The sequence below is a fragment of the Dipodomys ordii genome, unplaced genomic scaffold (genome assembly GCF_000151885.1).
Source record: "Dipodomys ordii isolate 6190 unplaced genomic scaffold, Dord_2.0 Scaffold14, whole genome shotgun sequence".
Lineage (NCBI taxonomy): Eukaryota > Metazoa > Chordata > Mammalia > Rodentia > Heteromyidae > Dipodomys > Dipodomys ordii.
The window spans coordinates 541,217-608,495 of NW_012267230.1; the positions used below are offsets into that span (position 1 = coordinate 541,217).

The window sequence follows — 67,279 nt, forward strand, 5'->3', positions numbered from 1 at the left end:
CCCATGACATTATGGGAAGAAGAAGCATTGAGCAGGAGCCCAAAGTCCTATGGGAACAGGAAATGCCAAGCTAGGATACATATTACCAGCCATGTGTTACATCTGCCACTTTTTATTCCTATCTACCTAACTGTTCCTCTTTCTCTCTCTCATGATCAAGAACTGAGACAGCATGGAATACCAGCCTGCACTCTCTGTGGCTTCTCCCCTGTGCTTCCCTTTCCACCAATGTGTTAACATGGGACAACTTTACTGTCTCTTATAAATGGAGTGTCTGAACTGGGCAGTTCTAACTTAGAGGTGATTCTTGATATGGTCTTCTCTAGCTAAAGAGGCTGAATAGTTTCCTTCTGTGGCTTTTGTCAGAATAGGGTAGTGGAGGCAGCCTGGTCAGTGGACGTTATGCCAAGTTGTGGCCTGCCAGAAAGTGAAGTCTGTTATGCCACGAGAGATTTCACCTTAAAATGCAATGCTAAAGCCCCATGGTGGGCCGCTGTGGCTTCCTGGAATGCCTTTTTAATTTAAGCAGGGTGAGCTCTGTGCTTTGCTCACTATTGACTTTAAAACTTCATATTTCCAACTTGCACCCAAAGTTCTACCATTAGAAAACTTGGGTGTATTACCTGTTTCCAAGCAGTACTTGTGTTTTGGGGGGAGTGGCACTTATGATCACTGTGTTTGTTTGAATTATTATCTTCATTTCAGCCACTGGTGGTGCAAAGCTCTAAACAATGAGATACATACAAGACAAGTTTTGATGGAGGAAGGTTTGGGAATGGGGAGACCTCTCTAGGGAATAGGATCTAGAAAACCAGTACTGAGGAGAGAGAGAGCCTGGGCCCTCAGAAGGAGAGGAGGCACCCCATTCTTGTGGAACTCTGTAGTAACGCAAGCTTCTTCCATGAAGTCAGACTTCCAAATCCCTTTGCCTAAAAAAGCAAGATAACTTATTTATTAAAAACAGTATATGCTTCTTGTTCTCATGAGACTATGACCAATAAGGAATTCATCCATAAAGCATTTTTATCTGATGAGGTGGTGACCATTGCATGATTTGACATTTAGAATCAAAGGTAGTAGCTTTTAACCCTTAGGTGTTGCCACTTGGAAACAGGGCAACTCCAATATTGAGTTCCTGGCATCTCAGACTTAAATGTATGTACAAATCATGTTGGAATCTTGGTTCAAAAGTAGAGTCATAAGGCCAGGCACTGGTGGCTCATACCTGTAATGTTAGCTACTCAGGAAGCTGAGATCTAAGGATCACTGTTTGAAGCCAGCCTAGGCAAGAATGTCCATGAGATTCTTATCTCCAATTAACTACTAAAAAGCTGAAAGTAGAGCTGTGGCTCAAGTGGTAGAGCACTAGCTTTGAGTAAAAAAGCTTGAGGACAGTGTACAATCTTGGAGTTCAAGACCCAGGACCAAAAGAAAAAAATTAAAAAGGAGTCAGGGCTGGGAATGTGGCTTAGTGGTAGAGTGCTTGCCTTGCATGCGTGAGGCCCTGGGCTCAGTTCCTCAGTACCACATAAACAGAAAAAGCCAGAAGTGGTAGAGTGCTAGCCTTGAGGCAAAAGAGCTCAGGAACAGTGGCCAGGCCCTGAGTTCAAGTCCCAAGCAAAAAGATAGATGAGAGAGAGAGAGAAAAAGAGACAGAGAGACTGAGCACTCCATCTATGTACTAATGAATCTTCTACCCCTTCCCCCCACCCCCAGTTCTTCCCCATAGTGCTATTTCTGTGCCCTTTACTTGATCTCCTCCTTCCTTATTTGATTACTACTTCAGTGGAATTTATTCTACTTTATTTTTCTATTGCTTCTTCTTTTTAGGGTCATAGGCATACATGCATATAGTTTTGGGTCCCTTTTTGGTTCTTGTGCTACAGGTAGCACACTATAAACACTATTTTGAACTAGTTATCTTTGAGATATGGGTCTTTCTTTCCTTTTTATTGAAGTATAGTCTTTCACCTTGTGAGTATACCATCATTTGTTCAAGTAGTCGTCCCACCATGATAACATCTGAGTTGCTCTTAGTCTTTTGCCACTAAAATTATGATGTAATAAATAGTCATGGATATAGGGGCTTCCCTGTTTTTGACAGTTTGTCAGAGTATTACAAGTAATATTTGTAGACAACTAACTCCATTTTATAAATTAAGATAACCTGAGAAGTTTTCTGTTCTTTATAACCAAGGAAGTCATGATTGTGAGGACTCCTTTCTATGTAGCAGGTAAACTTCTATTCTAGAGAGAAGAATTTACATCTATCCCTCTAATATCTTTCATACTTCCCCCAAAAAGCTTGCAATTTTTCTTCTTTATATAATTTCCATGGCAGTTTCACATTGCTTTGTTTATAGCTAGTCACCTGCTTATGTCTCATCTCCTGACAATAAATTGCTGCTGACGCAAAAAAAAAAGAGACAGAGAGAGACAGAGAGAGTGTGTATGTCAGATTCGGCAGGTGTGGTGTGAAGCCTGAGATTTTCCATTTCTAATAAGCTCCTAAATAATGCTTAATAGCCAGGATTTTAACTCATGTTCCTTGGTGACCTTACCTGTGGGAACTTCAGCTATAAAGGAGGAGGTACACTGTGTACCTTCCATCATTACACAGGTAAACTGAAACTTTCTTTTTTTTTTTTTGGTCAATTGTGGGGCTTGAACTCTGGGCTTGGGTACTGTCCCTGGGCTCTTCAGCTTAAGGCAAGCGCTCTACCGCTTGAGCCACAGTGCCACTTCTGGTTTCCTAGTGGTTTATTGGAGATAAGAGTCTCACGGACTTTCCTGCCTGGTCTGGCTTTGAACCTCGATCATCAGATCTCAGCCTCCTAAGTAGCTAGGATTACAGGCGTGAGCCACCGGCACCCAGCTTGAAACTTTCTTATGAGAAGGGTATGTGTTAAGCAAGCAGTCCATGATTGAGCCTTTCTTCCTCAAAAGACCTGCCTGGCATTGGGTAGGAACATCATACTTGCTACTTGTGCTATTGTGCCTTATCTTACTGCCTGGGTGACTCATGTCTTGGGAGAAGCCTTGCAGTGACATCTTACATAAGAGCCTTCCAATTTGATGACCTCTGGTTGCCCTTCCTCCAGTTTGGGAAGATCCAATTAATCTGGAATCCCGATATGTCATTCAACTCTGGCACTTTGTCCTTTTGTCCACAGGTGGTTGCCTTTATGAAGTCCCCAGTGGGTCAGTACCTGGACAGACATCCTTTCCTGGCCCTCGCGGTGCTGGTGTTTGTCGCCATGTCAGCCATTCCGGTCGGGTTCTTCCTGCTCTTTGTGGTGCTTACTTCACTGCTTGCTCTCGTGGGAGTTGTATTACTGGAAGGTATATTGCTCAGTTATTGGAAAGTGAAGTTTGTTTACTCTGTCGAGCCTCAAACTCGACAGGTAAAGAAAATGGGCAGGGGCTGGGAAGGTGGCTCAGTGGTAGAGCACTTGCCTTGCATGCCTGAGGCCCTGGGTTCAATTCCTCAGCACCACATGAGCAAAAAGCAAAAAGCCGGAAGTGGCGCTGTGGCTCAAGTGGTAAAGCTCTAGCCTTGAGCTGAAGAGCTGAGGGACAGTGCCCAAGCCCAGAGTTCAGGCCCCACGACCGGACCCAAAAAAAAAAAAAAAAGAAAGAAAGAAAATGGGCAAAACAGGTGCCAGTAATCCTAGCTGTAATCCTAGCTACACAAGAGGCTGAGCTCTGAAGATCACAGTTTGAAGCCAGCCTGAGCAGGAAAAAAAAAAAGCCATAACTAGAGCTGTGGTTCTAGTAGTAGAGCAGCACTAGCCTTGAGGGAAAAAAACCTCAGGGATGGTGCCCAAGTCCTGAGTTCAAACCCCAGGGCACACACACACACAAGAAAAAGAAAAGAAAAGAAAAAAAGGAGGACGAGGGGGAGGGGGTGGGGAATTCAAATGTAATCCAGTTTGTGAAGAGTAGGGATTGGAGGCCAGCCAGTTGTCACCATGCCCTGAGGCCCACTTGGGCGGTAAGATTGCCTCCACTTTCCTTGATTCCAGAAATCTCCATTCTTATGGGGAAGTGCCTCACTTCCAAAATGTGAGTTAACTGTCATTATTTTACACATACTAGCCCAGGCTCTGCTTGAGAGGTAAACCCTTTTCCTAACCATGCTCTCCTTCTAGGACTGGTCATCTCTGTGGGGGGCCTCGCCCTGCTTTGTGTCCTCTGTGGCGTGGGCTTTGTGTCACTCACCCTGTCTGGAATGATCCTAGTGACCTACATGGTGGCCTCCAGCTTCATCAGCTACTGGTTTTCTCCCAGGTACACACATGTCAAGGGAACAATTTTATTGTGACCATTTGAGAGGCCAAAATTTCAGAGTCAGGTATTTTCTCATAGTTGCCAATACAGCACATCAGACATCAAATAGAAATTTACAGTGGAGTCTCAAACATAAACTGGCCTGGTAGCTTACTCCTGTAATCCTAACTACTCAGGAGGCTGAGATTTGAGGGTCACAGTTCCAAGCCAACCCAGGCTGGAAATTCCGTGAAACTCTTATCTCTAAGTAACCAGCAAAAAGCCAGAAGTGGAACTGTAGCTCAAGTGCTAAAATACCAGACTTGAGCAAAATGCTGAAGGGACAGTGCCCAGGCCCTGAGTTCAAGTCTCAACACACACACACACACACACACACACACACACACACACAGACTACCACCACCCATCACACATAGAACTCATCTCATTGTCAATCTACTATGGATTGCTTATCGGATATCCTTTCATTTACAAAGGCCAAATTAAGGTGTTTGGGGTCAGATAGAGATGGAGAAAAGCAGGCTGTAGAATGCCCATTCCTAGAGTGGCAGAGCAGTCAGGAAGCCGCCTTCCCCAGTCACACACTGATTGCATCTCATGTTTGACTGTAGGTTCTGTTCTTTCACTGTGGTTCCCTGGGCCTTGACTGAAGGAGCAGTGATCTGTTTAAAAGCTGGAAGGAAACCAACTTGGCTCTATTATTTTTGTTTGTCCCTTGTGTGGAAGCCCTGTTCTTCATGTAAGCTCTTGCTAGCTTGATGACAGTGGATAATACCTAGGGAGCACTTGCTCTGTCCCAGGGTCTCTTAAACAATTTCTGAGCCTCATCTTGTAAAATCTTCACAGCTCACACAGTCTGTAATAAAGAAAATGAATATAAGTACCCAAACAGAGCTAGGACTTAAATCCAGGTCACTTAACTCTAATAAAGTCCTCTTAAACAAGATGTGAAGTGACTGCAGAAGTGACGGCAGTAAGTATTTAGTGGGGGTTTTTTTTAGACTATGTTATTATTTTCCCAATAGATCTGCTCAGTTGCTATAGCATAAAAGCAACAGAAGCAAGTGAATGTATATATCTGTGTCCCAATAAAACTTTATTTACAAAAATGAACAGTTGGACCAGGCACTGGTAGCTCAAACCTGTAATCCTTAACTACTCAGGAGGCTGTGATTTAAGGATTGAATTTCAAAGCCACCCTAGGCAGAAAATTTGATGAGATTCTTTTTTTTTGGGGGGGGGGTCCAGTCGCAGGGCCTGAACTCTGGGCCTGGGCTCTGTCCCTCATCTCTTCAGCTCAAGGCTAGCACTCTACCACTTGAGCCACAGTGCCACTTCCGGCTTTTTTTCTTTTTGCTTATGTGGTGCTGGGGAATTGAACCCAGGGCCTCATGCATGCAAGGCAAGTGCTCTACCACTGAGCCACCTTCCCAGCCCATTGATGAGATTCTTATATCCAGTTAACTAGCACAAGGCCAGCAGCCTTGAGTGAAAAAGCTAAGCAAGAACAGGAGGACTGAGTTCAAGCCCCAGTACTGGTGCATGCATGCGCACGTACACAGAGAGAAAATTAAAAACCAGAGAGCTGTCTGGGTTTGGTCCCTGGGCCATAGTTACCAACCCTTTGAACTAGCCTTCAGTTTCTTATCACAATATTACTCTGTGGTTATTCATTTGTTGGAGTGGGTGTAAATTGAAGTTGCTCAGGGCTGGTTCTCACAGAATTACTTCACTGATACAATTGGAGTCACATCTAACATTTCCCAAGTCGCTTTGATTACTATCAGTCTTAAAGGAGATGAAAGGGGAAAGAGTGACTTACTTGGTTTATTGAGGGTGATGCTTTGAGCCCAGATCCCTCCCAGCCTAGGAACTCTGCTCAAATAAGATGAAGTTCTTTAAAATTATTCCATATTGCCAAGTGTTAGTGGTTCATGCCTGTAATTCTAGCTACTGAGGAGGCTGAGATCTAAGGATCTTGGTTCAAAGCCAGCCTGGGCAAGAAAGTCCCTGACACTCTCATCCCCAATTTACTTTCTAACACTTAAGTGGTAGAGTGCTAGCCTTGAGCAAAAAAAAGCTCAGAGATGGCATCCAGGCACTGAGTTCAAGCCTTAGGCCCAGCACCAAATTTTTAAAATATTTTTTATTGAGATTGTGATTATATAAATTTCACACATTTCATAGTATTGTGGGATAGTGATACTTAGTTAAAGTCACAAACACATTTTAATCTTGCACAGTTCCACAGAAGTAGCAAATGGCTATTTGTTAATGAAGCGCTTGAAAAAATATACCTAGAATTTGGACTTGATCTTCTCTTCCTAACCCAGGGAGTTGTTTGGACCATCGTTGTCACTTGGACCCAGATTCTCAAGCTTTTTGACCTTAGGACTCATTTTACCTCTATTGAAGAAACACATTGACCAGCAAATAATGTCATATCCTCAGCTATGACACTTTTCCATTTAAAAATAATTTTTATTGTTATTATAAAGTTGATGTACAGAGGGGTTGTAGTGACACAAGTCACGTAATGAGTACATTTCTTTTTTGGACAATGTCACCCCTTCTTTTACTCTCTTCCAGTTTTTCCCTCTTGTCCTCACCCACAAGTTAGATAGTTCATTTTCAACATAGTGTCTAGTACCACTCAGCATTTGTTCACCCTTTGTCCCTCCATTTCTGTGCCCCCCTTACCATCCCAATGACAGATAGATAGATTAAAATAAAGACAGATAAATATAAAAATAAAACAAACAGAAAGAAAACAAAAACACCAAGAAAGAAAAAAACCTCTTGCTTCCATTTCCTGGAGTTCATTTAGATAAATATTATTTTATATGATCAGATGTACATAAATAGTGTGCCTTTGTGTTCCTCTCCCAAGGGCATCCTCCATTGGTCTCACTGAGTGTGAATGCCTAGAGTCATATATAATTTATATGTCCCAGTGTATTTTAGATCTAGCTTCCACATATGAAAGAAAAAATATGCCATTTGTCTCTCTGAGCTTGACTTACCTCACTTAACATGGTTTGTTCTAGGTCCATCCATTTCCCTGCAAATGATATAATCTCATTCTTTCTAATGGCCATGTAAAATTTCATTGTGTATAGCTACCACATTCTTTTGAGTCACTCATCTATTGTAGGGCTGTTTCCATAGCTTAGCTATTGTGAATAGTGAAGTACTGAACATGGATGTGCAGGTGTCTTTACAGTATCCTGGCTTATGATGTTCTGGGTAGATGCCAAGGAGTAGTTTGGCTGCTGGGTCATAGGAAAGATCTATGTTTAATTTTTGAGGAACTTCCAGAATAGTGAGAGAAGCACAGGTCTACTCTAGCACAAGTACAGAGAGAGGAAATTGGGCCCCACTCCACAGTGTGGGAGCCCTGGGAGGGATGTTTCCATAGCTTGCCTAGTATGACTAATGTAGCAATGAAAATGGATGTTCAGGGTAAATGCCCAGGAGTGGTGTGGCTGGGTTATAAGAAAGATGTAGGTTTAGGGTTTTCTTTTGCTTTTTGAGGAACCTCCAGACTGCTGTCCAGAGTGGTTGTACTAGTTTTCATTCCCACCAACAGTTGCAATAGGGTTCTTTTTTCCCCATCCCCAACAACATTGGTTATTGTTCAAATTCATGATACTAGCTAATCTTTCTGGGATTAGATGGAATCTCAGAGTTGTTTGACTTGTATTTTCTTTAGGCCAGAGATGATGAGCATTTTCTTATGAGTTTCTTGGCCATTCTTCCCTTTTCTTCTGAGACATCTATCCTTAGATCCTTTGCCCATTTAGTGATTGGCTTATTAGCTTTGAGAGTCATTGATTTCTTGAGCTCCTTGTATATTTTGGATATTAGGCCTGTGTCGGATGTATTGCTGGTAAAGATCTTTTCCCAGTCCACTGGCTATCTTTCTAATTTATCATATGTCCTTTGCTGTGTGGAAACTTTTTTTTTTTTGCTTTTTTTTTTTTTTTTTTTTTGGTCGGTCGTGGGGCTTGAACTCTGGGCTTGGGCACTGTCCCTGCGCTCTTCAGCTCAAGGTGAGTACTCTACCACTTGAGCCACAGCGCCACTTCCCATGTGTGGAAACTTTTTACTGAGATGTAATCCCATTTGTCAAGTGTCCTATCTGCTATGCCCCTAGGACTCTTCAAAAAGTTCCTGCCTATGCCTGAGTTCTCGTGTTTAGCCTACTCCCTCTTGCAGTAATTTCAGAGTTTCGGGTCTGACATTGAGGCCTTTGATCCACTTTGAAATGATCTTAGTGCACGGTGACAAACTGGAATCTACTTTTAGTTTCTGCATATTGATGCCCAGTTTTTCCAACACCAGTTCTTGAAACGGCTATCTTTTTTTCCACTGAATATCTCTGTCTCCCCTATCAAATATTAGATGATTGAACGTATGTGGTTTTATTTATGGGTCTTTTAGTCTGTTCCATTGACCATTAGGTCTATTTTTTTTTGTTTGTGTAGCTCTGTAGTAGAGCTTGAGGTTTGGGATTATGATACCACCGCATTGCTTTTTTTTTTTTTTTTTTTGCCTCGAATTGCTTTGGCTATTCAAGGTCTTTTGTTTTTCCATATGAGTTTTTGGATTGTTTTCTCTATCTTGATAAAGAACTTCATTGGGATTTTGAGATGGATTGCATTGAATTTGTAGATAATTTTTGGTAGTATGGCCATTTTCACAATATTAATTCTACCTATCCATGAACATTGAAGGTCTTTTCATTTCCTAACACCATCTTTGATGGTTAAATTTTTATAGTTTTCACTATAAAGGTCTTTTGCTTCATTTGGTTAAGTTTTTCTCAGATTTTTTGGGGCTATTGTAAATGAAGCTGTTTTCCTGATTTCCCTCTCTGCTTATACATTGTTGTTTATACAGAAATGCTAGTGATTTTTGTAGGATAATTTTGTATCCTGCTATTTGATCAGCTGAGAATCTGGCAATGGAGTCTTTTGTGTCCTTTAGATACAAGATCATGTCATCTGCAAATAAAAATAGTTTGACTTCTTCTTTCCCTATGTGAATCTCTTTTATGTCTTTTTCTTGCTTTATTGCTCTGGCTAGAAATTCCAGAACCATATTGAAGAGGAGTGGAGAGAGTGGACATCCTTGCCTTGTTCCCGATTTTAGAGGAAATGGTTTTAGTTTTTCCCCGTTCAGTATGATGGTGGCTGTTGGTCTGTTATATATAGCCTTTATTATTTTGAGGTATGTTCCTTCTATTTCTAGCTTCTCCAGAGTTTGTTTTTAACATGAATGGTATTGGATTTTGTCAAAGGCTTTTTCCACATCTGTTGAGATGATATGTGGTTTTTGTCTTCAGCTCTGTTGATTGATGTATGTTAAACCAGCCTTATATCTCTGGGATTAAACCCACTTGATCATAATGTATGATTTTTTGGATTACTTGCTGAATTCTGTTGGCTAAGACACCCTTGCTATTGAGCTAACTCTTTTATCCTGTCACCAAACAGACCACTGACACAGCAAAACCCCAGTGTCATCTTTCAGCTGTCCACAGACCTCGAGGGCTTACACCAGGAATGACGAGTTGCTGGAACCAGAGATTGTTTCTCTTCATCTCAGGAAAATTGTCGGGTCACACTCACCGCCTTGGGGTTATGGCTAAGAGAAAGGAGCTGGGTAAAATGTGTTTCATGGGGCCTCTAGCTTCTTTACTTACTGTGTACAAAATTGTGCTATGGCCCAGATGGACTCTTGCCCATGACTCTCCAGTATACAATCTTGATGTTGGCAGGGTCTAAGCATTTTTTCTTCCCACGGCTTAATCTCAGGACCTGGCACCGTCCCCTTTCTTTTTTCTTTTCTTTTTTTTCCCGTGGGGATTGAACTCTGATTTTCTGACTGGTTTATTGGAGATAAGAATCTCACAGACTTTCCTGCCCAGGCTGGCTTTGAATCATGATCCTCAGATCTCAGCCTTCTGAGTAGCTAGGATTACAGGCATGAGCCACAAGCACTTGGCCCATCCCCTTTCTTTTTTGCTCAAGTCTGGTGCTTTACCACTTGAGCCACAACTCTACTTCCAGCTTTTTTCTGGTTAGTTGGAGATAAGAATCTCACAGACTTTCCTGCCAGGGTTGGCTTGTAACCATGATCTTCAGATCTTAGTCTCCTGAGTGGCTAGGATTATAGGTGTGAGCCACTGGTGTGAGCCCAGCAACAGTGGATTGTTTTCTGAGGGATTTTTCTTGTTGTTGTGTTTTAGAAGGAGAGAAGCTGTATTTTTATTCACTGAAAGAAGAAATGAGAGAAAAAATACAAAACAGAACCAGCTCTTCTGCCTTACTCTTTTGTTTTGTTTTTTAATCAAAAAGAGCAGCAACATTTGGGAACAATACCAACTCAAGATTGCAAGAGTCCTAAATCTGTGGCCCAGAGTCTTTTTTAAAAAGCTTTGTCATTATTTCCATTGTAACTGCTGATTACTATTAACTCTTACTTCTCTTTTACATATTTGTACTTGATACTTTCAGTTCTGGTTTAAAGAACTTGACTTGTGAAGTCATTTCTTTTTTTTACAAAAAAAATGCTATAAGACTACATACAAAGTCAAATAAAATATCTCCTGTGATTTATACTTCAGTGGCTTATTTGCTGTGGCATTTTATTAAATATTTGTTGGGTGGGATTTTTTTCTGTACTTTTTTGTTCAGGTACATCAGACTTGCTGTGTTAATTTTCCATTACTGTGACAAAATGCCTGAGTTAGTAAGCTTTATAAAGGACTTGTTAATTTAGGTCATAAGTTCAGATTCAGTCCATGGTCACTTGGTTCGTTTGGTTTAGGACAGTGGTCGTACATAATGGTAGAGACTGAGGTGCCAGGCTCTGGACACTCGTACCTGTAATCCGAGCTGTCCTGGAGGCTGAGGAGGATGGGTTCTAGGCCCAGGTTCTGGGCAAAATGTTTGCAAAACCTCATCTTAACCAATAGCTAAGTATAGTGACACATGCTTGTCATCCTAACTATGGCAAGCAACATAAATAGAGAGACCATAGATTGACACTCTACTGAATGACCAGGAAAAAACATGAAGAGACTGGAGGCATGGATCAAGAGATGGAGTGCTTGCCTAAGAAGTATGAAGGCCTGGGTTCAAAGCCCAGTACTATGAATTAAGAGAGAGAGGTGGGGAGCTGGGTGCTAATGTCTCCTTCGATGGTTCTTCCCCTAAGCATCTAACTTCCTTCTACTAAGTCCCACTCATTAAAGCTACCTCCTCCCAATAGTGCCATAAACTGGTAACTAAGGTTTAGAACATGGGTCTTTGAGGGCCCATGGAAACTTTAGCATCTGCCTATTTCCATCTCTGCTGGTTTTGCTGCAGATCATAGGTGATACACCTTTTTTACTTAATAGTGAAAGATCTCCAATTCCAAGTTGTTTTCTAAAAGAGGTTGTTGGCAGGGGAGAGGGGATTAATGAACTGAAAAGCCAAGGTAAAGACTTCAGGCACCGCTGGATTCAGGGGCTAGATGGTTTCAGCCCTGCTTTTATAACTGTTAGCTGCAGGAAGTACTGTCCCATGTGGAGTAAAAGTTAGTTCCCAGTACTAGGAAATGATTAGTACTGAGAACTACAGTGCGAGTAATACTACAGTAGTTCTACAGTACTACTACTACTACAGTGTAGAAGTACCAGCGTAGGGAGTACTAAGACTAGTACTGATGATTCAGTACTACAGAATGACTCCCCATGCATGGAAATTCTGGGTTTACCTCTAATTGGACAGATTTGAGTCATGTAAGTAACCCTGGACCAATCACAGGCAGGACAATAGGATATGTTAATAAGGCAGGGCTGGGACCTGTGTCCATTTGGAAGCCAGGAGAGGGGATAGAACTAGGGACTTCACATAAGATGGGGATGATGAGGTATAGAGACAGAAGGAGGCCCCCAAAGGAATAACAGAAGAAAAGAGTGTGCTGAGCAGAGAAAAGCATGCTGTTATTCACTGTGGTAGTACTGAAACCTATGTAGCCCATGACATTCAGTTGTACTTGACAAATGGTGGATTCGTCCCCTATTGGAGAACAAGAACTACGTAATCCTACCAGTGCTCTAGAGTGTGACTATGAGCAATAACTATTAAATGTCTCTTCTGGCAAGCGTCTGCTATTAACTGTTTATACTTAGTCATCTACCCAGCTGGGTTCTGAGGCTTCAATAATAATGCAAAGGTCCCTAGCTTCCCTCCCGAAGTTTACTGTCTAATGCAGAAATCACAAAACATGTATTATCTCACTTGTTCTGTCTGAATTCTTTATAAGACTGCAGTTGTAGTATTAGTAGGGCTGAGTTCTCACTGAAGATTTTTTGTTGTTGTAAGCATAGGTCCTGGAACTTGAACTAAGGACCTGGACAATGTCCTCAAGCTTTTGTGCTCAAAGCTAGTGCTCTATCATTTGAACCACAGCTCTATTTCTAGATATTTTTTCTCATGGTTAATTGAAGATCGGAGTCACAGGTTTCTCCTGCCTGGGCTGGCTTTGAAAGGCGATCCTCAGATCTCAGCCTCTTGAGTAGCTAAGATTACAGTCATGAGCCACCAGTGCCCAGCTCACTGGAAATTAGACTGGGGGAGGATTTACATGCAAGAACATGAGGTCAACCATTGGCATCACCCTGTTCCTTGCTGGTTCCTGGGCTGAGGTCCTCAATTCCTTGCCATGACTTCTCCAAAGTTGGTTCATAATGTGGCCAGTAGCACCATGGCAGCCATCAAGTGAGTGATCTCTGAGTATCTCTGGACATTATACAAATTTCTTTGGAAGGTGTAGCAAGTCACCTGCCTCCAAACTGGGGTAACTCTAGAGCTCAAAGAATGACTCAAATCTAGCTCAAATAAGCAAAAGTAAGTTTTTGGTTTTGTGTCAGTACTGAGGTTTAAACTCAGGGCCTCGAGCTCTTGTCTGGCTTTTCCACTCAAAGATGGAACTCTATCACTTGAACCACACCTCTACTTGTAGATTTTTGTTGGCTAATCAGAAATAAGAGTCTTGTGGACTTTCCTTGCCCAGGCTGGCTTTGGACTCTGACCCTCAAATCTCAGCCTCCTAAAAAGTTAGGATTACTGGCATGAACACCAGTGCCCAGCAGTAAAGGCAAGCTTTAATGGTTATTTACAGAGCAGGGACACCTACATGAGAACAGAATTTACCCACACTAGTCCTTAACTCCTGAAAAGCTGTCTCTAGATTCCTTGAAATCCCCAAAACTACCCATTCCCTTCCTATACACCAGGCTCTTTATTTGTTTATTTATTTTGGTGCCAGTCCTGGGGTTTGAACTCAGGGCCTGGGCACTGTCCTTGAGCTTTTCTGCTCAAGGCTCGTGCTCTCCTACTTTAGCCACTGCTCCATTTCTGGCTTTTTTTGGTGATTAATTGGAGATAAGTCTCACAGACTTTCCTAACTCCTCTGGCTTTGAGCCATGATCCTCAGATCTCAGCCTCCTGAGTAGCTAGGACTATAGGCGTGAGCCATTGCCAGCCAGCTCAGGCTCTTCTTTTTATATAATTCTAGGTGTATAGCAGAAATCTGAACTAGAGTTTACCCAAGACCAAAATTAGTAGAAGCAACTACGTACAGCTCAATACGTGAGAAAGGTATTTGCTTCTGTATGTTCAGTACTGGGGTTTGAATCCTGGGCCTCACTCTAGGCAGATACTCTAGCCCCTCTCCTTGCTCTTCTCATGCTGATCTTGGCAGACATCTAACTGGGAGTAGGAGGGTTTGCATGTAGAGCGATTAAATGGTAGGATGCTGCAAGATGGTGCTACTCTGGCTAGGAGTCAGAGGACTAGTCACAACTCTTTAGGTAACACAATCATGTATGTGCAATCACACATCCTGTCACATTTCCTTGGTCAGAAGGAAATCAGAGGAACCACACACCCACAGGAGAAGGAGAACATGCCAGGGCATGAAGACTACTATGAGCACCACAAGACCCAATTTAAGAGTCCAGCTGCTGCTAGATCATAAAATGCCAGACCGTGATAAATGCATAGAAGGAAAGTCAAAGGGATATATACCTGAGGGCCCACTATAGCTATAGTGGTTGGGAATTCCTCTCTGAATCAAAGTTGCTGCCATACCAAGCACTGGGGCGGGGTGAGGTTGTACCTGCTGGAGGGCACAGCAGCCCAAAGTCCCAGAGGATGTAAGAAAGAAGTGTTAGGATATTATGTGCAGGGGGAAGAGATGTCTGCGTCACACAGGCGCGTCCCTCCGCTGGTGGGAGGGGCACCAAAGGTCCAAAGGAAGATACTGAAGAGGATCTTTTCTTTCTTTTTTTCTTTTCTTCCTTCCTTGGCTTGAACTCAGGGCTGCCCCTTTCATTTGGCTTTTTTGTTCAAGGGTGGCCCTCTACTATTTGCGCCACAGTTCCACCTTGACTTTTTGCAGGTTAATTAGAGATAAGACTCTTTGGGGTTTTCTACCCAGGCTGATTTTGAAATGAAATCCTCAGATCTCAGCCAACTGAGTAGCTAGGATTACAGGCGTGAGTCACCAGAGTCCAGCTGGTAACAAATGAGCCTGTAAGCATGGGGGAGTGACCGATCAGACAAGCTTCCTATGCCCAAGGACGGGTGGCAAGAAGGTAACTTGGATTTGCAGAGTTCCAAAGCACAAAATGGCTATGGCCTCTAACTCCCACGAAGGTTTGCGTATTCAGGGACATTTGTTGGTAGACAATATGTAGATGGAGGAAAGGAGTACACAAGGCTAACACCTAGAAATTTTGATTATGATTTTAAATGTTTTGTTTAGCCAGAGGGCAGCCAGTGGTATGAGATTCTGAAAGGGGGGCGGGGATGGTGTGTTTTGCTCTCCTTAAGCCTTATTGCCACAGAGATGTATCAACAATTGGCTTACAGAGTAGGCTGGGCTGGAGTTTACCAGGCACCAATGGCTTATGCCTATTATCCTAGCTACTCAGGAGGCTGAGATCACAGGAGCATGATTTGATGCCAGCCTGGGCAGTAAAATCTGTGATATTCTTGTCTCCAATAAACTACCAAAAGAAAAAAATCCTGGACGTGATACCTCAAGTCATAGAAAAAAACAACAACTCAAGAACAGTGCCCAGGCCCTGAGTTCAAGTCCTAGGACCTACACAAATTATTTTTTTTAAGGAGAAAGAAAGAAAAGAAAAGATCTGGAGTGTTTCCAATACTGAGAGACTTGCATAATCTTTTTTTGTGGGATGGTCTCCAGCAAGGAGTCAAGAAATCATTTCAAAGGGTATTACTAATTACATAAACTCAATCACAGTCTTCCTCATTTGCTCATTTTTATTCATATCGAAGGCTCAGAGGTTAAATGGCCTGCCTAGTTCAGCCCATAAACCAAAGCTTTGCTATAAAGTTCATTCAGCCTTTCTTTGCACTACCTTGGATCAACACTTTTAAATAATGCACAAAGCCCTCGCACAAGCTTGTTGCAGAACAATAACAAAATAGATGGCTGCACAAATCATTTAAAACCAAGTGGAACAAGAATGTATCCAAGACTGATTATTAACCAAGCTGTGGAGGGTTGTTAAGAACTTAAGGCTAAGGTTAGTAAATAAATATTATTTATTCTTTTAGATATGCCTCAATGTGTGGCTCATTGGCAAGACAATTAGTGCCCAGAGCATAAAATTTATAACCTTATATAGTCCCAAAGTTAATTTACCACCATATATAGGACTTTTACTTATTGTTGCTCATTGGCCATATAGTGGGGGCTATCTTAAAGCCCTGCACCCATCAATCTGTGTCTTCATTTAATCCATATTACAAGGTAAAACTGGAGTTTTAGGCTCTAGGCCCAAGCTCTGGAGGAGTTTCTATATGTCAGGTCCAATGCTCACCCTTGTACACCGGATGGCGAAGGGCAGAGAAAGATTCATGACATGGCACGGGTAGACATAGAAAGAAGTGAAGTAATGCTTCAGGCCATCTTCATGGTACAGGCCTGAGCGATTGGCTTAAATAGACAAAGAATTCGTGTAGAAGAGAGAAGTAAGCACCAACAGTTAAATGGTCCTAGTCACTGGCAGTCTGGTTGGCCATTACCTTAGTTCCTGTTTTGAGAGGGGTTCTAAGAAAGTTGTGATCACTGTCCTCACTTGGCAGGAGCAGTCTAGTCAAAATAGACAAATCACATTCACCTAGCAATGGCCTCGGTCCTGAGGAACAATTCTGCTGTTCCTTTCCTGGAGGTGCTGGGAGGAGGGTACAGTTCCCTCCACTCCTCCTTAAAAATACTTCAGCATTAGTCCTCTCCATTCTTCTTAAACTCCAAGGTCACTTCAAGGTAATGGCTTAGAACAAGGACAAAGAGATAAAACAAAGGCAGAGATGCCAAACTGTTGTCTGCATTCAGCTAATTCATGGGACAAAAAAAAATCAGTGCTCTTTCACAAGAGCTGTTTTAAGTATCTGTTACAAACTCATGATTAAAGATGAAGTGAAAAGAAGAAGTGGGATTCAAGCATAGTTTGCCTATTTGAAAAAAAACAGTATTTTTTAATTTAAAATTGCTATTATAAAGGTGATTAAGTTACATAAGTCAGGTCAAGAGTGCATTTCTTTTAGGACAATGGCTCTCCTTCTCTTGTTACCTCCCAGCTTTTCCCTCCCATCCCACCCACAAATTGTAAGGTTCATTTTCCACATAGTGTTTCATGAGTCCCACTACTGCATTTGTTCACCCTTTGTCCCTCCATTTCTATGCCTCTCCTCACCCTCCCAAAGACATATAAATGAACAAATAGGACAAAAAGAAAAGAAAACAAACACAGCACCACACACACACACACACACACACACACACACACACACACACACACACACAACCTCCTGTTCCCATTTCCTGGAGTTCAGTTTAAGAAATATTATTTTGTATGATCAGACGCACCTAGACGTTGTACATTTGTGCTCCTCTCCTTACAGCACCTTCCTTTGGACTCACTATGTGTGAATGCCTAATGACATGTATAATTTGCAGTATGTTTTTGAACGTTAACTCCTCCTCCTGTCCTGAGGCCTGCTGGGATTTGGCCCTTGCTCCCTGGTGTAGATTGCAGGCAACAGGATCCGTGGCTCTGGAATAAAACCAAGGATGGCTGGTTGGTTTTTGTTTGTTTTTTTGAAGCATTTTTAAAAATTTATTTTATTTATGTGGTACCTAGGAATTGAACCCTGGGCTTCATGCATGCCAGACAAGCATTCTACACTAAGCCACATTTCCAGCCCATGGAATGGCTAGTTTTGTAGAGTGAAATGCAAATGGTTTGACTCCCTGTGGAGCTGTGCCCATTATATACTGTCTTAACCACTATCTTTGTGGCATCTAACACCTGCTACACACAGAACCTGAGTCCTTATGACTTTGTTTAGGTGCTAGAGTGTTGTTTTACCTTAAATGCTTGATAAGGTCATCAGAAGGCTATTGAGAATTGCCTTAAAGGTATAGGCATTAAGTAATGCTTTTCTGACTAAAACCCTACTTACTCAGAAATTAAGAATAAGAATTAAAAATTGGGATTGAATCCAATTAAAAAGAATTTGTACAGCAAACAATCTCCAGACTCAAAATAAAACCTACAGAATGGAAGAAAATCCTTGTCAGATAAGTTACCCATCAGATTTACCAGCAATATGTCAAAGACCTAAATCCATTATATACAGGGAACTCAAGAAACAAATTTCTCCCATATCTTTCAAACCAACGATTAAATGGTTAAGGGAGCTAAAAAGGGATTTCTCAGAAAAAGAGATAAAAATGGCAAAGAAACACACGAGGAAATGTTCATCATCCTGGCTGTAAAGGAAATTCAAATAAAACAACCCTGAGATACCACCTTACCCCAGCCAGAATGGCCTATCTCCTAAGTTCAGACAACCACAAATGCTGGTGGGGATGTAGAAAAAGAGGAACCCTACTGCACTGCTGGTGGGAATGTACACCAATACAACCACTCTGGAAGCAGTCTGGAGGTTCCTCAGAAAACTAAATATATAATATATATACCCTCCCTACAACCCAGCCATACCACTCCCAGGCATCTACCCTGACCAATAAGAACCAGGATACAAGGACACATGTACCTCCATGTTCATGGCTGCACTGTTCACAATAGCCAAGACATAAGAACAACCCAGATGCCCCATAACAGATGAATGGATTCCAAAAAATGTGGTACCGGGCTGGGAAAGTGGCTCAGTGGTAGAGCGCTTGCCTTGCATGCATGACGTCCTGGGTTTGATTCCTCAGCATCACATAAGCAAAAAGAAAAAGCCAGAAGTGGCGCTGTGGCTCAAGTGGTAGAGCGTTAGCCTTGAGCTGAAGAGCTGAGGGACAGCACCCAGGCCCAGAGCTCAGGCCCACGACCGGACCCCCCCCAAAAAATGTGGTACCTTTGTATAATTGAATATTATGCAGCATTAGAAAGGACAAAATAATGGCATTTGCAGGGAAATGGATGGAACTAGAACAAATCATGTTGAACAAAACAAGCCAAGATCAGAGAGACAAATGGCTCAGGATCTCCCTGATATGCAAATGTTAAAGTCAAAATTCAAGGAGATAAGACCAAGTAAACAGGACTGAAGAAACAAAGGAGCTCTTCTTAATTTGCTGCATCATTTTTTTAGATGACTCCATGTTCTTGACCTCACAGATGGTATATACATGTGCACATCTGAAGGAAGTTAGGAGGAGGGCACAGAATTAGAGGGAAATAGGGGGGGAAATACAACAGAGAGGCCCATCAGCTGCATTGACATTGATGAAAGTGAGCTAAACAACTCAAGGGCAGCGATGGGAGAGAGGGAATGAGAGAAGGAGGGAACAGTTTACACTAAGCAAAAGGAAAGAAATGCACATATCACCCGATTGGGGGGGGGGAGGAGTTGTAGTATCAAAGATTGTAGAGTACATAAGCTTTATAGACCATGAAAATGACAATGTGCCTTATGAAGGTTAAAATGCATTTGTGACTTCAGCTAAATATCACTATTCCACAATACTGTGAAAATTGTGAAATTTATGTAGTCTCAATAAAGAAAAAAGTTACCCATCAGATCCAGAATATATAAATGGGCAAGTAGAGTGATCAAACACGAAGAAATGTTTGACATCCTTTGCCATAAAGGAAATGTAAAGCAAAACATTGAGATTCTATTTCATCCCAGACAGAATGGCCATCATAAAGAAAACAAATAAGCTTCAAATCAATGTCTCCAGCTTGTAATCCTAGCTACTCAGGAAGCTGAAATCTGAGGATTGTGGTTCAAAGCCAGCTCAAAGAAAACATATAAGAGACCCTTACCTCCAATTAACCAGTAAGAAAGCTACAAGTAAAGGAGTAGCTCAAGTGATAGAATGTCAGCCTTAAGCAAAAAAACAAACAACAACAACAACAACAAAAACTGAAGGAGAGCATGAGATTAGGTCCAAAGTTCAAGCCCTAGAACTGACACAAAACAAAACAAATGGGCTGGGAAGGTAGCTCAGTGGTAGAGTGTTTGCCTTGCGTGCATGAGGCCCTGGGTTCCATTCCTCAGCACCACATAAGCAGAAAAGCCAGAAGTAGCGCTGTGGCTGAAGTTGTAGAGTGCCAGCTGAAGAGCTGAGGGACAGCATCCAGGCCCAGAGTTCAGACCCCACGACTGACAAAAACAACAACAACAACAAAAAACAAATAAGTGCTGACAATTATGCTGAAGTAAGAGAGAGAGACTCATATACTGTTAGTGAGGATGAAAACTTGTGCAACTACTATACAAATCACTATGGAAGATCCTTAAAAAATTAAACATACAACTACTATATGGGGCTTCTATTCTACTCCTAGGCATATATCTGAAGGAACATAAGTCAACATAGAATGGATTCCTGAACATCTATGTTTATAGCAGTACTATGCACAATAGCCAAGTTATGAAGTGTCCATCAACTAATGCATGGATTAAGAAAATGTGGTCTGTGTACACAATAGAATATTACTCAGACATAAAGAATGTAACCCTAGATCTGAGGAATCACTGTTTGAAACCAGCCCAGGCAGGAAAGTCTGTGAGACTTAAAACCAAAAGTGCCATAAGTGGAGCTATGGCTCAAGCGGTAGAACACTAGCCTTGAACAAAAACACCTCAGAGACAGCACACAGGCCCTGAGTTCAAGCCCCAGGACTGGAGCCAAAAATTAATTAATTAATTAATTATAAAGGTGGGGTGCTGGTGGTTCACACCTGAAATCCTAGTTACTCAGGAGGCTGAGATCTGAGGATTCCAGCTACAAGCCACTCTTATCTCCAAGTTTTGTTTTGTTTTGTTTTTTAAAAAGGGAAGTGAAGATGTGGCTGGAGTGGTAGAGCCTGAGCCTTCAGTGAAGAAGCCAGGCAAGAGCACAAGGCCTTGTGTTCCAGCCCCAGTACTGGAAAACATGCAAAACCTGAAAGGCACGGATGTAAAGCAAGTTCAGTTTGTGAGTGGAGACCAGTAAGGAGGAAGAGAAGCAAGGGGAGAGCGTGAGGGGGGGGGGGGGAATATGGTGGGAGTATGAAAATATAATGTTCCAGGAAAGGGAAAAAAAAAGATAAGAAGGAGTAAGAAAGTGGATACACTTGACTGGGAAACACTGTATGTAGTATATAAAAGCATCACAATGAGATCCCTTTGTATTACTACTACTTGATGCTGAGTAATGGAAGTTTCCTAAAGCCACTATTTCATGTGCGAGCCAGTAGAGGGCGCCCACACACCGGCCATCTGAATCTGGCTCTGCAGATAAGAGTCGCCAAGTACAGACTTGGGGGGTCTTATTTTTTTTTAATATTTTTTAATTGTAAAAATACTGTACAGAAGAGTTACAGTTACATGAGCAAGGTAATGAGTACATTTCCTATCAAGCATTGTTGTCGGGGGTCTTAAACTTGAATGCAGGTAGGAATGTACCTGTGAGTCTAAACACAGGTCTGGAGCAGGGCTTGAGTTTTTGCAATTGCCTCCAGCTTTGGGGTAAAGATTTCCACTAACTACACCTTGAATAGCAAGGTGGTAGATGTCTTCTTCAACGTGTCCTCTAGGTGGTAAAACTAAGACCAGAAGAGGGATTGCTAACTCACAGCCTCAACAAGTCTGTACTAGCTGGGCTGGAACCCTGGTCTCCTGGAGTCAGTGTTCACCTCATGACATCTTCCCTGTCTTTCTAAATTCAAGGAACAGGATTCCAAAGTATGGGTGAGAAGTAAGAGACCGGGCTGTCTGCTGTTAAACTGTTCCCCTCCTCTCCGCCCCCCCCCCCCAGCTGTACTGGGGCTTGAAATCAGGTCTCAAGTTCCTCTTTTCCACTCAAGGCTGGTGTTCTACCACTTGAGCTACAGCTCTATATCTGTAGATGTAGCTGTGGCTTTTTGGTGGTTAATAGAGAGATAAGAGTCTCACAGACTTTCTTCCCAGGCTGGCTTTGAATCTTGATCCTCATATCTCAGCCTCCTGAGTAGTTTAGGATTAGAGGCATGAGCCTCTAATGAGCACCTGGTATCAAAGTTCTTTTTTCACTTGGCCCTCAGCATCTGCAGGTTCTGCACCCACAAATTCAACCAATAGATAAGTGATATTTTGAAAAAGATAGAAAAGACTTGTAGTTGTGCTAAACATGTACAGACTGTATCATCATTACTCCCTAAATGATACAGCATAACAACTATGATATAACTCATGTGTGCAGTATAAAAAGCAAGTTAGAGTTATGGAAGGATGTATATAGGTTATTCATATGCTCTTTTATAAAAGGGATGTGAACATCTGGAAGTACTGAAATGGATCCCTCTATGGAAAACCAGGGACCATGGTACTATATTTTTTGGTCTACTACATTTTTTGGGAGGCAGAGATGGAAAGATAGAGGTTCAAAGCCAACTTGAGGAAAAAAAAAACGTGAGACTCTATCTAAAAAAGCAAATTGGATATAGGGCTGCATGCTTAGTATCCCAGCCATGGGGAAAGCATCAACAGAAGGATTGCAGTCTAGGCCAGTCTGGACATAAATGCCAAACCCTATCTAAAAAGCAAAAAAGGGGCTAGTGGTATGGCTCAAGTGGTAGAGTGCCTGCCTAGCATGTGTGTGAGGGCTAGAATTTAAACCTTAGTACAGAGAGAGACAGACAGACAGAGACAGAGACAGAGATTTCCTTTTATTTTTAATCCAAGGCTAATGTATAACTTGATATGTTTTGTTTTGTTTTGTTTTGTTTTGTCATGGGGCTTGAACTCTGGGCCTGGGCGCTGTCCCTCAGCTCTTCAGCTCAAGGCAAGTGCTCTACCACTTGAGCCATAGCCCCACTTCTGGTTTTCTGGTAGTTCTTTGGAGATAAGAGTCTCACAGACTTTCCTGCCCAGGCTGGCTTTGAACCATGATCCTCAGATCTCAGCCTTCTGAGTAGCTAGGATTACTGGCATAATAAGTTTTTATAAAGGAAAGTTATAGTCATCAGCTTTCTTGCAAAAACGAAAGTATCTGTATATCATCTTCATAATAAAAAATTCAAAATATTTTTAAAAGTTTTTTTTTCCATCTGAATCAGTTTAGATGCTTTTATTTCCAAGAAGAAAAATGGCTCCTTTAAAAGGTAAGAAACTTTAAGCCGGTCACTGACCATCAAATGCTTCCAAAGCTGATTTAGGCAACATAGGAAGTCAGCAATGCGCTAGGCTTTCTACGTGTATTCCGCCTCATCCTCACAGTCTCTAAGTTTTTATTCCCTGTTGCCACAAGATGGCTGCCCCAGCTCAAGGAACAATGTCCCATAATCACATTCAAAGATGGAAGGAAAAGGGAATAACTGTCAAAAGGATGTCAGTTGGGCACACCTGTAATCCTAGCTGCTCAAGAGTCTGAGATCTGAGGATCCCCACAGAAACATTCATGAGATTCTTTTTTTTTCTTTTGGTCAGTCATGGGGCTTGAACTCTGTGCCTGGGCGCTGTCCCTGTGCTCTTCAGCTCAAGGTAAGTGCTCTACCGCTTGAGCCACAGCACCACTTCTGGTTTTCTAGTGGTTTTATTGGCCTGCCTGGGCTGGCTTTGAACCGTGATCCTCAGATCTCAGCCTCCTGAGTAGCTAGGATTACAGGCGTGAGCCACCCACTGGCACCGACTTCATGAGATTCTTATCTCCATTTAACCACCAAAAAGCCAGACGTGATGCTGTGGCTCAAGTAGTAGAACTAACTAACCTTGAGCAAAAAGCTCAGGGCAAGTGCCCAGGCCAAGCTCAAGCCCTATGACACACACACACACACACACACACACACACACACACACACGCCCAGTGGGGAGGGGAGGGTGCTGTGTATAACTGTGTTGAAATAAGGAGGTAAAAGACAGAAGCCCCCTCCTAATTTCCCCTTAAATCTCATTGAGGGACTGGAGGCATGGCTCAGGTGGTGGAGCACCAGCCTGTGACTGGAAGCATCAAACCCTGAGTTCAAGGCCGGGCTCTGGGGAAAAAAAATAATCTCACTAAACTGGGCGCCAGTGGCTCAAGCCTGTCATCCTAGCTACTCAGGAGGCTGAGATCTGAGGATCAAGGTTCAAAGCCAGCCCAGGCAGGAAAGTCCATGAAACTCTTATCTCCAATAAACCACCAGAAAACCAGAAGTGGCACTGTAGCTTAAGTGGTAGAGTGCTCGCCTTGAGCTGAAGAGCGCAGGGACAGCGCCCAAGCCCAGCGTTCAAGCCCCACAACTGACCAAAAAAAAAAAAAATAATAATAATAATCTCACTAAGCAAAAGCCATATGCTCACCAAATCTCTAGCAAAGTGAGTGAGGCCTTTTTCCTGGTTATCTTCTGCCAATCAGAATATATCCCTTAAAGCGATGCTATGCTATCTCAGAAGAAAGACCAGATTCTCTTAGCGGAGAAGTGAGGAGGAAAGAAAAAAGGGAACGAAACAAAGGCAAGGGGGTCTGTTTAGATTAAGAGCTACACTTTGGGGCTGGAAGTATAGCTAGGTGGTAGAGGGCCTGCGGAGCAGGTGAGAAGCCCTGAGTTCAAACCTTAGCACTACTAAAAGGAAAGAAAGAAAGAAAGGCTGTATACTCTGCATCAGTATTCTTTCGTTTGGGTTTTGTTTATTGACGGATCTTCTGTTTGATCTCAGAGTCCAGAGTCAAGGTGACAGTGTGTTGGTCCCTGCTGGGGACCAAGAGAATCAATCCATTGATTCACTTTCTTTAGCTTGTGGTGCTCACTTCTGAAGTGCATCACCCTACCTCTGCCCTCATTGTCACCCTACCTCCTCCTCCCCAGAGTCAAAATTCCCTCTTAGTAACTGCACTGGTAACAAGCACTGGTGGCTTACTCATGTAATCCTAGCTACTCAGGAGGCTGAGACCTGAAGATCCTAGTTCGAAGCCAGCCTGGGCAGGAAAGTCTGTGAGATTCTTATCTCCAATTAGCCTTAAGTAGTAGAGTGCTAACCTTGAGCAAAAAAGCTAAGGGACAATGCCTAGATCCTGAGTTCAATCCCCTCCCCAGTACTGGTACACACACACACACACACACACAAACACACACACACACACACACACACACACAATTCCCTCTTATAATGACCATGTGGTTAAATTTATGCCACACCTAAATTACCTAAATAATTTGGCATGTAATGCCAGCACAAATGTCCAGGATTATCACAAGAATATCTTTGGGGATCATCATTATCCTCAACCCCACAGAGCCTAAACATGCTCAGATGCTCTTCTTACAGGCTAGATCATTAGGCAAGGTCTGGCCATATATACTACCTGATTAAAAAATCTTCAATCTACACTCATTGTTCCTTACATCATCTGTGAGGTTTTACTTAGAAGTCTCTAGAACAGTGCTCTTCTCACTTGGGTATTTAAATGCTTCAGTGCCGTCTAGTCAGCTTTGTATACCAATGCACTGATCACCTCAGTGAACTCTCATGGGCTGCTAGAGTGGACTGCGTTCCCATTTTACAGACATGGAAACAGGCACAGGTCACAGAGGTAGGAGGGTGGATCCTGAACCCAAATGGAACTCCTGTTCGGGAGTTCTCTGCATCCTGCTGAGCCATCTGAAGCAGTGGACCAGCATAGGGAAGGTGGCTATCTTCAACATACAAGTCCATTCTCAGCCCCCTCGCACCCTCCCCTGGAAGAACCATCTGAAGCTGAGTAGTGCGGCTCAAACTTGTAATCCCAGCTTCTTTGGAGCCTGAGATCCAGAGGACTGTAGTTCAAAGCCAGCCAGGGCATTAAAGGTCGCAATACCCCTCTTTTCCACTGATAGCTGAACACAGTGGTGTGCACCTAACATCCTAGCTACCTGGGAGGCTGAGAATGGAAGGCCTCTAGTTCTAGGCCAGACTGAACAGAAAAGTTAGGGAGGTTTTCTCTCAACACGGTGAAGCTAAGGGTGCAACACATTCTTAGCCCAAATACAACAGGAAACTGAAAATAGAACTGCAGTTTAGAGTCGCACTCAGTCAGGAAGCAAGACCCTGTCTCAAAAAATAATAATAATAAGCTAAACAAAACAGCACAAAAGAAGGATCCAGAGATGGCTGAGCATTAGAGCTCCTGCCTAGCAAGAGCAAAGCCCTGAGTCAAAGCCCAGCATCACACAAAAAGGAAGAACCACCTAAAGGGTATTAGAATCCCAAAGCCCTTTCATTCCACTCCTGACATGTGAGTTAACATCACCATCTATCTCCAGGCTCTGGTGGCTCATGCCTGTAATCCTAGCTACTCAGGAGGCTGAGATCTGAGGATTGAGGTTCCAAACCAGCCTGAGTAGGAAAGTCCATGAGACTTTTGTCTCTAACTAACAAAAAGATGGAAGTGAAGGTGTGGCTCAAGTGGTTGAGCACCAGCCTTGAGCCAAAAAAATACAGGGACATTGTCTAGACCCAGAGCTCAAGCCCCAGTACTGGCACACAAACCAAAAAAAGAAAACCAAAAATTACCACACATTGCTACCACATGATGGAGTTTGCAGCCTAATATGGATGAAGACGCAGTCTCCTGGGGCTCAGGTTCAACTCCACCCACATAGAGTTCTCTCTGATTAGGCTGCCTCCTCCAGAGACTGTAGGATGTGTACTTTGAAAAGTTGAGAATCCACTGTTCATTATACTTGTTCCAGGCTACCATGGCAACAAGTGTTCATCTCTGCAGTTACTCGAGGAAGCTTCAGTTTCCCTGCTCTCAACGTTTTGCTTTTCCATTGAGAAAAGCATATAATCACCAACCCACACTGCAGGTAGCCCTAGAGATAGGATAGCCTTGATCCCCACACAAATGGACCATCATGAACATGAGAAGTTCTTGCCGATAATAAAGGGATGAGCTACTGTAAGGGCCCAAGTTATCCATCAGAAGCATGTATACTTTAGACAATGTAAGGTTCCAGTTTGTGGGCTATGATTCTTTAGAGGGTTGTGTTGGTTTCCTATTTAGGCTGCAACCAATGAACACAAATTTAGTGGCACAAACCCCAGATTATTTTACAAGTCTGGATGTCAGAAATCCAACTTGGGTCTTCTGGTGAGTTGATGGGAAAACTGTTTTGTCTGTTCTGCATGTGTATACCAGTCCTAGGGCTTGAACTCAGGCCCTGCATGTTGTCCCTGAACTTCTTTTGCTCAGGGCTAGCACTCTACCATTTGGGACATGGCACCACTTCCGGCTTTTTTTCTGAGCAGTTTATTGGAGATAAGAATCTCTTGGCCTTTCCTGACAAGAATGGTTTTGAACCTCAAATCTCAGATCTCAGCCTCCTGAGTAGCTAGGATTATAGGTGTCAGCCACTGGTGCCCAGATTCTTTTCTGTTGTCTGTTCTTCTGTGAATAAATCTTATCCAAAAAGCCAACCCTCTTGTGTGTGTATGTGTGTGTGTCTGTGTGTCTGTGTGTCTGTGTTGGTGCTCGAATTCAGTGCCTAGACACTGTGCCTTAGTACAGTATTTTTGCTCAAAGCTTAAGCTCTACCACTTGAGCCACAGCTCTACTTCCAGCTTTTTGGCAGTTAGTTGGAGATGACAGTCTCATGGCCTTCCCTGTCTAGGCTGGCTTCCAACCATGATCCTTAGATCTCAGCCTCCTGAGTAGCTGCGATTACAGGTATGAGCCACTGATGTTCAGTGTCCCCAATTCATGAGGAGCCTTGTGATTGTGCCTGGATAATATCACCACCTCAAGACCCTCAGTCACATCCATGAAGTCCTATTGGTATGGAAAGATGATATTGATAAACTCTAAGGATTAAGATGTGCATGTGGGACATGGGGAGAGGGAAGGATTGTCCTTCAGCCTGCAGGAACAGGATGCTGTGTAAGTGGCCAATTTGTTTTTGTGGGGCTGGGAATTGAACCCGGGCTTCATGCAGGCCATGCCACCTACATCAAAACATGAAGGTTTCATTTCCGGTGCTAATGTGCAACAACATAGTAATGTGAGGTTGCACACTAAAAGTTGGAATTCAAGACCATTCCTTGCTTTATATCACTAGAAGAATGCCTTTGGAGCCTTATAAAGAATGGCTCTGAGAGAACTTAAGCTTTTAACCTCTATTACTCTAGAAATGCCAGACCCACAGGTGCTGGTGGCTCACACCTGTAATCCTAGTACTCAGGAGACTGAGATCTGAGGATCATGGTTCAAAGCCAACCTGGGCAGGAAAATCCACGGGCCTCATTACCAATTAGCCACCAGAAAACAAAGTGAAGCTGTGGCTCAAAGCGGTAGATCATTAGTCTTGGGGGAAAAAAAAAACTCAGGGATAGTGCCCAGGCCCTGAATTCAAGTCCCACAACTGACATAAAAAAAAAAAAAAACCAAACCTTCCTTCCACACAAGTGCAGTGGTTTCATGATACCAAAATTAAGTTTTACCCATATATAAATCTAACTAACAGAAGAGGAAACCAGGCACTGATGGCTCAGGGCTGTAATCCTAGCTGCCTAGGATGCTAAGAGCTGAGGGTTGCAGTTCGAAGTCAGCTCAGACAGAAAAGTCCATGAGACTCTTATCTCCAATTAACTAGTCAATATATAGAAGTAGTAGAAAGCCAAATAAGGGCAAGAGGTCCCAAGTTCAAGTCCCGGTACCAGGACACACACAAAGATAGAGTATTATGTCTTGACCATGAAATATTCCTCATTGGTTCATGTATTGAATGCTTGATGCCCAGTGTATGTGAGAAGATGGTGGAAACATTAGAAACATTAGAAAGTAGGACTTAATTGGAAGTCACTATGTGCACACCTTGGAAGGTGATATCTGGCCCCTAATTTTTTCCCATACTTTCTCATTTCCTGTTGCCAGAAGGTGAAGCATCTCCTCCATTAGACATCAGGACCTCCCACAAGAAGTTCTGCCCACACCCAAGAGACCAAGAAACCATGGAGGATTGATGGCTCTGAAACTTCTCCTTGACCTCAAGGTTGGATTTTGAAAACTCTAAGAGTCTGACTTTCAGAGTGGAGAGTTAAAAGTCTTAACACTAGATTTTTTTTAACTTACCCCCATCGATTAACATTTAAAATGTTTATGTCCAGCTACTTGAAGAAACCAGTTCAGAGCCCATTTTTTTCCTAGTTAAAGGATACAAGTGAATTTATTTCTATATTTGATGTTACGAAGACTATGTACTTATGTTACGCACATAGCCATACTAAGGATGTAACTGCAACCTAGGAGCAAATAGTCACCCTAAGGAGGTGGCCAAGATCAAACAAGGCTAGTAGGAAAATAGTGCTCCGGGTCCAATTGTAGTCTTCATACCAGGAAGGTTAGAATTTCACATAGGAAAATGAAACTTTATTCCCTTCCCTCTCCCGGAAGAGAATGGTAGTATTTAATTACATTGGAAATCTTAAGGGAAATGTGACTGAATCCTTTCTTTGAAATGTTCAGGGAAGTTATCTACCTCTTGAGACTCATCTGAGTTAAATACTTTTAAGTAAAACACTTTTAAGTAAAATACTAGATCTTTTTCTAAACTGCCTTAAAGAGAGAACTTGCTAATGTAGAAAGGATGCTATTGTCTAAGGATTGGAGTTCATTATCTCAATTCAAGGAAAAATTGAAGGAAAGGATATAAGATAGGGTAAGAAGTTGAGAATATCACACATACACACACACTGGAATTTTACCCCCTATGAATTTTTATCACAGTCGGAGATATTTAAAGAACATAATGGAAGAAGAAAGTCCTGACCTTCCCAGATTGGATGGTGTGATGTTTATGGACTCCTGACAGTAACTTCATTGGATCCCTGACTTCAGAGCACAGACAGGCTGGCTCTGATCCATGGGCTTCAGCCTCCTCCCTCTGCACCAGCCCTGATCCTCTTGTCTTTCCCTATGCTGCCTACACAGTTCTAAATCTCCATATGTTTTGGATAAATGTCCCCCAGAGTTATGTATTAAAGACCTGGTCCTTGGAGTGCTGCTATGGAAAGATCCTGTGGACCTTTAAGAAATGGGGCTTCCTAGACTGTTCTTTGGTCCTTGGGGCTGGTGGTCCTAATGGAAATGATGAGACCCCAGGGCCTGATCTGTTCCTTAGCTTCGGATGTGATCACCTGTCTGACATTCACTTCCGGGTCACACACCTCAGTCACTATAGATCCAATCCAGGAGGGCTAAACAGCGTTGGACCTAAGCCTCCATAACTGAGGGGAAAAAGAAGCAATTCCTACTTTGTAAGTAGCCTGTGTCAGATATTTTGTTCTAGTGACAAAGCTGATATGGCAGATGGCTTTCTGACCCCTGATCTTATTTTAGTGGAGATATTAGACTTGTTTTAGTGATAAAACAATATTAGACTTAAAGTGTACCCCCATAGTTGGGGTATAGCTAAAACTCACTCCATTGAATGAGTGGCAAAGGATTCAAGAATAGGACTGAGGGATCAGTAATGGCCAAATGACAACAACACAAGCTACAAGCTTTCCTATTCTCAAACACAGAGGCTGAAACTGCCCAGAAGATTCTGGATAAGCTTTCAGACACTCTAAAGAATGACTGCAACAATCTGTAGCACCACCTAATCTTTACAAGGCAAGAGAAAGTAGAAAGCGAAAGTTTACTTTAAGAACTCTATTTGCAAGTTCCATTAGTAAGTCCTCCTCATGGCTCTTTCACACTCAGATACAAGATAACACTTACAGTACCAGCCAAACCCACACAGGCAATCAGGCAGCCTCTATTTTAGAAGCAACATCTCCAGCAATCTTGTGAGTTCTGGAATCTTCAACATCTGCAAAGGAAACAGACAATTCAAGTCTTTATGGTTCTGTTGAAAGGACTCTGAAGACTACAGTCTTCTCCAGGGATGTGACATTAGGCCTGGGTGAATTACTTTGGAAAATTTGCAACAGCAAGTGGCCTTCAACTCTATAAACAACCTCAACACCACTGGCTCCTCACTGTTTTTACCTACCTTTCTACTTGGTTCCCCCCTCCCCTCCCACCCCTCTTCCCCGTTCAAGCCAGATGGGCTAACACCTCTCAAGGGCCTTGTCTTAGTTTACTCCAGCATCCTAATGCTAACACACCTATCGCCTGAGTGAGGTTGCTGGGATTTAAGGTAGTTTAATTCCACATTCTAAGCCCAGAGTGAAGGTTGTGTGGGGTGAGGTATGAGGTGATCATGGAAGGCTGACGTAATATAGACAAGTGTAGCAGAAAAGTTGCCCATGCTTTTTGACCAGTCCAAGGATTGCCTTTAATTGTTTGTATAGTAAGCAATAAAGATCCTCTTTAAGATCTAGCTATAAGCCAGGTGCTGGTAGCTCATAACTGTAATCTTAGCTACTCAAAAGGCTGAGATCTGAGGATCTTGGTTCAAAACCAGGCCAGGAAAATCCATAAGACTTTAATCTCCAATTAACCATCAGAAAGCCAGAAGTAGAGCTGTGGCTCAAGCCTTGAGCAAAGAAAGCTCAGGGATAGCACCCAGGTCCTAAGTTTAAGCCCCAAGACCAGCACCAGAAAAATTTTAAACAAATAAAATAATCAGCACCAAAAAATGCAATATTAACATCAAGCATGAAAGCAGAAGTAACCAAGATGTTGTAAATGAGATATGAATGAGGACTATGACTAAGGTAGAGCAATGTGACTTTATACAGTTCTTTTTTTTTTTTTTTTGTCAGTTGTGGGGCTTGAACTCTGGGCTTGGGCGCTGTCCCTGCACAATTGAGCTCCAGGCGAGTGCTCTAGCACTTGAGCCATAGTGCCACTTCTGGTTCTCCAGTGGTTTATTAGAGATAAGAGTCTCATGGAGTTTCTTGCCTGGGCTGGCTTTGAACCATGATCCTCAGATCTCAGCCTCCTGAGTAGCTAGGATTATAGGTGTGAGCCACCAGCACCAGGCTTCTATGCAGTTTTAAGTGAGGTGGGCTAAGCATATGTAAGGTGTGCTAAAACAAACAACCAAGTTGTAGAACAATAAATTCATATATGATCTCACTTAGGTCAGCTTTCTAGGAGGCTATAAAAGAGACTTGAAGAAAGGCATTGTTTATTCTTTTGTTTGGGTTTATAATGAACATGTATTACATATAAGCATTAAACTTCTGGCACAAAAAAAGCCTATTGTAGCCCAGGTTAAGAATTCTAGTTCAACAAGTACCCTGTGGTCTGTAGCCATACCTCGGAGTGAAGAGCCACCCAATAACAGGAGAATGGGTCCTGGGAGACTGACTGTTATTTTGTCCTCTTCAGTGGTTCCTGTGGCTGGAGACAGATGAGCAAGGTGGTGTTTGATGTCTAGAATAGTTTAATAATGGTGATGGAATCTTCAGAACAGATGGTCTATGGAATGTCTTGCTCCTTCATGTCTATAGATCTATTTGTGCAGGACTGGGTGGTATAGCCTTTGTAAAAGTGGGACACATTCTCCAAGAATCGAGTCCATAGAAGAGTCTGCCCCTCTCAGACTTAGGACTTTGGTACTAGATAAAGACTGGGCTAAGAATCTCAGTCCTCTAGAACAAATCATGTGAAGTGAGGTAAGCAAGTTCAGAGAAACAGTGCATGTGTTCTCTTACATGCAGAAGCTAGATCTAAAATATACTGGGACATTCGCACACAGTGAGACCAAAGGCGGATACTCTCTGGGAAGGAACACAAAAGGAGCAATGCCCATGCACTTCTGATCACATAAACTAGTATTTATTGAAATGAACTTCAGGAAATGGCAACGAGGGCCTTTTGTTTTCTTTCCTTTTGTCTTGTTCATTTATCTGTCTTTGGGAGGGTAAAGGGAACACAGATATGGTGGGACAAAGGGTGAACAAATGCAGCAGTGGTACTCACTAGACACTATATTGAAAATAAACTATATAATTTGTGGGTGGGGATGAGAGGGGAAAATTGGGAGTAAGGGAAAGGGAGGACATCGTCCAAAAAGACATGTACTCATTACCCAACTTACATAACTGCAACCCTTCTAGCACTTTATAATAACAATACTTTGAGAAAAAGAATCTTAGTCCTAAGAGTCTCTCTTAGTCCTAAGAGTCTCTTAGGACTAAATGATGGACAAGTTGTATCCATCCTTAAAATTCTTTGGGGCTGGAAGATTTGAGACTGGCTTTCAGTAAGGCTCACAGTGGGAGGGGTTGGGACTTTTTACCTCATTTGGCCCGTGGTGAGGCAGGGTAAGTCACAGAACACAGAGGCGAGTCAGGAGAGAGGCGATTACAGATTAATGCGTTGCAGTGGACGTAGACCTGGAAATGGAAGAGGAGTTAAGTGGAAGCAAAGCACTCACCTTCAACTTAGGCCTCTTTCTTTGTTTTTTCACTCAGGGCTGATGTTCTATCACTTGAGCTACTCCTCTAGTCTGGCTTCTTTTGCTGATTAATTGGATGGAGATAGAGACTGCTGGACATTTCTTCCTGGGTTATACTTCAGACCATGATCCTCCTATCTCAGCTTCTTGAGTAGCTAAGATTACAGGTGTAAGCACCCAGCCCTGGTGACTATGGATCACTTGCCAGGGTAGCAAGTCCCCAAGCCTTTGACACAAAGGCAAAGGTCTTCACATCAAACCTCTGGTAGTGATCACGATGGGCCACCAAGGATGCAATGGGATGGAAGGGGGTTTGGTAGTTGTCCAGGTTATATTCACAGCTGTCAATCAGACATAGGGAGAAGAATAGTCATATATATTTTCCCAAATGTGACATGTGACAGCTTCACAATGAGGAACATATTTGCCTTCTACAGCTACCTTTGCTTTTATTATATATCTTTCTATTCCCATCTGTCCAATACCCATGAAATCAAGTTGTACATGTAGTAGTAACACATTTGTTTGCCAATTGAATTCAAAAGATATGAAGTTGTATGTGTATCACTTCAGAAGACTGGCTTATTTCTGCTAGTATGAATGCCTATATTATATTGTACTGCCTGGGATACTCATATATATAATATGTCATATAATATATATGGTGATTTAGCCATGGCATATAGTGCCACCATGCACATAATATATATTAGTATCACTATAAGTGATAGAAGAAGAGGAATACATCCTTACGACTGTTTTACATGCTAGCAGGGGTGATGCTACAAAATATAGTATGTTAGGCAGTAAGTACCAAAGCATGAAGAGTTAGACCAGGGTAAGGGATCATGAGTCAAGGTATGTTTGAGCAAGTCTTTCAGAAGGTGAAGGAATGAGCTGTGTGAATGATCTGGAGACAGGAAAGTACCTGGAGGCTAGGAGCTTAGCAACCCTTTTCTACATGGTCAAGAAAGCCGTGGTACAGCTGGGAAAGTGGCTCAGTGGTAGAGTGCTTGTCTAGCATGCATGAAGCCCCAGCTGTGATTTCTCTGTACCACACAAACAGAAAAAAACCAGACGTAGCGCAGTTGCTCAAGTGGTAGAGCAGTAGCCTTGAGCAAAAGAAGCTCAGGGACAGTGCCCCGGCTCTGAGTTCAAACCCCAAGACTGGCAAAAAATGAAGAAAAAAAAAGAAAGGCAAGGTACAGTTCTGTGCCTGTACAAACCCCTGGAGAGAGCACCACAGAGCCAAGAGGACGAACACTATGTCCAAGTGCTGGTATAGTTACAACCCCATGGCATTGTAATTTTTAGAATCAAGTGGAAATTTTAAGCTCAGCTCTACCACAAGGCCTTGCTTTTAGCTAGGCAGTTAAGTAGTTCAGTTTGGGTTTCTTCATGAAGATGGCTAGAGCCTTCTTCCTAGGGGGGTAAGGCTCAGTTGGATGTGGAATATATAACTCTATGCCTGCTAGATGGCAGGTGTTCAGTAAATAGATAAGGCCAGAAGTCCCTTTGTCTCCTGATAGAGATAGAGTAGAAGAGCCAGACTCAAGCCTATTCCTGTTAAGATTCTACCACAACATGAAAACAGTGTGGACCATTTGATTAGATCACGGGGCCAGTGACTAACAAGAGCAGATGACGAGCTTGTATGGCTTAAACCTTCTCTAAGTCCCAAGAGGGTTTATTCTCTCATCACCAGCCAAGTTTTGATGGATTCACTGAGCAACCCTCTAGCGTGAGAGTACCTACCCATCCACCACAATGCAGCACTTGAGGAGAGAGGCTGGATCCTCTTTAGATGTTGCCTAGCAGTCATCCAAGACCAGCTTTATGTTGGGGTCCGCCCTACTGAGAATTTTGACTTCCAAGTAGATCAGTTGGCGGGGGTACCTCACCATGGAGAACTCCTTCCTCCTGTAAGCTTGTCAGTAGAACTCATCTGAAATAGATCAGAGAACTTTTCTGGATGTGAGTAGGTACTAGTTGCAACATTCATTTTGGGGGGGAACCCCCAAAGGATTGAACCAAATACCTTTTGGTAGGTTGTGGGCCTTGAACTCAGGGCCTGGATGCAGTCCCTGAGCTTTTTCCGCTCAAGGCTAGTGCTCTATCACTTTGAACCACAGCTCCACTTCCATTTTTCTGATGGTTGATTAGGAGATAAGCATCTCATGGACTTTTCTGCCCCAGCTGGCTTCCTCAGATCTCAGCCTCCTGAGTGGCTAGGATTACAAGTGTCAGCCACCAGGGCTCCATCAAATATCTTTTAAATTGCAACCTCCTACCTGGGTAAATTTGAAGAATCAACACACGTGGACCTGGCTTCACAAAGGCCAGTGGAGCAGGCAGGTTGAGGACATGGGCATTCAGCATTATGTTGTCTCTTTTGTAATGGCACTTCACTGTCTGTAACAAGAGGAGAGTGATAAAAAATTTTGTGTTGGGCTGGGAATGTGGCTTAGTGGTAGAGTGTTTGCCTATAGCATGCATGAAGCCCTGGGTTCAATTCCTCAGTATTACATAAACAGAAAAAGGTAGAAGTGGTTCTGTGGATCAAGTGAGCAAAAGAAGCTTAGGGACCATTGCCCAGCCCCTGAGTTCAAGCCCCAGCACTGGCTAAAAAAATTTTTGCCAGGTGCGGGTGGCTCACACCTGTATTCTTAGCTACTCAGGAGGCTGAGATCTGAGGATCATGGTTCAAAGCCAGCCCAGGCAGGGAAGTCTGTGAGACTCATTTCCAATTAACCACCAGAAAACCAGAAGTGGCGCTGTGGCTCATGTGGCAGAGTGCTAGCCTTGAGCAGAAGAGCTGAAGAGTTCGAGGCCCATGACCAACAAAAAAGGATTTTGTGTCAACAAATTCTTTAAATCTAACCTAGGTTGGGTTTTTTTTTTCAGTAGCAATTTGCTGTCTCTTCACATTTTGCTTGGAGAGCATGTATTTCATTTTTGTAGATGACTATCATTTTTAAACTGAAAAAAGAAAATGTTGAAGCAAAGTAGGTTACACCTAGTTAATTCATAGGGCAATCTTGAGCTTCTTACCAACTGGTAGTACCTAACTTAAGTCTGGTTCCACATCCATTCAGGGGTATGTAAAATTGTACCAGCTTCCAAGACTCAACTTTCAACATGGGCTGGCAGCATGAATTTCCCATCGTTAGGATATTCAAGTTGAGAGCTGGTTTTGTTTGATGGCTGTAGACTTCAAAGGCCATCAACCCATCCTGGGGACACAACAACCCTGCAATTAGAGAGCAAGGACAAGCAATTTGTCTACCTTGGGAGAGCTGCCAACCTTCAAGTATTTGGAGTTGGAGCAACTAATTTTATCTGGAGGTACTAGAAATTGCCTGAATTTTTCTTTTTTGTTTGGGAAATAGCCTGATAAGCAGCATGAGCAACAGGGAATAACAGTTAAGTCTCTGTGTACAGCCCAAAGGTGAAAGAGAAGGGATTATAGAGACAAGAACTACAGAGGGTTAAGAGCCATCGAGAAATTCTGCTGAGGGGCTGGTTTAAGAATCAGATGTGGCCAACGTGAAATTAATTTTGGATGTAAGAGTTAGGGTTGCTCAACTGGTGATATCTATGCAAAGTATTACAAGATCCAAAATAGCTCTGAAACCTAATACTGAGGTCCTAAGTATTTTGGTAAGGAATGATTAAGTTCCTAAGCATTTTGATAAGAAATGATTAATCTATATTCTCAAAGCCCTAGTTGTTTGAGGAGATAATTGTGTGTGTGTGTGTGTGTGTGTGTGTGTGTGTGTGTGTGTGTACTGGTATGGAGCAGGGCCTGAACACTGCCCCTGAGCTTTTTTTTTTTTTTTTGCTCAAAGCTGGCACACTAACACTTGAACCACAGCTCCACCTTTGGCTTTTGGCTCATTAATTGGAGATAATAGTCTCATGAACTTTCCTACCCAGTCTGGATCAAACTGAAATCTCACATCTCAGGCTCCTGAGTAGCTGGGATTACTGGTGAGCTACCAATGTCTGGCAGATAAACTAATTTTCGATTTGGCTTGACCTGGTGTAGACCAGAGGTGTAAACAAAAACACGAAGGCCAAAGGCCAAGGCTGGGCTAGAACAGTCTTCCATATTCTTTTGGGGTGATCTATATGAATTGGGAGGAACATCTTTTAAGCTTTTCTGCTACTCTAACAAGAATTGAGGCATCTTGCCTGCATAGGAGGCTCAGATCTCTAAGCCAATATATCCAGGTAAATTTAAAATGACAATTATAGTAACACCTTGCCTGCACAAATGTTCAATAAAATACTTTGGTCCTCATGCTAGCAATTAGACTAAAGTTTCTGACCGTAGTCTACAAACAGTGATTAGAATCTGAACTTCTATACATTTTCCCATAAGCTCAAGAGTAAAGGGGGGGAGGGAGACCGAGTAATATTTTAAAATAAAATAACTTTACCTATAGAAATCAGCGACTCATACTCGGGGTCAAGGACCATGGATACCATATCCCATAGGAAATAAAAGGTCAGCCTAGTGAAGAACAACTGATTGAATAGGCATTTTTCCAAGAACTGAAATGAGAGAAGAATGTCAATTAGCAGCTGCAGCCAGTCTGGAGCCCAGAGCTCTTGCAGGAAGCAGGAAGGAAGTCCACTGGATATTTTCAGGGCACACTTCAGACTTATCTAGTTTCCCCCTAAGCCCAAACAAGAGACCCTATCTCTTCCCTAGATCAGGATGCTTCCCTAGACAGGAAATGTATTGCTTTAAACTCATGACCTCGAGTACCCAGCCCTTTATGCTCTTTGTACTGCTAGGCACTAAAGCTTGAATGAACAGATCAAATTCCAAAGAAGAGTGGGATATCCTGCCAAACCAAGTAGAAATCCAACGGAGACTACAGATGTTACAAAATGCCATTGTAAAACACACTCTGACATATTATTCTCTGCTGTCCCTGGCATCAGTCAAAGCTGTTCTCAATTGAGAACAGTATGGGACCCTTTTGTTTGGTCTACTAAAACTAGGACAGCCTGATCCAATCAGTTCATTCGATGGCTGACAAGCAGCTTGTATTTGTCAAGTGAAATGGAAAAATAAATTAGGAATTTTCCATTGTAGAAGTTAAAGACTCTGGCATTGCAGAGAACTTGACTTAAATGTAAGTGATCAAGGGAGGTCTTAAAGCTTTAAGTCTGTTGCACTTGTAAGAGTTCATTGTCAGATCAACATCAGCTGTAGTAGGTAATTGGTAAGAGAATATCTCACATTGGACTTTTATAGGAGTGCAGCATTTGATAATGGAACACACCTTGGTTTTGAGGAGAGTTTTGCTGCATTTGTTGCTTCTCTGTTGAGCCTGTTATCATGAAGTTGATTCAGAGGGGTATTTAACTTCCCTGGAAATTCTGGTATGGTGACAGTCGTGTATATGGCATTACAAGCCATAGAAGGCTCTGGAAGGAAGGAATGATAGAACGCCCATTACCAGCCTTGTTTAAGCCCCCAAAATATTGTTTCCCACTGCTGAAGTTAGAGTTTCCTGGGATCTGTCTCTCTCTCTCTTTCTCTCTCTCTCTCTCTCTCTCTCTCACACACACACACACACGCACACACACACACAGCTTTTGATAAGAAGATGATCTTCTGAGCAGGAGTCACACTTCTACCGGGTAGAAGTGACTGTTGCCTTGCTTGTAGGAACAGTATTTTTGAAGCTATCAGTTTACTTGACTCTCTAACCAATAAGAACCAACAGGCCAAGCATATGCTCAATCACTGGGAATCATTTTGATGCAATGGAAATGCAGGCATTTGGGCCAATCATTATCATGCTAGATTCCCAGTCTTGTCCTCCAGTCTTGTCTAGGAGTTTAAGGCTCGTCACTGATCATTTCTAGAAGGAGATGAGCAAGAGCTGGTCTGCCATGACTATTACACAGTATCAGTGGTCAGAATGTTTATAGGACTCCACATTCTTGATTCTACTCGATGAAAGACAGAGTTGCTCTTATTTAAGTGGCTAAAATTTGAGTACTTTTGTGTTGAGGTTTGCCAAGAGTTCATTCACACATCACTTAACAAAGCTGTGGTCTAAGAAATGTATCATTAGACAGATTTACTATTGTGTAGTTACTGTGCTTACATAAATCATAGTATCACTTACTATATACCTATTGTACATGATTATTATTATATACACGTACATGACTATATGAGCTCTATGTGTTGGCATTGTAGTTTTGTTTTGACCAGGATCGTTACAAGCACTATGGGGTTACTATGGTAACAAAATACTAGACAATTATCTAATGGGATTACTCATATGGTCTGCCATGACCTAAGCTTTGTTATGTAGCCCAGGTCTGTACTTTATAGTGTCTCACTGGAAATCAAAAAGACAAGACAGGAAGTGGTGCTGTGGCTCAAGTAGTAGAGTGCTAGCCTTGAGCTGAAGAGCTCAGGGAAAGTGCCCAGGCCCAGAGTTCAAGCCCCACAACCGACAAAAACAAACAAACAAAAAGACAAGACAATGCAATCCAAACATAGTATATTGATTCATGAGACTTTAAAGAATACCTTTATTCAACATTATACTGCATATATAAGTTTATCGAACAGGAAAAGAACAGATGGGGGCAAAGACCATTGTCTGTTTTGTTCTCCATTTTATCCTTAGTACAGTACAGTGAAGAGTACAGTATCCAGTGAAGGATATGACATTAAAAATACTTCAATGGGTTGAAGACATGGCTGAGATCATACTTAGAGTTAGGAATAATAGCCTTATCCTTTGTGGTTATATTTTTTTTAAAAAGGTATGACCTACCACATATGAGGTATTCCAGTGCATTGTATGGCATATAGAGGGTTATCTTTTGGCCATCAAGCAGAAGATTGAACCCTTGTCTTAGGGCATCCCTCAAGAATAGAATTTGAGCTTGTGGTCCATCACTAACTTTAACAATCCATCTCGGACCAATGAAGTTAAAGAAAAAAAATTTTTTTAGAAGATTTGTGCTCTCTTAACCATGAAACTATCATAGTCTACTTAATATTTGTTTGTCTTCTTGAGGAAGGGGTGGCATGCTGATGTGTGAACTCAGGGTCTTTTAATAGCAACAAGAAGGCGCTCACCCATTTGAGCAATGCCACCAGCCCCTATTGAATGTTCTTTTTACTCAGATTAAAATGGTCAGTCTCAGATTTAAATGTTACTAAGTTTTGTAATTTAAAAGCTACTTTCATACCTGACCTGCACCAGCCAAGCGAGTGGGAAAGAAAACGGAAAGAAAAAAGAACCATCATGTAAATTTTTTTATTTGAAAGAGTTTCTGAAATCATCTCAACTACCTGCCAGGATAGAGGGAACACTCTAACTACTGGCACTCTACCACTTGAGCCATAACTCCACTTCTGGGTTTTTGTTATTGGTTACTTGAAGATACAAGTCTCATAGACTTTCTTGCTCAGTGTGGTTTTAAACCATGATCCTCAAACTATCAGCCTCCTGATTAGCTGGGATGACAGGCATGAACCACCAGTGCCTGTAAGACACTAGTTTAGATGTAAAACTGGATGGAGCTGATTATGGGGCCTTTACTCAGATTATTCAGATATACCTGTTAAGAAGCGGCCATGATTCTGGGCACAGCCATCTTGGATGCTACTTCTAACCTCAGCGGACTCAGTCTGAAGCAAGATTCTTCATCCTTTTTGTGGTTGTTAGAAAGTTAACTTATTTAGCCCTGGACCCATATATCTATAGCATTAAAAATATATATACTTAAAAAAATTATTATTCTAAGGGCATTTAGGGAAAAGGCCACACACAATTTTGGCTATCCATGGGTTTGTAATTAGCAGACCCCTAGTCTAAAGAATTCAATTCTAGGGCTGGGAAGGTGGCTCAGTGGTAGAGTGCTTGCCTTGCATGCATGAGGCCCTGGGTTTGCTTCCTCAGCACCACATAAGCAGAAAAAGCTGAAAGTGGTGCTATGGCTCAAGTGGTAAAGTACTAGCCTTAAACTGAAGAGCTGAGGGACAGCACCCAGGCCCAGAGTTCAGGCTCCATGACCAACAAAAAAATAAAGAAACAAAAATAAAAAAGAATTCAATTCTAAATCCTTTGAAGTAGAGGAGGCCTATTTTTAAAGGTGAATATCCTTTATTTATTTATTTATTATATTTGGTGGGTTTTTTTTCCTCAAAGGGCTGGTTTTTTTTTTTCCCTCAAAGCCAGCACTCTACTCTTGAGTCACATCCAGTTCCAACTTTTTGCCAGTTGATTAGAGATAAGAATCTCTCAGGTTTTTCTGCCTCTGGTGGTTTTAAACCTTGATCCTCAGATCTTCCCCTGCCACATAGCTAAGACTATAGGCATGAGCTACCAATCCCCAGCCTCCAAGTGATTCTTTGAACACTAAAGTTTGAAAATGGTTACAGGTTGTTTGCCTTACTCTTAACTATCCTGCTTGGGTAATACTGTTGCTTGGCAACAGAAACCCTTATTGCTTAGTTACTATTTGCTTTCTAACACCTAATTTTAGGCTAGAGGTTTTTCAGTTGTTAACACCAGAATAGCCAGCCTTCCATCTCACATTGGGTGAGGGAGGGTTTCACATACAAATAGCTCAGACGAGAGCTTTTGCTTTGGGTTATTTTCCAAAAGACAAATGGAAGCTTAGAAAGGTTAGGCAACTTGCTTGAGACCTTACCTTTAAAGTATTTTCCAGGGCTCAAGGGCTGCACAACCCAGTCTGAGAGGCACCTGTCAACACTCGCAGTGCAGGCCTGACTGCCTGTTATGTGGGATCCCGAGTCACTAAATGTTATTTGCCAACACCATTGGCTTGCACCCACTAGATGTCAGAAGCAAACTCTGAACCACTCCCAGTTTTGATAACCACAAATGTCTCCAGTTGTGTCCTCTTAGAGGAAAAACAAAATACCGCTCTGGCTGAGAAACACTGCTCTGCCCTTAAGATTAAATCCTTGCCACAAAATTGATTTCCAAGATCTACTAGCACTTCCCCAGTCAGTACTCCAAAGCAATTTCTGCCGGGCACCAGTGACTCATACCTGTAATCTTAGCAACTCAAAAGACTGAGATCTGAGGATCATGGTTAGAAGCTAGTACAAGCAGGAAAGCCCATGAGACTCTTCTCTCTAATAAAAATTACCAGCCAGAAGTAGAGTTGTGCAAGTCAAGTGGAAGCTCTTGCCAAACATGCAGGGACAGTGCCCAGGCCCTGTGTTCAAGCCCTAGTACCAGCACACACACACACACACACACACACACACACACACACACGATTACATACCAGTCTGTCTGTACAGGATTCATAGGGAATCTTCAGGCTGGGTTTTTCTGAGGGCAAGACATAAGTACAGTTCAGCATTTCAACCCCAAAAGCATCTACAGGAAACAGCCTGTTAGACAGAGGATGGTTGACAAGTACATACTATAATAGAGTAATAGAGTCTGCTAAAGGTATCAAGACTTTTTTTTTTTTTGGTCGATCACATGGCTTGAACACAGGGCCTGGGAGCTGTCCCTGAGCTTTTTCACTCAAAGCTAGCACTCTATCACTTTGAGTCACAGCATCACCTCCAGTTTTCTGGTAGTTTATTGGAGATAAGAGTCTTATGGGCCGGGTGCCGGTGACTCACACCTGTTATCCTAGCTACTCAGGAGGCTGAGATCTGAGGATCACATCCAAAGCCAGCCCCGGCAAGAAAGGCTATGAGACTCTTATCTCCAATAAACCACTAGAAAACCGGAAGTGGTGCTGTGGCTCAAGTGGTAGAGCACTCACCTTGAGCTGAAGAGCTGAGGGGCAGCACCCAGGCCCAGAGTTCAAGCCCCATGACCAACAACAACAAAAAAGTCTCGGAGTTTCTTGCCCAGGTGACTTTGAACCTCGATTCTCAGGTCTCAGCCTCCTGAGTAGCTAGGATTACAGGTTTGAGCCACCAGCACCTGGCTTGTCGTCCATTCCTAAGACACATCAAGTAGTTCACTTTGGGACCATAAGACACTGATCATAAGGCCCAGGCTCTGAGACTTATAGTCCGAGCTTCCCAGGGGAGGCTGACTAAGACACTTCCTAGAAAAGACACTCTTGGTGGCATCATGCAAGTTGGGGGACCCCCAAAGCAACAGAGAAAGTAAATGCTTATTGCTCCAAATTTTGACATCTCCTTGTACACAGAAAAATAGGGATGCCCTGAACCTACAAGCTTTCTACTAATTAGGGCCAAGATAAGCTAGAACATGTTACCTACCTACCATGGATACATGCCATTTGTCCACGCTAACACTGCTTGGGAATCCACTGTCATTCCATCTTCACTGCAATTGATATAGGCTGAAATTAAAAAAAAAAAGTATTTGGGATCCTGTAGGTACACGATTCCTACTCTTCCTCACCAGCAATCATATGGAATGCTGCTGCTTGGGAGTGGTTATGATACCTCAGGTGCTAAATTGGTAAGACAACTAGTACAATGCAACATGCTGAGAAATACGGTAGTATACAATATACTGGGAATTACGGTATCAGTTAACTGTATCGAGACAGTATCCATGAACCAGCCTGAGCTTTCTGGAGCTATGTTTTAGGTTAACAAGCAAGCCTATCGCACCCAGATCAGAGCCTTGAAATAGGGCTGATGGAAGTGAGAATGATAGGTCTGAAGAACTGAGGGACCAAAGCTTTCTCTGCAGGGTTTTCTAAATTGAAAAAATGAATTTAATCCTAAATCCTAGGTCACAGTGTGTGTGTGCGTGTGTGTGTGTGCGTGTGTGTGTGCGTGTGTGTGTGTGTATGCTGGTCCTAGGACTTGAATTTCTAGTCTGGCCTTGTCCCTGAGCTTTTTTGCCACGGCATCACTTCTGGCTTTTTGCTGGTTAATTAGAGATTAAGAGTCTTATGAGCCTTCCTGCCCTGGCTGGCTTTGAACTGTGATTCTCAGATCTCAGCTTCCTGAGTAGCTAGGATTACAAGTATAAACTACCGGCACCCAGTTAGGGCACATTTTATTATGACCAAATTCTGCCACTATCTGCCTTTCTAGAACTTCTAGCTCAGAGTAAAGTCTCAAGAGAAATTTATTCTTTGAGGCAAAAGATATATGATTTTGCTTATTAGGCTGATGCATTCCTTTTTTTGGGGGGGGGGGTCCGGTCGTGGGGCTTGAACTCTGGGCCTGGGCGCTGTCCCTCAGTTCTTCAGCTCAAGGCTAGCACTCTACCACTTGAGCCACAGCACCACTTCCAGCTTTTTTCTCTTTGCTTATGTGGTGCTGAGGAATCGAACCCAGGGCCTGAGGCAAGCGCTCTACCACTGAGCCACCTTCCCAGCCCCAGCTGATGCATTCCTTTAAGCATTTGTTTTCAGTGAAAACTACTGCTTCTAGAGATGGGGGCTTAGTATGATTGTTCTTTTGGAGATGCCATCAACTTGAGGCAGTGAGGAATTTCAAAGCAAGGCAAGAAGACCTTCAAGCCCTTTCATTTAGCTGACATAGGAAGTCCATAACTGGGCAATGGAAAAATCCTAACCAAGGGGTAAGAAATGGGGTGGGGATCCAGGAGCTGATGGCTCAAACCTGTAATCCTCAGGAGGCTGAAATCTAAGGATCACAGTTCAAAGACAGCTGGAGCAAGAAAGTCCATGAGACTCTTAACTCTAATTAACCCCAGAAAACTGGAAGTGGAGCTGTGGGTCAAAGTGGCCAGGTACTTGAGCTTTTCACAGCATCTAGGCCCTGAGTTCAAGCCCCATGACTGACAACAAAAAGAATGGAGTGAATTGGCTGCGTAGAGCAGGCAAGCTACTTGAAACCTGTTGTCCTTGATACGGGGACTTCCCTAACCCTCCCCCGCCACCAAAAAAAAAAAAAAAATACTACCTGGAAAGGTGGTATTGGCCAAGTGAGGAGTTATTGAGTTCACTGAAGTCACAGGGTGAATAAGTAAAACAGTGGCCTATAGGTACTAAAAGAGGACATAGAGAATGAGTTCAGAAAAAATGAATAGGCAAAAACCAATAACCATTATATTCCTTCCTTCTATTCTCATGATTCCTCACCTCCAGCCTGCATTGAAGCAACTTTGGGGACTCCCAGAATCTCCTCTCTCCTGCACAACATGATAAAAAATAAAAAAAAGCATCACCAAATCCACCAGGAAAGAGGTGGGCTGCTGTGTATTATAGCAACAGAGGACCTGACCCCTCCTCTTTATCATGGAAGGCACCTGGAGCTGCGTGTCCCCTAGCTGGCCGAGCCAGAGGGATTAGGGAAGTGAGTGAGATCAGGCACAAGACCAGAGCTCTCCGAAATGGGCTCCAGACGAGAGACTTAGTATTTCCCCTTTAATTTTGGAGAGAAAAAAAAATTAGATCAAGGGGCTGGGAAGATAGCTCAGCAGTAGAATGCTTGCCCCGCATGCATGGGGCTCTGGGTTTGATTCTTCAGCACCACACAAATAGAAAAGGCTGAAAGTGAAAAAAAAAAAAAAAGGAAAAAGAAAAAGCCAGAAGTGGCGCTGTGGCTCAAGTGGTAGAGCACTAGCCTGGAGCTGAAGAGTTGAGGGACAGCACCCAGACCCAGAGTTCAGGCCCCAGGACTGACAAAAAAAAATAGATATTTCGAACAAATTAACTTCAATGTAGAGTGAAGTAGGGTATAATCGAGGAAGGGGTATTTCTAATTCATATCGTTAAACTTTTCCTCTATTTACTTCTAGTCAGGTTGTGGTGGAAGCTAGACATCATCATGGCAAAGTACATGAAATACTTAAAAAAATAAAATGAAGTTGGGCACCAGTGGCTCATGTTTGTCATTCTAACTACTCAGGAGGCTGAGATCTAAGGATTGATGTTTGAAGCCAGCTAGGCAGGAAAGTCCATGAGACTCCTATTTCCAATTAACCACCAAAAAAGCCAAAAGTGAAGCTGTGGCTCAAGTGGTAGAGCTCTAATCTCAAACAATAAATGCTTAGGGACAGTACCCAGGCCCTGAGTTAAAACTCCAGGACTGGTACAGAAAAAAAAATTTTTTAATGACTGAAGCATTATCTCCACAATCAAAGTTTAATCTTACTACAAAAATTCAGAAGATTAAAAGAAGGATCCAAAAAAAAAGGTAAAGATCACTCATAATCTTGCTATTGATAACATTTAGGTATGTGACTGTACTTTCTAGAAACAACACACACACACACACACACAGAGTTTAAAGCAAAACGAAAACCTACGAGTAAATTTTAAATACTATCTTGTAATTTCTTATTGCAACATCATGACATTTCCATATTACATGTAAAGATCTCCGTTAACCATTTTTAAAGTTGAATAGTATTCAATGTTTAGATAAATCAGCTAATACTGACTTAAACAACTAAGCCATTTACTTAACTCTTCCTTTATTGAAGAATATTAAGATAGTCTCCAATTCTTCATCATTATAAACAATAGGATGAATGGTTTTAGACCGCAGCCTGGTTAACCCTTAGTACAACTTCCTGGGCCAAAGGGTATAGAGATCTAAACACCTTTGCCTAAGCTGTAGTGCTCAAGAATCTACAGATGTGGGAATCAAAGCGAAGCGACTTGCACAAGCTTTCACAATTGGTTACGACCAAGTTGAGAACTCTTGATTACCTGAGACCTGATTAGTGTAGCCTTTCAACATCCCGCGTTGCTTTTTTGAGACATCTACATGTCCACAGCTCATGCATGTTCTATAACAAGCGAATACACTTCTCAAACTCTTCACAAGGAATGGAGTGACATTTTGCAATGATTGGTTTAGGTGTTGCGTTGGTGGTATAATTCCAGGAGTAATCTTACTCTATTACAGCCATCTGAAGTATCATTGTAGGTTAGAGAAATGATTCCTCAGCCTTTATGACCAAAAAGATCACCTAAGACTCATTGATACTGCAGATACCTAGGTCCTGCCCAACAGCTATTAAGTTGACTCTGGGGGTATCCTTACAGGTGATATTTTCTTTCTACTTAGGGTTGATACTCTATCTCTTGAACCACACCTCCACTTCCTACAGGTGATTTTTATATCTGACATATACTAGAAGGGAGGGAAGAAGCTGAGGAAATGAGTGTTTGCTATGGTTGAAACCTCTTAATGGGAATGGATTGATTAGACTACCTTAGCGGAACTGGGGAAGACAAAGAAGGAAATTTGGGAGTAGGGATGGTGAAAGGAGTTTTGTTTAAGAGACATAATAGCAATAGCTACTCCTTTTAAGTGTGCTTTCGAAAAAATGCCACTCTTTTTACAAACATGAAGGAGGTTTGTTCCCACCATGTGGGTAATAGGACATAAGAAGAAGGATTGTAGCGATGAGATTCAAGCCTGTGGAGAAATTGATCCGAGAGGTGAAGGGTTGACGTGCCTGCTCAGCAGCCCCCAGGTCTCACCTTTCCTAACACTGTGCCTTTTCCCATACAAATCCGGGGCTTCTGGAAAGTTGATGGGCCACACGGAGCCCCTGAGCAGGCATGAGAAGAGAAGGTCCACTGTGGTTTGTTAACATGGTACATGTACCAGGAATTAACTTCACCTGCTTCCCCTGAGTCAAGCTCTTGCTGTGCCCAGGGCAGTCAGGGACAATGACTCCAGCCCATAGAGAGGAGAAAAGATTCTGTTCCGCCTCATCCATTCACAAGGACACGAATGCATTTGGTGCAGCTGGCTCTAAAAATGGGAAGAAAATGGCTGCCCTGTAATAAGATGGCAACTCATTTCACTACACAGGAACAATTAAATACAGTCTTCATAGTTTACTTGGGGCGGGGAGGGGGGGAACCTGGCATTTCTTTCTTTTTTTTTGGGTCCGGTTGTGGGGCCTGAACTCTGGGCCTGGGCGCTGTCCCTCAGCTCTTCAGCTCAAGGCTAGCACTCTACCACTTGAGCCACAGCGCCACTTCCGGCTTTTTTCTTTTTGCTTATGTGGTGCTGAGGAATCGAACCCAGGGCCTCAGGCATGCAAGGCAAGCACTATACCACTGAGCCACCTTCCCAGCCCCCCTGGCATTTCTTTCAACTGTATATTTTCCACACTTTTTTCAAGGAGCCTTTTAAATTTTGGTAATTTATAACCACATGACGATCACATGTCCTATTTAGTTCAGTTGTTGCTTCGTTGCATAGTTGTCTACCTATCAGAAGGAAGAGAGTTCTTTTTTTGGGGGGGGTCCAGTCTTGGGGTCTGAACTCTGGGCCTGGGCGCTGTCCCTCAGCTCTTCAGCTCAAGGCTAGTGGTCTACCACTTGAGCCACAGTGCCACTTCTGGCTTTTTTCTTTTTGCTTATGTGGTGCTGAGGAATCAAACCCAGGGCTTCAGGTATGCAAGGCAAGCGCTCTACCACTGAGCCACCTTCCCAGCCCCAGGAAGAGAGTTCTTATAAACAATTCATCTTTTTTCTTTTTTTCAGTATTGAGATTTGAACTCCAGGTAAGCACTCTACCACTTGAGTTACACCCCTAATCCTCATAACTCTTAAGTATTGTGTTAATTTTTTCACAATTATAAAAGTATTGTTTTGTTTTTTGGTGCTGGAACTGGGACTTGAACTCAGGGCCTTGGCACTGTCCCTTAGCTCTTTTCTGAAGACTGGTACTCTACCACTTTAGCTACATCTGGCTTTTTGCTGGTTAATGGCAGATAAGAGTCTCAGAGATTTTTCTGCCTGGGCTGGCTTTTTCAGACTGGGATCCTCAGATCTCAGTCTCCTGAGTAGCTAGGATTATAGAGGTAAGACACCAGTGGCTGGCATGTTTTGCTCTTTTAAAAAAGAGAAAGACAGAGACAGGAAGGAAGGAAGGAAGGAAGGAAGTGAGAGAGGGAGGGAGGGAGGGAGGAAGGAGAGAAAGAGGGAAGAAGGGAAGGAGGGAAGGAAAAGAGGAAAAAAGAAAGGAGGGAAGAAAGAAAGAAAAGCTAGGTATGTGTGTCTGTATGTGGGTATATCAGTGTGCATTGGTGTTGAAAGTCTAGAAGGTTCTGCCAGAGTGCAAGTGGAGCCACCTGGGAAAGGGGACAGTGCAGATGTTCCAGTAATCCAGGTGACTGTGCTGAGCATTACAACCATTGTGGGCTCTGGCTTGGTTGTATTCTTGCTCTTCTGGCGTGAATTATACTTAATATTTACTTAGCTTTGTTTCTTGAGAATGGGAATAGGCAGAGATGAAAATAGAGGATGCCTAATTTGTTTGGTTTTGTTTTACTTTGTCAACTTCTGTTTTGATTGAGCGGATTTAGTGGCAAAACCAATTAGAATGATTTTATTTTTTATTTTTTTTTATTTTTTGGGGGTCCGGTTGTGGGGCCTGAACTCTGGGCCTGGGCGCTGTCCCTCAGCTCTTCAGATCAAGGCTAGCGCTCTACCACTTGAGCCACAGCGCCACTTCTGGCTTTTTTCTTATGTGGTGCTGAAGAATCAAACCCAGGGCCTCAGGCATGCCAGGCAAGCGCTCTACCACTGAGCCACCTTCCCAGCCCCAATTAGAATGATTTTAAAGTGAGAAGAAGAATAATAGCAAATCTGAGTTCTACCTTAGTGTCCTGGCGATGCTATAGAATCAAAGGCCCAGGGGTCAAAATACGATGGTATTAAATATATAATGTCCAAGTGCATGGTTTTCAAATATGAGGCTTCCAAAGTCAAGCTCCCTATCGTAAAGATTAAATCTAAAGAAATTTAAGGACTTTCCCAATGACATTTTCCAAACTCATAGCAGACAGAAGTCTATGGTGAAATTAGATCTCCTGAAGCCCTCTTTTTCTAAATCATTTTGATTTTCTGTGTGCATATGTGTGATGAAGAGTTGTTTTAAAACGCTGTGCTTTACTTAGCATTAAAAAGTACAAGATGGCATTAATTAGAATTTAACACCATAATAAAGTAAGAAATCTAGCAACTTCTACCAGGTTATTCTAATACAGATAAAAATAGCTTTCAAATACCAAATATGAACTTAACTTGAAAAATAAGACTGTCAATGAGAAATGTTCTTGAACATCATATGGTAGATTTTTTTTAATCTAGCAATATTAATGTGTTCCACTCTACATCTTTAGACAGATCCAAGTTTAATGAGCCATCTAGCAGTAGTGAACAACAGGAGCCTGTAATAATTATTTGGAATAAAAGTTGCCATTCCACAGTGATCTCAGAGTTTATAAAATTAAAGTTAGGCTACTGTGGAAGTAGGAAGCACTTATAGAAAAACCCTGAATTTATGGCATCTCAAAAAGTGCAGGTACTAGCCAGGTGCTGGTGGCTCATGCCTGTAATCCTAGCTACTCAGGAGGTTGAGATCTGAGGATCACAGTTCAAAGCCAGCCCGGGCAGAAAAGTCCGAGAGACTTTTATCTCCAATAAAGCACTAGAAAACTGGAAGTGGCACTGTGGCTCAAGAGGTAGAGTGTTAGCCTTGAGCTGAAGAGCTCAGGGACAGTGCCAAGCCCACAGTTCAAGCCCCACGACTGACCAAAAAAAAAAAAAAAAAAAGTGCAGGTACTGGTGGTTTATGCCTGTAATCCTGAGATTTGAGGATCATAGTTCAAAGTCAGTTAGAGCAAGAAAGTCTGTGAGACTCTGATCTCGAATTAACCAGCAAAAAGCCGGAAGTGAAACTGTGGTTAATGTGGCAAAGCACTAGCCTTGAGCAACTGAAAAGCACTGATCCCCTTTTGGACCCATGAAAGCAAAAGAAAAGCACCTTGTATGTCTTTGAGGGCAGGGAACATCTGGCCTATGAGTCATAAAAGGCCTGAAAATCATTTGGCCCTACCAAGGCCACACAGGTAGTACTTGAAATTCAATAAATCTAGAAGCTACTTTCATAGCAATATAAACATCAGTATCAACTAACATCCCACACCCCTTTGCCATTTGTTGTATTGTGTTTTTTAGTATGTTTTGTGGTAGAGTCATTTAAAAGTAATTTGTGAATATTGGGCCTCTAGCTGGATTCTAGTGACTCATAACTGTAATCTTAGATACTTAGGAGGCTGAGATCTAAGGGCCATGATTCAAAGCCAGCACGACCAGAAAAACTCAAGAGATTGTATCTCATTTAACCAACAGGACTAGAGGTGTGACTCAAGTGATAGAGGGCCAGCAGTGAGCAAAAAGACTGAGTACAAAGCCCTGAGCTCAAGGGCCCAAGTTTAAACTCTGGTCCTGGCACAAATACACAAATAACATCTGTTGTAGATATTGTATTTCTAAATAGCTCAGCAAGTGTTAAGTAAGAATAGGACATATTTCTTTTTTTTTATATTTGTTTTTCTGCTTATGTGGTGCTGAGGAATCGAACCCAGGGCCTCATGCATGCAAGGCAAGCGCTCTACCACTGAGCCACCTTCCCAGTCCCAGAATAGGACATATTTCTACAGTGCTATCAACAATACTCTTTTCACCCCAAGAAAATTAGTAACTCCACAGTATCATGTACTATATTGCTCATATGCAATTTTCTCCAGGTGTCTCAAGAGTATCAATTATTGCTTCTCTTTTCATAAACTTGAATCCAATTAAGTTTTGTGTACTGAATTTTGCTATGCATCTTTAACCCCTTCAGCTCTCCTGGGCTCCACTTTGTACCTTTTCTTCCCCCACTGCATGTTCCTGGGCTTGAATCAAGGCTTGGGTGCTGTTCCCGAGCTTACTTTGTTCAAAGCTAGCACTCTTCCACTTGAGCCATAGCTCTACTCCTGTCTTTTTAGTGGTTAATTGGAGTTAAGTGTCTCACAGAGCTGGGCGCTAGTGGCTCACTCCTAGCTACTCAAGAGGCTGAGATCTAAGGATTGCAATTCAAAGCCAGCCCAGGCAGGAAAGTCCATGAGACTCTTATTTCCAATAAACATAGAGCACGCCCCTTGGCCTGAAGAGCTGAGGGACAGCACTCAGGCCCAGAATGCAAGCCCCAACTGACCCCCCTCAAAAAAATTCTCACAGATTTCCTGCCAGGTCTGACTTTGAACTGTGATCCTCAGATCTTAGCTTCCTGAGTAGCTAGGATTACAAGCATGAGCCACTGGTATCTGGCTCATGTTCTTTTTCAATTCTAATTGGTGCCCCCACTGATTTCAAATCTAACACCAGGTACACAAAGATGTCTTGTCTTATTCTAACACCAGGTACACAAAGATGTCTTGTCTTATTCATATACGCATACATATACTTTTCCACTGAGAAACTTCATTCTCTATTAATTGTTACTTAATAGGTTTTTTTCCTAGCTACTCAAGAGGTTGAGATCTGAGGATCATGGTTGGCAGCCAGCCCAGGGAGGAAAGTCTATGAGACTCTTATCTCCAATAAAAAAACACTCGAGGGGCTGAGAAGGTGGCTCAGTGGTAGAGCGCTTGCCTTGCATGCCTGAGGCCCTGGGTTCAATTCCTCAGCACCACATAAGAAAAAAGAAAAAAGCCAGAAGTGGCACTGTGTTTCAAGTGTTAGAGTGTTAGCCTTGATCTGAAGAGCTGAGGGACAGCGCCCAGGCCCAGAGTTCAGGCCCCATGACTGGACCAAAAACAAAACTTTGAAAAAAAAAAAAACACTCGAAAACTGGAAGTGGCACTGTGGCTCAAGCGGTAGAGTGCTCACCTTGAGCTTAAGAATGCAGGGACAGCGCCCAAACCCAGAGTTCAAACCCCATGACTGATCAAAAAAAAAAAAAAAAAAGCTAGAAGTAAAGCTGTGGCTTAAGTGGTAGAGTACCAATCTTGAGGACAAAGCTCAGGGATAGTGTTTGGGTCCTGAGTACAAGCCAGCAAAGATCAACTGGTACTAGCTCAGGTATCACACACACACACACACACACACACACACACACACACACACACACACACAGATTTGACTTCTGTTGCTTGAAATTAAAAAAAAAATAACAACAAATTGATCTCACAGGTGTTAGATGAGCTGGGAATATTAAAGATGGACGCATGGTGGTGGTGCATGTTGATCAGGGTTTCCGACAATTAGCAACTGCTCTGAGCCAGGCACTGTGATGCAACTTCTATTGTGCAGAGAAAGAAGAGAGATCTGAAAGTGCCTGATTAGATTTTCTTTTATCCCACACAACTATGTGGCTTTGCTTAGGTTGACTTTGGCTTAAGAACCAGGAAAAGTAGATGTTTATAATTATAGAGATTAGAGGTGTGTGTGTGTGTGTGTGTGTGTGTGTGTGTGTGTGTGTGTGTGTGTGTGTTCCATGCATACTGCATTAATTGGAAGTGGAGGACTTTTAACTATGGCAGGACTTTCTTTCTTTGGAGAGTGCTTGTGTTAAGCACTAACATTGAAGGACCAGTTGTTCCTAAATTTTGCTAATTATGCTCTGAGCAGTCACTTCTGTTAAATTAGGAAATTAGCTCACAAGTTTGAGTAATTTTTGTTCTATTTCTCAGTAATTCACCTAATTCACTTGTGTAATATGTAAGCTTGCCTAAGTCTGGTTCTGTAAGAGGAGATGTGAATATCCACACATTCCAGAGAAACAGCCTTGAGATGTTTAGGGGGTCAGGTAGGAATGCAGGAAAGGGTGACAAGAAGGGTTTTAATATAGGTACCCAAAATCTTTATATTTGGTGACTGACTTAGAGGGAAATAAAGACCTGATTGGCTCTAACTTGTCAGAGGTGTTAAAAGTCTGTCTGAATGCTTTCTGAGTGCCCAGCAGATACTGTGTATAAATGAAGTGGGTTGCATGTAAAGAAATGACTTTGATAAAAAGAAATGCAAATCAAAACAACATTGAGATACCACCTCACCCCAGTTAGAATGGCTATAATCAAGAACTCTAATAACAACAGATGCTGGAAGGGATGTGGACAGAAGGGATCCTTACTGCATTGTTGGTGGGAGTGTAAACTTGTTCAACCACTTTGGAAAATAGTATGGAGGTTCCTCAAAAGACTCCACATATTGCTTACCTGTGACCCAGCAATCCCACTTTGGGCATTTACCCAAATGATCACAAACAAGACCATACTAAAGCTACCAGCACAACTATGTTTATTGCAGCATTATTTACCATAGCTAAGATATGGAACCAACCCAGATGCCCCTCAGTAGATGAATGGATCAAGAAAATGTGGTATATATACACAATGGAATTCTATGCCTCCATCAGAAAGAATGACATTGCCCCATTTGTTAGGAAATGGAAAAACTTGGAACAAATTATATTAAGTGAAGTAAGCCAGGCCCAAAGAAATATAAGTCCCATGGTTTCCCTTATTTGCAATAACTAGTATATGTCTGAGACAAACAGAAACTGTCAGACAAATTGATGTTAGGCAAAATGAAGCCCAAGATAAGCATTCAAATGTTTTTTCTTTCTTGCGATTGTTTCCAACATATTTATAAGATGATTTCTTTGTTGCTTTGTATGTCCCTCCCCCACGGTATATCCCCTGCTTTCACTGTATTTGATGTTGATATAATTTGTGGAGGGGAAGGGAAAAAAACAAACTGTTTAAATAGGGTTACAGGTGGACCCATTGCAACAATGAGATATATAAGACATTATGTCAAAAAACGAACTTTACAACTTTGGCGGGGTGGAGGGGTGGTAGGCCGTGTGGGGGTGGGGGGTAGAGAAGGGAAGGGATGGTATGAGGAAACAAAGGAGGAGGCAACAATGCTTGATAAGAAATGTACTCACTATCTTGCCCATGTAATTGTAACCCCTCTGTATGGTATTTTCACAATAATAACAATAATAATAAAGAAATGGCTTTAGGGGTTGGAGGTGTGGCTCCCTTTGTAGAGTGCTAGCAAATGAGCCAAAGTGTCAGGTACTGAGAGGTCAACTCCCAAGTTTGCATCTAAAATAAAAGAGAAAGAAATTGCTTTGGAATGATACTAACTGCTACCATCTGAGTGAGGATTGCAGCCTGCAGCAGTCGGGGGCTGGGATAGTTGGGGAGCCCAGGTATTGTTAAAGGGGCAGATGCTACTCAGCTCAGACAGGGATTTCCATCACCTCCAGTTGTTCTTCTTGAAACTGCAAATCCAGATTCTATTAAGTTTTCTTCATCTAAGTGTTAACAGTTAAATAACATTTTTAAAATCCTGTGCCCACCTAACTATAAGACAGCTATTTATCTTTTCTCTTTTTTATTTATTTATCCTTACATAATTGTACCAAGCAGTTTCAATTTAAAAAATTTAAAGAACCAACCTCAGGCTTTTTTTTTTTCTGCCAGTCCTGGGGCTTGAACTCGGGTCCTGGGCACTGTCCTGAGTTGCTTTTGCAACTCTATCACTTGAGCACCAGCGCCACTTCTGGCTTTTCTGTGTACACGGTAGTGAGGAATGGAACCCAGGGCATCATGCACACTAGGCAAGCACTCTACCACTAAGCCACATTCACAGCCCTCATCCTCAGGCTTTTAACTTCCAAGTCTATAGAGACCACATGTATTGTGAGACATCATGTTAGCTTGGGGACAGGAGTGAACCTGCACTTTCTCCAGGTCTCTTTCAACTCCTCCAAGTCCTGGGCCAAGTGTGGGTACAGCCCCATGGTGAGAGGCAGCAACTAATCCCACAGACAGCAGCATCACTGAGGTTGGAGGTTGGAGGGGGATGACAGAAGCATATGTTTTGGTTTGTTCTCTTGGGTTCCAGTTTGAACCTTCTTTTCCTGTATTGCATCTTCCTGGACTTGAACACAAGGCCTGGGTGCTATCCCTGAGTTTCTTTTGTTCAAGGCTAGCCACAGCTCTATTGTTTTTTGTTTTCCTGGCAGTTAATCGGAGTTAAGAGTATCATAGACTTTCCTGCCAGGCCTGACTTTAAACTGTGATCTCAGATCACAGCCTCCTGAGTAGCTAGGATTACAAACATGAGCCACTGGTACCTGGCTTATGTTCTTTTTCATTCCCAATTGCTGCTCCCACTGATTTCAAATCTAACAACAGGTGCACAAAACAGTTTCAACAGACAGTTTAAGCAGCTCCCACAATTATGTGAACCTAATCTCTAGAATAAATCTCCTATTTCACGCACAATTGTTATGCCTCTCTGACCAAATCTACCTGCTGCAAAGTTTGTTTCTATGTCATAAATTATAGGTGAGAAACTTGGAATCAAAACAGATGTGCTAACTGATAGGTTTAATAATTTCTTAGTAGCAGTGTTGGGAATCAAATCAGGAATTCACTCATCTCTGCATTTTACCTTTTCTTTTGTGTTTGAAGACGCTCATTTTCACTTTTTTTTTTATAATCCTTAAAACCTCTTTCCCTCGATTGTGTTCTCCTATATCCAAATAACAACTGTGTCCTGTTACCTCTCCCTTCATGGCTTTGTAATCCATCCCTTCCTCTTCAGGCCTCCCTGCACATTTTGTAAGTTACACCTGTGCCATTTACATTTCACACAGTACTGGGAAGTCAGAAATCATGTGAGTTGATGAATCTCTCTAGGAAGAAGGGAAGAACATTTTGATTAAAACCCAGAGGGCTTAACAAATGGGTATATATATATATATATATATATATATATGTTTGTATATATATATGTATGGATGGATATATGTGTGTGTGCATGTGTATATATATATGGACACACAAACATATATACTCATACATATGGCCTTGTGTATATTTATATATGTGTTTATAATACTTACAATTTAGCTCTAACTTGCACATATGACAGAAAGCATGCATTTTTTTTGTCTCTCTGGGGCCTGACTTACTTCACTTAACAAGATTTTTTCAGGTCTATCCATTTCCCAGATGCAGGCCCCTTGAGGTGAAACCCTCGTAGGCAGTACGTAGAAAGTTGTTAGGAGCTGAATATGTCTCTCCCTCCAATCCCCTTCTCAAAAGAAAAAAAAGAAAAAAAAAAGTTCCTGATAAAGTCAAGTACCCAAGAGTGCAATTGAATTTGAAGATGGAGTCTTTACATTCAAATGAAATCTTTAAAGTGAGTCCCAAGCCAATGCCTGGAGTCCTTAGAAGACAAGTAATTTGGACCCAGAGAGAAAACAATGAGAAGACAGCCATTTATAAGCCAAGGAGATAGCTCCTTAGAAGGAAACGACCCAGCCAAAACCTTGAACTCAGACTTCTATCCTCCAAAACTCTGGAAAAATTTCATTTCTGTTATTTAAACATTATAGTCTGTGATACTTTGTTGATTTTTTGTTTTCGTTTTTTGCCAGTCCTGGGGCTGGAACTCAGGTCGTGGGCACTGTCCCTGAGCTTCTTTTGCTCAAGGCTAGCACTCTACCACTTGCGCTACAGCACCATTTCCGGCTTTTTCTGTTTATGCGGTAGTGAGGAATCAAACCCAGGGCTTCATGCATTCTAGGCAAACATCTACCACTAAGCCACCTTCCCAGCCCTGTGGTACTTTGTTATAGTACCTCTAGCAAAATCCCAGATGGAAATCCAACTCTGTGTGACTATGCAATATATACACATCTTACTATTCCATGAAAAGAAATAAGGGGAGGGAAAGCCCTACATTTGTTATTGAGAAGAAAATCATCGAGGAAAGAAAAGAAAATTGTGGAAATTAAAGTATAAATTTGTGAATGGTTTAAAGAAGGCAAGGATATTCTACTTTTCTACTTTTTAGTAATACTTCTACTAATTTATACTCATTGAGTCGGTTCCCATACGGTGCTAGGCCCTGTTTTTTGTTATTGCTTTTTGGTTTTTTTGTGTTGTTCCGGGACTTGAACTCAGGGCCATAGATGCTATCCTTGTGCTATTTTGCTTATGGCTAGGATTCTCTATCACTTGAGCCATAGTTCCACTTCTGGCTCTTTGGTGGTTAAAGCAGATGAAGAATTTCATGGTCTTTCCTGCCCAGCCTGGCTTCAAACCTCAGACCTCAGCCTCCTACGTAGCTAGGATTATAGGCATGAACCACCAGTGCCCAGCACAGTGCTAAACATTAATAAATATTATTTTAATAATCACCTGTAACAATCCTGTGAATACTAATTGGAAAATTACTGTCTTTTTTTTATTTTTGAGGAAGAACAGAAGCTCAGGGGAAAATATATGCCAACTGGTTCATGGCAAGAATGAATTTGGGGCTTAACATCTATCCATCTCTGACTTCAGAATCTGTTTTCTCAACCATTCCTCTACAATCCCCCTGGCTTTATTCCAAACAGTCCTTGGCATTCATACTTAACCTGTCTTTCCAGGACAACAATTGGCTTTGAAAGAATGGAATAGCTTGGATCACATTTGAATAGTTTGCTAAAGGGTATTGTAACATTTCTATGGTAGTAAATTCTGCCATCTTGAAACAAATTGGCAGCTAATGTTGATTTTTCAGTGACCATTGTTTGCAGTTTGATTAAGAACTTGAGGCTGGAGTGAGGAGTTAGTTAGGACACAGAATTCATTATCCAGGGAGCTCCTTTGGTGGAAGAATAATGTTGATTGACATCTTCAAGTCACAGGTCCAATAATTAATTAGAAAAGAGAAAAGGCATGAGAGAAAAATAATGATAAAAGGAAATTTATCCAGCTAACAAAAGCAGTTAATTCAAGTGTAGAATTTAAATTCATAGCCCTTGCTTAGACTAGCCAGTATTCAAATGCTAAAGAATTTGTTTTTTGAAGCCTTTATAAAACTCTCCACTGTTACAATGTATGCCATCTGGGATTTAGCATTTATAAAATGTGTAGTTAAGACATGCCAAGAGATTCCTCATGCAAACCAGATGGTATAATAACAATTCTGTCTTTATCTCCCCATCCCCCGCAAGGGGAAAAAAATCCCACAAGGCTTTGAATCTCTTGAAACTTATGTGAATAAATTAAACCCCATCAATACATCAGGGACATTTTATAATTTCAATAGTCAACTTAACCCACCTAAATATTTTCATTAGTGTTTTCATTTGGACATGAAAAACCAAAAGTGCAGACAATACTTCCCTTTGAGGGCTTCCTATCTGTATTTTTTAAAGCAATGTTTCTACAGAAAATACCAATGATCTTCAATGTGGGGAAGAACATTTCTCCCCATTTTAAAATGGCTAAGCTCACTTGGATCAAAGGCAAAGATATTGAAATCTCTTTTAAATTGGAAAATATCCATAATCATAGAGTTTGCGCAGTTTTATCAGTACACTGAAAAAGGAAAAAAAAAGACCATTTTCTTCTTTTGGATTATACATTTGACAAGTCTGTGCCTCCATAGATTTGGACACAGAGCAGTTACCAGACGTTGTTTTGATCTGGGCAGGGTTCCTATAGTTTTTTGTTGTGTTTTTTTGGGGGGAGGGGGTTATTGTTGTTGTTTTCTGGGATTTTTTTTCACCTATAGAACAACAGGGCTTTTGTAATCTCCTTTCCTTTATTGCCTGTTACATTGTTTTTGTTTTCATTATAAATTGATAATAAGCTCCTCATTAGGTGAAGTAATCTTGTTAAAAGTAATGTTCTGCTCTGATCTTTCTTTTTGTTGTGTAAAAACTCCTTTACTGGCTTACAAGAGACCTTTTTTTCTGTAATTAATCATGAATAGCATTAAAGAACAAACACAGTCTATTTGAAAACCAGATCCCTTGGGATACAGGGGCCAATCTCATTACTAAAAAATATGTGTTTCTGGAGCTGCACAAGCCATTGAATTTCTTTCCCAATTAGCAGTGAATAGTTTTTCAAAACAACGAAGAACTTGGATATGAAGTTTGGTTTTTCTTTGGCTTAAATTGAGCAGTATCAACACCACTCAACACCACACTCATTCACTATTTTCTTTTCTTCCTCTCCCTGAGCAAAGAAATACATGGGATTCTGTTTTATAGATATTCAAAATGTTAGGTAAATTCTGCACCTAGTGTACTTTCTTGGCCTAGACTGGACTCCATGGTAAAAGGAACACCTACTTAGCCCACCTGGCTTGTCAGATAGCTGCTACTGTGTCAGGAAAGGCTGCAAAATCATAAACACAACAAGAAAAAGCAGATGATGCCCTTGCTCTATGGGAAAGAGAAAAAAATACATTCATAGGAGAATCTCTCTAGCTGCTTTCTACCTTTAGAGGCCTACTAACCCTGCTCTCCCTGCTGGTTGACAAAAGGAAATGAGGTCAAGGTATAAGGGCTTTGGGAAGTAAAATAGTTAAATACTGGAAATGCCAGATAATAGGTTTGAGTTTCTAGAATCTGGGGGTGGGGGTAATACAAACTAAAACCTACTCCTCTGAACTTAAGTAACAGATAGGGGACACTGGGAAGATGCTTCTTAGTTGAGCTACACCACCATTACAGGAGCAAAAAGGGGTGTGGCTCCAACAGGCAAATTGATAAGGCCTGTGACTGAGGTCCTTACCATACAGATTTGATCCCCAAAGTCACTCTTCCATGTGTGTGTGGCAAATATTCTTCTCTGGCCTTCCAAAAGCCTATCAGCAAACTGTTGGGAAAGACACAAATACTTCTGTGCCATCAATGTAGTCCAAAGCCAGAATCCATAATTGTCCCCAGATTACTAAAAAGTTCTCATAAGGAGTTGATGTCTGTATTATATGCATTAACTTCTTCATATCTAATTTTCTCTACTAATTTTGAGATTTCCACTATTTTTTTTCCTTTGGGTCCTTGGGAAGTTAGTGATCTCTCAGTCCCCCTGTCTTTCTGTGTGTGTGTGTTTGTGTCTTGCTAGCTTTCTCCTTTCCTCTCTCAATTGCATTGCTTGTAGTTAATATAAACATACATTATCATTCCTAAGGAATCTTGCATCATTTCATATTTATTACTGTAAAGTTAGTTGATGTGCTCATTATTACTAACATCCTTCAATTTCATCCATAAAGAAATGGAGACTCAGAACCATTTAATGTGCCCCAGTCTTATGGGCAGTTCTTCTAGCTCTGCTTCAATACTCTTTCTCAACTTTACCTCCATGGGAGAAAGTAGGGAATTGTTTTTACTTCTCTTTCTTCTCTGCACCCATTTTTCTCCTAAGAAAGTTTTTCCATAGGAAATACCAGAGGGTGCCAGAATCCTTGTCATTTAAAATAAGTTCAGGGGCTGGGAAGGTGGCTCAGTGGTAGAGAGCTTGCCTTGCATGCCTGAGGCCCTGGGTTCGATTCTTCAGCACCACATAAACAGAAAAAAAAAAAAAAGCCGGAAGTGGTGCTATGGCTAAAGTGGTATAGTGCTAACCTTGAGCCGAAGAGCTGAGGAACAGCGCCCAGGCCCAGAGTTCAGGCCCCATGACCGGACCCAAAATAAATAAATAAATAAATAAATAAATTCAAAAGCCAGGCACCACTGGTTCATGCCTGTAATCCTAGCTACTCAGGAGACTGAGAGCTGAGGATAGCAGTCTGAAACCAGCCCAGACAGGAAAGTCCATGAGACTGTTATCTGCAATTAGCCACCAAAAATCTGGAAGTGGATATATGGATAGTTTAGCCATACATAATAGAGCTCTACTCGTGAGCACTAAAGGCTCAGGGACAGCACTCAGTCCCTGAGTTCAAGCCCTGGAACCAGCACACATGCGTGTGTGCTCACATACGCACACACGCACACGCAGGCACACACACACACACACACACACACAAAGTTCAGATGTTTTACCATTTTACAAGTGAGTTTAAGTCCAATCCATGTGGATGGCTGAGGCCAAGAAATTATTTTTATTCTTTCTTCTTTCCTCATCACCCATTTCCATTGGTCTCTATAATTGTTCAACTTCCAGATCATCTTTCTCCCTTTCATCCTCAGCATCATCTTCTGATAGCAAACTCCTGGGTTTTTTGGCATATAGGATTCTGTTACAAGTAATTCATTTAAAAATTAGTTATTATAAAAATGATGTACACTGAGGTTAAAGTTATATAAATCAGGTAAGGAATACATTTCTTTTTGTATCCATACTGGGGCTTGAATTCAAGTCTCACACTTTGGCTTAGCTTTTTCACTCAAGGCTGACATTCCATCGTTTGAGCCATCCCTTCTCTTCCATATACATATTTTCTATGTTATATTACAGTCATTAATGCAATTGGGTTTCACTTAAAGAGGCTCATGCCCAACTGAACTGAGAAATAATCTTACTTTTTTCTCCAAGTATCCACAGTCATCGCTGAAAATATCACTCTCTGCTGAACACAAAATTAGTTTTTGTTTTTCTAATTGCTAAATGAGGCTGTTGTTCAGGCTTCATCTCCTGCTCCTGCTGTCTTTCACATCGAAACCACAAAAAGAAACAGTGACCCACAGAGCTAATTATTCTTGTGAAGGACCAGGGGATAAAAGCTTTGTATTTTTTTTTTAGCGTGGTTAAAATCATTATCTTGGAATAAAGACGTGGGCAGAAAGAGGTAAGGAGGATAAACAGTGACCAATTTCAAAAGCATGCCTTCCTGACATCAGTTTAGTAGACCATGACCCAAACATATTAAAATATTTTGTAACAGTATGGGAAAGTATTTATGGTGGAAAAAAAAGAAAAACAAAAGAAGCTGGGCACATGGTGACCCATGCTTCAATCCTTAGCCTCTTGGGATGTTGAGATTGCAAGGACTGAGAAGTTCCAAGCTCAGTTAGTGAGACCTCTTCCCCCGCCCCCCACAAACAAAAGCTTGACACTGTGATGCATGCCTGTGCCTATCACCCTAGCTGTGTAGAATGTGTAAATAGGAGGATTGCAGTCCAGGCTGGGCTGGGTTGTTTACTGGGGTGTGTGACTCAAGTGTTGCCTAGCAAGCAAAAGGCCCTGAGTTCAAACACTAAAACAAAAAGAAAGAAAGAAAAGACATTATACAACATTACACACATACACATTTCATATATATATATTATGTATTACATTACATACAAGCACATACACACACATATATGTATGTATGTATATGTATATATATATATATATATATATTAAAGTAGGAGTACTTGGATTTGAACTCAGAACTTTTTCTACCTGCTCACTAGGTAATTTGAGCCAGTCCTTTGGCTTTTTGTTATTTTTTAGGTATAATATTTTTTGCTTGAGCTGGCTTGGACTGCCTCCCAAGCTGGGATCATAGACAGATGTGCAGCCATTGTGTCCAGCTGTTTTGTTGAGATAGAATATTAAATAACTTCTTGTTCAACTTGCCCTGAACTGCTGTCCTCCTAAATCTCCTAAGTTGCTGGTGTTACAAGAAGATGTCGGGGGGGGGGGGGGGGGGGGGGGGGGGGGGGGGGGGGGGAGGGAGGGGGGGGGGGGGGGGGGGGGGGGGGGGGGGAGGCTGGGAAGGGATGGGAAGGGTAAACAAAGGAGGAGGCTGCAATGCTTGGTAAGAAATGTACGCATTATCCTGCCCATGCATTGTAACCCCTCTGTATAGTTTGTTCACAAATAAAATAAAATAAAATTAAAAAAAAAAGAAGATGTCAACAGGCTCTGATAAAAGTGTAGTTGCACACGAATTCTCTATTAGCATCTGCTGGATATAACTTTTTCTTTTTTGCCTTCAGTCTTTCTATAATTTCATATTTTGATGTGTCTATTATATATAGAACATGATTAATATAGTCCATTTAATTTTATGCTCATTACAAATAGATTTTGGAAATGGTTGTGGTATTATATTGTGCCCTTTATTTATACTATGAAGTGCTTGTAAAAGGCAAATATACACCTAGAGAAACAGATCAGTAGTTTCTTCAGTTGAGAGGAGAATGGAAACTGATTGCAAAAGAACACAAGGAATAGTTTTCCTGTAATAGAAATGTTCTAATAGTACATTTTGGTCATGTAAACTTAAACCACTTAGTGGCATACTTGTAAATTTCAAAAGATACAAATCCTACCTCTATAAAAAGCTGTTAAAGAGACCTCCTTGGTGAACTGAACTAGCTGTGAATATTTTTGAATTCTTTTCTATATTAAATATATATGTATGTGTATATATATGGTTATGTATGTATATAAATATATAACAGTCAGAAGTGGCAAGTAGTTGGGTACCAGTGGCTCAGGCCTCAGGATGCAAGATCTGAATGAAGATCATGGTTCCAAGCCAGCCAGTGAGACTCTTATCACCAATTAACCACCAAAAAGCTGGAAGTGCAGCTATGGCTCAAGTGGTAGAGTGCCAGCCTTGAGTGAAAAAGCTAAGGAACAGCAATTAGGCCCTGAGTTTAAACCTCAGTACTCTCTCTCTCTCTCTCTCTCTCTCTTTCTCTCTCTCTCTCTCTCTCTCTCTCTCTCATATACACACAGTTGCAAACAGACATAGCAAACATTATTCATGTCTCAAACCACAGATAAAACTAGAAAGCTTTGGGATTTAGTGTCATGGTGGTTTCAGAAAGGCCCAAGTTCACTGGGGTGAGCCCTTCTGGCTGGCCTCCAAGGAGAGAGAGTAGCATGAGATTGAGCTTTGCCCTAGGGTGACACTGCTGGTCACTGATTAACCAGCTTCATAGGAAGACTGCTCTGCCAACCTTCCGCTCTGCCAACCTTCCACTCTGCCAACCTTCCGCTCTGCCTAGAGAGAGGTATCTAGCCAAGTTTTGGTGAGCAGACAAAATGACCACTCGTTACCACCAAGCTGCTAGTGATGGCTACCTTGACCTTCTCAAAGAGGCGACCAAGCGAGATCTGAACCTGTGTGATGAAGACGGTATGACACCCACGCTCCTGGCTGCCTACCACGGGAACCTAGAAGCTCTGGAAGTTATCTGCAGCAGAGGGTGAGTGCACCCTGCCCGTTCCCACTGGAGCCTGTGGAGGGGAGGAATTCACAGGCAGCAGCCAGGAGCGGGGAAGTTCAGGCAACTACTGTCCCCTTTCCAGAGGTTTTTTCAGAAGAGAGAAGGTGACTTTGGCACTGAGACCTGGCAAAATGAGTATGGTTTATCAGTTAGCCATAGGCAGAGGAGAGACCCTGACATAAGACATTGTACTCTTGAAGGTAGGGGGAGAGATTTAATTCTATGTCTTTTAAAAGCCTTTTCCAGGGGCTGGGAAAGTGGCTCAGTGGTGGAGTAATTGCCTTGCATGCATGAGGCCCTGGGTTTGATTCTTCAGCACCACATAAGCAGAAAAAACTGGAAGTGGTGCTTGTGGCTCAAGTGGTACAGTGCTAGACTTGAGCTGAAGAGCTCAGGGACAGTGCCCAGGCCCAGAGTCCAAGCCCCAAAACACACACACACACACACACAAATAATAATAATAATAAAATAAATTCTTTTCCATAAAATCTACATTGTAGACTTTGGAAAAAAAACAAATCACCATTCTATTTTCAGTTTTCAGATGTCAATTTTTGCTAGCACTCCATCTAAACATCAACCCATGGTTTTTGTTTGTTTTTCATCAGTACTGGGACTTGAACTCAGGACCTGACTCTCTTGCTTGGTCTTTTTTCATGCAAGGCTGGTGTTCTACCACTTGTGCTAGTTTCACTTCTAACTTTATGCTGATTAATTAGAGATAAGAGTCTCATGGATTTGTCTTCCCAGCCTGGCTTCAAACCTAGGTCCTCAGATCTTAATCTCTTGAATAGCTAGGATTACAGGTGTGAGCCACTGGTGCCCAGAAAACATGATTCTTGGATGGACTTGCTGGCTTTATAAATTATGAAAGAGACCTTTAACCTGTCTTAACTTTATTACATCTCTGACCAGCACACACACACACACACACACACACACACACACACACACAAGGATAAAAGAAGGCAAGAAGAAAACATGTAAATAAAGGAGCCAAGTAAATTTAATTCAATAGTAACTAGTAGCTATTCAATTTCAATTTTCCCTAACACCCTGGCCTGTAGAAACACTGATGGATAGAAGAGTAAAATGTCTGTGGTAATGAACCATTTAAGAGGGGAAAATTGAACCAGTCCTCTAGGATAATGTTGGAAACAGGGAGGGAGATGGCACAAAATGGCACAGGAAGCTACCCTAGTCTGGGTGAGGAATGGCTCTTCTGAGAGGAAAGCCTGTGTGGTGGGGTTGGAAGCACGAGAGGAACCTGTTTCCTGTAACACAGAGTGTTGTGCATTCTGAGGAGCTGGAGCGTAGCTGCACACAGCTTGAGGGGACAGGACCAAACAGAGCTAAAAGCAAACAGAAGAGCTGTGAACACTGAGGGAGTGGAATTTTATCGTATGGGCCAGGAAGCTCTGTCTGGTGTTCATGAAGAAGCATCAGGTAGAGTCACGGTTATAAATATTGTCCTGGTCATTAGGCAGAGGCAGAGAAAGAGGGATCTGGATAGTAGTCAGGATAAGCCAGGGACTCATGCAGGCTCACTCCTGTAATCCTAGCTACTGGGGAGGCTGAGATCTGGGGATCCAGATTTAAAGCCAGTTTAACTCCAATTAACCAGCAAAAAGTGGGAAGTGGAGCTGTGGCTCAAGTGAATGCTAGCCTGAAGCTAAAAAGCTCAGGAACAGCACCCAGGCCCTGAGTTCAAATCGTGGGATTGGCACTGGGGTAATGACGAGGAGTAGCTGAGTCTGAATAGATCTCAGGAGTTTGGATGTGAAATGGAAAGCAGGTGACGGGGTATGAGCAGGCAGAGGAAGATGAAGGTCACAGCCCAGGTTTTGATAAAGGCTTATTGATGAGGAGACCCTTTACTGAATTGGAGGGACGATAGGAAGAACAAGAAGAAAGCAGGATTATGAATGTTCCAGAGTTGAGGGCTGGACGAGAAAGTGAGCAGGGTTGATCTTCCTCATGGCCTTGTCTCATGGAAGACTTGTTTTTCTCAGAAGCACCAGCCCCATAAGCCAAGCCATCTCCACACTGTGATACTCTTCTGTTTTCACCTCTTCTTCTATGCAGCCTAAGCTTTGCAAACTTTATTCACATATTGAACAAGTACATATACATTTTTTTATTCTTTTGTGCCAGGGCTAGGACTTGAATTCAGAGCCTGAACCTTATCCCTTAGCTTTTCATTCAAGGTTGGCACTGTACCACTTTTGGCTTTTTGGTGGTTAATTGGAGACCAGTCTCATGGTCTTTTCTGTCCCAGTTGGCTTTGAATCATAATCCTCAGACCTCAGCCTTCTGAGTAGTTAGCATTGCAAATGTGAGCCACTGGCACCCAGCTATATATATATATATATATA

The 67,279-nt window shown here is 42.1% G+C and overlaps 3 protein-coding genes across 4 annotated transcripts in view; 2 read left to right on the forward strand and 1 right to left on the reverse strand.

Annotated features, from left to right (window-relative positions):
* The window catches only part of Tmem159 (transmembrane protein 159), a 19,982-nt gene extending 9,838 nt beyond the window's left edge, over positions 1–10,144 (forward strand). The window contains exons 3-5 of one of the 2 annotated variants that reach the window (XM_013011468.1): positions 3,174–3,342; positions 4,152–4,290; positions 9,789–10,144. In XM_013011468.1, coding sequence (XP_012866922.1) covers positions 3,174–3,342; positions 4,152–4,290; positions 9,789–9,861 — 381 coding nt within the window. In that variant the 3' untranslated portion in view covers positions 9,862–10,144. The remainder of the gene's footprint in view (positions 1–3,173; positions 3,343–4,151; positions 4,291–9,788) is intronic. The other variant, XM_013011469.1, reaches the window with a different exon arrangement.
* Positions 10,145–30,569: 20,425 nt separating this feature from the next.
* Positions 30,570–46,862, reverse strand: Zp2 (zona pellucida glycoprotein 2 (sperm receptor)). Its single transcript, XM_013011155.1, is given in 15 exon segments — positions 30,570–30,634; positions 32,032–32,109; positions 33,017–33,113; positions 33,381–33,516; positions 34,931–35,120; positions 35,467–35,583; positions 36,240–36,425; positions 37,618–37,691; positions 38,473–38,623; positions 38,777–38,854; positions 39,991–40,133; positions 40,412–40,416; positions 42,485–42,593; positions 43,453–43,531; positions 46,832–46,862. Coding segments are annotated over 15 exon segments (1,539 nt in total).
* A 17,815-nt stretch (positions 46,863–64,677) lies between these two features.
* Anks4b (ankyrin repeat and sterile alpha motif domain containing 4B) overlaps positions 64,678–67,279 on the forward strand; it is a 14,081-nt gene continuing 11,479 nt past the window's right edge. Inside the window, exon 1 of the mRNA XM_013011404.1 lies at positions 64,678–64,883. Within this exon, the coding sequence (XP_012866858.1) occupies positions 64,720–64,883 (164 nt within the window). The 5' untranslated portion in view covers positions 64,678–64,719. The remainder of the gene's footprint in view (positions 64,884–67,279) is intronic.